This window comes from Gymnodraco acuticeps, unplaced genomic scaffold, assembly GCF_902827175.1.
Source record: "Gymnodraco acuticeps unplaced genomic scaffold, fGymAcu1.1, whole genome shotgun sequence".
In the NCBI taxonomy this organism is placed as follows: Eukaryota; Metazoa; Chordata; class Actinopteri; order Perciformes; family Bathydraconidae; genus Gymnodraco; species Gymnodraco acuticeps.
In genome coordinates, this window is record NW_022990027.1 from 384,323 (window position 1) to 456,411 (window position 72,089).

General features: G+C 41.3%; 3 protein-coding genes across 8 annotated transcripts; 1 reads left to right on the top strand and 2 right to left on the bottom strand.

The window, feature by feature from the left end:
• The first annotated feature begins 10,404 nt into the window (after window positions 1-10,404).
• On the top strand, window positions 10,405-23,424 carry rnf44 (ring finger protein 44). 6 transcript variants are annotated; one of them, XR_004568793.1, is made up of 12 exons: window positions 12,266-12,650; window positions 14,236-14,428; window positions 15,032-15,254; window positions 15,831-15,998; window positions 16,435-16,608; window positions 16,707-16,868; window positions 18,380-18,495; window positions 18,718-18,817; window positions 19,115-19,236; window positions 19,321-19,420; window positions 19,513-19,665; window positions 23,012-23,424. XR_004568793.1 is itself a non-coding variant. In XM_034214944.1 (11 exons), exons 2-11 carry the CDS (start codon window positions 14,322-14,324, stop codon window positions 19,573-19,575), a joined length of 1,335 nt encoding a protein of 444 aa, XP_034070835.1. In that variant the 5' UTR covers window positions 10,405-10,746; window positions 14,236-14,321; the 3' UTR covers window positions 19,576-23,411. The 6 variants fall into 6 exon arrangements, 4 of the variants coding, with proteins under 4 accessions (XP_034070835.1, XP_034070834.1, XP_034070837.1 ...); XR_004568792.1 differs by having other exon boundaries at window positions 20,662-23,411; XM_034214944.1 differs by lacking the exon at window positions 12,266-12,650 and adding an exon at window positions 10,405-10,746 and having other exon boundaries at window positions 19,513-23,411.
• A 1,221-nt stretch (window positions 23,425-24,645) lies between these two features.
• On the bottom strand, window positions 24,646-31,479 carry faf2 (Fas associated factor family member 2). The gene is made up of 11 exons (XM_034214939.1): window positions 31,270-31,479; window positions 30,012-30,080; window positions 29,704-29,838; window positions 29,328-29,404; window positions 29,107-29,245; window positions 28,914-28,999; window positions 28,394-28,485; window positions 26,867-27,044; window positions 26,357-26,528; window positions 26,082-26,225; window positions 24,646-25,890 (listed from the first exon to the last, which is right to left on the bottom strand). The coding sequence occupies exons 1-11, from the start codon at window positions 31,330-31,332 to the stop codon at window positions 25,708-25,710; spliced, it is 1,338 nt and encodes a 445-aa protein (XP_034070830.1). The 5' UTR covers window positions 31,333-31,479; the 3' UTR covers window positions 24,646-25,707.
• Window positions 31,480-32,279: 800 nt separating this feature from the next.
• pin4 (protein (peptidylprolyl cis/trans isomerase) NIMA-interacting, 4 (parvulin)) lies at window positions 32,280-34,159 on the bottom strand. Its single transcript, XM_034214940.1, has 4 exons — window positions 34,023-34,159; window positions 33,743-33,810; window positions 33,271-33,390; window positions 32,280-32,665 (listed from the first exon to the last, which is right to left on the bottom strand). Exons 1-4 carry the CDS (start codon window positions 34,060-34,062, stop codon window positions 32,507-32,509), a joined length of 387 nt encoding a protein of 128 aa, XP_034070831.1. The 5' UTR covers window positions 34,063-34,159; the 3' UTR covers window positions 32,280-32,506.
• Window positions 34,160-72,089: the final 37,930 nt, after the last annotated feature.

A 72,089-nucleotide genomic window follows, 5' to 3' on the forward strand; every position in this document is an offset into this window, starting at 1 on the left:
CAACACAGAGGCAAGACGACGCCACCAGACCAATCAGAGAGTTGCATGGAAATAAACGTGTTTTATTGGCTGACAGGTACGTACCTCTCCTCTGTGACAATGTTTAAACTTTAAACTGTCAGCCCCGGACGCGGAGATTCTGAAGATGGACATTAGACATTTATTTAATAAAAAAGACGGCAACTCTCAAGTGGTGGCTCACACAAAAACCCCAGAGCCACCACCTGAGCCAGATGAACAAGGTATGTACCTGTCAGTAAACTTACAAGTTATGCGAACATGTAAGCAAAGCATACATTATAGCTACGTTGACGTTACTTTGAATCGCGCGGGTAAGCTAAACCGTTAGCAAGTAGCTATAGCTAGCCAGATATATTAAATAAACACTTTGTCATACAATCTAAATGTTGTGTTTTTTAGCGTTACTTGGTGATTTCAAAGAAAGCTCTCTGGGAAATGTTGACTTACTGTCTGTGTTCGACATGAAGCTAGAAGCTACCTTACAGTAAGTAGTACACAGTTGATCCTGATTCCTGAGTCCTGTCAGTTAAAGTAATTCATAGTTAGCTTAGCTAAGCATCAACCTAGCACTGAAATATATATATGGATGTTATGTGACAGTATTTCTGAGAAAAAGTCAGCTGAAATGGTGGCATAGTTGCCACTGCTTTACGTGTCGACAGCATGTTTGAACGTATTTGCAGCAGTAAATGTGGCTGTCTGGCCACTGACGTTGCCATAACAACACCTGCATTTAAATGAGCAACCTCTTTTTGTGACAGATTTTGCATGAAAATATAATTCTTCTGATTTATATTTTCTATTGACAGCTAGTTTCTATGTGAACATTATGAGATGGACAGCCAGCTAACAAGCTTTTTATACAAATATTTCAGATCAAAGCCAATCCAGTGGGGCTCCTGAAAGGGAGCAAGGGACACTATGCTCCCAAATATTAAGCCTTGACCCCCATCTTAAAATTGATATGATCAAAAAATGATCTGCCTTTTTTCCTCATTATCATGTCAAATTGTACAGCTTTCCTTAGTGTTGAATGCAGAAAGATGACTATATTAGAGTATTAAGTGAAAATGACTATATTAAAGTTTTAAGTAAATATATTAAGTGAATTACTCAAACTGCATTTGTATAGGAATGATTCTGTCCTATTGGCAGATAACTACTCTAACAGTGATATCTACAAGAGATGTACATTTAACTATTTTCAATTGGTTAGTATTACATTTTGTGACAGTGTGGTGACACTCATTTTAATGAAGACAAATGTGTGTATCTTGAAATTCATTTATTTGACAGAGCTGGAAACTGATACATACTTGTTTGTGTTTACCTACACAGTCATCACAGATGAGCCAAACAGAGTAGAGGATGAAGAAAGGAGAACAGGAGAAAGGGACACACAAGAAGGAGATACAACAGACAAGAACGACAATGGAGACAACAATGAACAGGAACACCAGAACAGACAAGAGTCAATGAGTAACATGACTGATTTAGGGACTGCAGATACAGGGCCAAGGCAAGTGAGACATCACTGCTTTCCATCCAGCATGTTTGGCCAGCAAAAGAGATCATTTCAACCGCAAACAGCAAATGATGAGGGATTATTATTTCCTCCTTCCATCCCTTTTTTCTGTTTAATCTGATTACTCACAACTTCTAATAATTTGACATAGTTTATGATTTAATTGGAAAATGAAGTGTTTTTAAATAATAAACCCGTTTCTGATTCTGATTCTTTGATTTCTTTTTGACATATGGATGTTGAGAGATGTATCCATATCTCTTAATGTTGCTCTCAAAGTGCACAAGATTGATGCTTTTAACTTCAATATTTAAAAAAAATCCTAGAGGAGGTGAGTTCCCCCCAAAATAGCACTTTATCTCTGCTTGTGTAACTCCGGTGTAGTGTCCCCTCGTCAACAGATCACTCAGAGCTGGTGATTACTTTCCTGCATTTCAATGGACAGCATATAAAAAGGACACGTGAGCTGCATTGCTTAAGAGATCCTCTCATGCTATCTCTTTTACAAAATAAGTGTCCAGTCAACAACAAAACATCAGTGATCGTATAGTGGTAGTATATTTTTCACAAGCAATGTGAAACATTAAACTTATACAAACTGGTGTAGAAAACTCACATACCTGCGTTGATCTCCTGGAGTGTCTCGACTCTTTCTTCTCCACATCTCTTGTCCACCATCAGAGATTGCAAACATTTCAGAAACAACTAGAGGTAGGGGACAAACAACTTGTTCGCTGGGCATGTCAACAACCTCCCTGCTTTGATCAAGACTTTAGGGAGCCTTTCAGCCCCTCTAGCAAAGGGACTGGAAAGCAAGCTTTGAAAATGCAGTACCATCTACATGCTGTCATGTTCCAGACACTGCTCTCAACCACTCAGGGCCTGCACAACTACCTGCAGAAAGAAACAATTGACTTGGTGCAGGCAGTAGATTACAAAACAGCAGTTGAGAACACACTGAAAAGTTACCGAAGTAACGAGAAAGCACATTAGGTCTATGACAAGACCAAGGCCCTGTGCAATGATCTTGATATTCCCGAAACTGTGACACAGAGGAAGAAGCGTAGAAACATGGAAGACTTTGTAGTCAAGGCATCATGTGGAGCAACATTAAACATAAATAAACTGGTGTACAAAACTCACATACCTGCATTTCAATGGACAGCATAAAAGGACTCGTGAGCTGGGTTCTGGTGCTCAGATTAGCTCTTGATGATCACGTTGATAAATCATATAAAACAAATAGTCAATCACACTAAAAACATGTTGCTGTGACTGTGAGCATTAAACAATTAACATTAAACTAAACAAACACAACAGTACGTTATTGTCCTTATAAAATCAAAACATACATTTTGTCCACCGAGATAATACAGGCACCTTACCCTCAAGAGATCCTCACGTGCTATGAGAATCTCCCACAATCCATTGCCGTAACAAAGCTAATGCAGGCACACGTTTGTGACACCAGATGGCGCAATTGTGTATGTGCGTGTGGGGAGTCTTGCAGTAGAAAATGTGACTGTAGCGCCGCCACTGTGGGCTAAGCCCCGAATGTTTCCAGGTCCAGGCGACGCCCCTGGGTGTCAGTATTAAAAAACAGTGGCAATATATATATATAATAACAATAGAAAATCGTTACCACTCTTATTATTGTGGTCTTTAATTTTGTTATAGTCCTGCCTGAGTTTCTTTATTTTTACCCGGCAATCCGTGTGCACTGTGCACGATTCCCAGCTCAAGTAGCTTTTGCGAACATCGCTCAAAACATTTGGAGTTGGGAACTGCTTTCTGTAGAAGCTGCTGCATCCCGTCCTCAGAGTAAATTGCCAGAGCGCCGACACTTCCTCATCATTCCACCGCTCCGGTGTTGTAGTACGTGTGGTCATAACTGCTTTTAAAGTACAAAAAAACTACTCGCTCAGGTGTGGATGTGGTTTTGTAGCGAGGAAAAAAAATGGGCTGCCTAGCAAAAAAAATTCAGAGTCTAACGGGGCGTGGTTTGCAATTCGCCCAGCCAATAGAAATAGAATAGAAATTGGCACTCTTTTATCACCAGGTTCGTACCACCTCTCTAGCAGTGACTGAAAATGGCCAAAAGAGTTCCCGGCACTGAGTAGTCCCGGCGGTGTGAACTCGACATTATTGGTACTAACGGAACTAAAGAACCAAAGTACCAGGGAAAGTCCTGCAGTGTGAATGCGGCTCTTGTCTCACCTCTCACTCTCACTCTCATGGGGGGTGCGCGGAGAACTGCGCACAGCAGCTGAGGCCCTCTGGGCGGGGCCCCCTGCGCAAGGCGGGGCCCCATGCAGCCTGCGTGATTGGCCTGTAGGGAGGGGCGGCCCTGTGCACACCCCTTTCTCTCTGTGCATACCTGTTGCCTGAACTGCCCGTGTAGCTATGTGTGCAATTTCTGATGTGGTTCTGTTGGTTACTGTGCATTGCTTGCCTGGATTTAGCTGCAGGTGTTCAGTCTGAAGTAGTTGTCTTATTGCAGTTGTTTAATTAGCACAGGGTGCTGCTATCCGAAAATCAGCACCGCAGATAGCATGCCATATAGGGCCCGATCACCTGAATAGATGAGATTGTTTATATTTGTGTGTTACTTTTGGACTACGGACTGAACTAATTACAGAGACGAGGACTGTTGCTGCACTTGCCGTGTGTGTTAGTGTAACAGATGTAAATATGCAGTGGGGTTTATTTTATTTTATTTTGTATAATCACACACATTCTGTGTTTTATATTATTTTATTCTGTGTTCTTCATTTTATTGAATGTTAAATACCTGGCAAGGTCGGAGAGCTGTGCTCAGGAGTTTATTGTTGTGAGGACTTTCATTTCCTTTCTTTGTGATTGTACTTTTTGTATATATTGTGTCCCTCACGTTTCCTCTTCCCTTTTTGTAAACGTTCCAAGCAATGAGAGGAGTCACTGAGGGAAATGTATGTAAAACTGATCATTTTATCTGTTATCAGATTCAGACATTAAACAGAGATCGTCTCAACTTTACGCTGACTCGGCGGGTCTCGTCCATTATCAACACAACGCATACTGATACTTTGATGTGAACGTAAAACTTTAAAGGCCTCCTGATTTAGTTTGTGAATGAATGCTTCTTATTTATTAATTACCGAATCTGCACTGCGCATTGAGTGGTATTGCATTGGTGGGGGGAGGTTGGCATAAATTAATAAGAAAATGCTTAAATTAATAAGACGAGAGAGTTTCAGCTGGAGAGTGCGTGCGGACCTGTCGCTTAGATAACAGGCGTGTACAAGTCCTGCATCTGTATGATACAAATGTGTGTAAATGTTACCGGGCGCTGTAATCACTCATCTGGTTATGTTATTGACCACCCCCCCCCCGACCCAAAAACATTGGCTTCCCCTACATTTTTCCCCACCCCACGCTACTGCTGCTGACAGCAAGAGGAAATGCCAAGGGTTCATTAAAAGTTAGTAGCATTCATCGTGAGGGTGACATGAATGCAGGCACTAATGATGCTAGCAGGGCTAAAAACTGGATTATGACGCTAATTAGTCAAATTTACAATTTGACTAATTATTATTGGAAAATGTTCTCCGATGTACTTCCGCATGCTGTTTTTAAATGGATTTTAAAGTAGATTTTGTCTACCGTATATTTCGGTGCTTTTTGTTGTCATTTATGTTTTGTTGTTTTTTTCCAAATAACCCTTTTTAATTATCTTTCTTATTTTGCTAAGGAGAACCCTTTGTTTAAACCAGTTAAAAAGTTTCAAAATGATTGTCAATTGGATTTTTTAGAACCAAGGGGTTTAAAGGCCCTGACACACCAAACTGACACCAAAGAACACGTCCCGACCATGGATGTATAATAAGAACTGGATACAGCGTGGGAGGCGGGGGCCTCGTTAATTCCTATGAGAGTTGCTCATTGGTGCATGAAGACAAAATGGCCCAACTTTTCAGAGAGCTAAACGTCACGAAAGTATTCAAATAATCATATAATCCGTTCTTATTGTGCATCCATGGGTAAAGGTAAAACTCATGTAGTACTGAACACGTCACATGAACGTGCCGGGCGGTGCGGTCCCGTGGGTTAGATGCGCGTTCATAATGCTGAGGAATATAACTCTCAGAATAACGTTATTAGCACATTTTACAACTTGAGGAAGGATTGTTTTTAATAAGGGCTATACAAATGTTCATACTGGGTAGCTTATTTAGTTTAAAAAAAATTATCCAACAATTTACAGACGTCTCTTTCCCAATGTTAGTCAATGGGAAAAAGTCTTTCCGGGCCCAACGACTGATACGGAAGTGTAGTACCGCTGTTTGGCCACAACGAATATTTTCCTCAGAGTCCGGCGCACTTCCTGGGGGCTTGGTCCCGACGGACCCGACTGTTGTGTCGCCTCACGTCTCCTGAGTCTTGGCCAAAAAGTCACACTGTAACACATCGCAGAAAGGCGGCCAAGTAGCACGTACGCACTGCGTATGTGTGAGTGGCAATCTCATTTCATTTCATTTCAAACCTTTATTTAATCAGATTGGTCCCTTGAGATCATAGATCTCTTTTTCAAGGGAGACCTGCATCATATAGGTTCCACATGAAACATAAAACAATAAAGGACATCATACATTATATTTACAGGATACATTTACAAAGTTATAGACATTTACAAGTGCCCATAGTATCAACGAGCATTGCATTTAGCCTATAGCTTTAAAAACATGCAGAGGAATGAGATTGCTCAGTTTCAATTCTTGCTAAAGATTGTTCCAAGCAAGTGGAGCTGCGCACATAAAAGCTGTCTTACCTAAGACAGTCCTTGCTCTTGGCACATCATGTGATCTCAGACAATAGCTGCTTGCAACTCTCTGCGTTATCAGAGAGCAGATATAATATGGGAGTTTACCCAACAAAGCTTTATAAATAAACGTGTACCAATGACTGAGCCTCTTTACAGTAAGTGATGGCAAACATGCCTTGGCATACAGGGTACAGTGATGTGTAAGTGCTTTACAATTTGTGACAAATCTCAGTGCTGTGATAGGCGGCATCTAACTTGTTCAGACAATAGGCAGGTGCATTCATATACAACAAATCACCATAGTCCAGCACAGGTAAAAAGGTCACAGTGACTAGCCTTTTCCTGGCTTCAAAAGAGAAACAGGACTTGTTTCTTAAAAAGAAACCTAGTCTAACCCTCAGTTTTTTAAGCAGGTTATTGACATTTAAAAGTAAGACAATCATCAAGCCAGATACCTAGGTATGTATAACAGGCAACCACTTCAAGTACTTGTCCTTGCATAGTAACAATATCTAAAACAGGCTCTGGTGTCTTTTTAGCTTTTGAAAATAGCATTACCTTGGTTTTCTCAACATTTAAAATAAATAATGTTAAAAACAGCCTGTAATTTAACACCAGCCTCCTTAATGGAGGGACCTGCACAGTACATCACGGTATCGTCCGCATAAAAATGTAAAGTAGCTTCATTCACATTTTCCCCTAAACTGTTGATATATATGGAGAATAAAAGTGGACCTAAAACAGAACCTTGAGGAACACCATTAGCAATGTTCAACCACTCAGAAGACAGCCCATCAAAGTGAACCCATTGGGACCTTTCAGAGAGGTAGTTCACAAACCAACCCACTGCATGGCTGGATATGCCAATACTGAGTAGCCTCTGCTTTAAGATGCTCGACGGTATCAAACGCTTTGGAAAGGTCAATAAATAGAGCTGCACAACTCTGCTTATTATCTAAAATACTCGTAATGTCATTCACCACTTTCATTGTCGCAGTGATGGTGCTATGTTGCTTTCTGAAGCCTGACTGATGTTTATTATTTTTACATAAAAACTCCTTTACTTGTTCACTCACTAGGCGTTCGAGAACCTTCGCCAGAATTGACAATTTAGAGATTGGCCTATAGCAATACCTTACCAGCAGGCGGCGGTAGTGTGTATTCGTCATTCATAGAGGCAACCGGAAGACTGACCGCGTGATATATATACAAACAACAAATAGCGTGTGCGTTCCATTTTCACTCTCGTCCATCACACACTGTTTCACGTAGCGATTTATAATTGTATAATTCTTTCGTCCAGGTGAGATGAAAATGAAAAATAATAGCCGTCTGTGTGTGCCTAATCGTTTGTTTGCGTACCTCACTTCCGTTTAGCTTCTCATGCACTGATTCGCTAAGTGTGAGTGTGTGAGCGATTTTTTTTGCCGACAGCCTCGGCTGCGGATTCAACATGGTCAATCGGCAGCGGAAGGTGTCGACACAGCCGAAAAGACACGACGGTGCGGGACACACCAATCTGAGTAGGGCGACAGGATGCTCATCGACGGCCAGACATCTATCGACGGCCTTAATGTGTATGCTGAAAATTATTAATTAAACTAAACAGAATATTTTACCCTTTATAAAGAGGTTTACAACCAAATTGGTGTGCTTATTAACAACAGGAATATTTGTATTCACTTATAAGGTCAATTAGTCTGGATATTGAAATCATGTCAGAAAGCCCAGCATGATCCAAACCAATTAGACTTTGCTTTATGATTTACAGTATTGAATACAACACTGCCACACCTCACCCTGCAATAAAGATATAGAAACAGGCGGGAACAACAAGCATCCCAGTAAACAGAAACTTAGATTAAATCAAATTTTAAAAAAACTGAAGATCCAAGGGTGTTGTTTTTACACGACGATAAAATAAGTCCTGATATTTTATCACGCACACTGTCTCATGAATTACGTAACAATATGTCAGGAGAACAAATGAAATGTGAGGAGGCGTGTGGCGCAGTGGAGTGGGCGTAGGTGTTGGGATCAGGGGGTCACAGGTTCAAACCCCACTGCAGTCAGCATGTCGTTGTGTCCCTGGGCAAAACACTTCACCCCAAATTGCTCCTGTGTAGATTGTCCACAGTATTGAGTATGTAAGTCGCTTTGGATAAAAAGCATCTAAGAAATAACATGTAATGAATAATAATGCCATTACACAAGCATGTTGGAAGGTCTTTCACAAGTTATTTTGGCTGATATAATTAACAAAACATAGCAGTCATCCAATTTTCTCTTTTGAATTTACTTCTTAAAGGTTAGGATGGGGTTTTCTTTTTTTTCTGTTTACTTTTTCAATTTTTTATCTGACTCTTAGAAAAAAGAGTCTTTACAGACATCATAATTTATTCGTTAGAATGTCGTCAACATTTGTCTTTCTGGCTTCTGGGGGAGACGATTGTCCGGCAATGTACATCTTTTTTTGTACATGAATACCAAAATGTGATGAATATCTACATTCAAAATTATAAATAAATCAAAGTCATTAACATTAAAATGGCTTTATCTCTGATATGTAAACTTCATTTTAAACAGGTTTTCTAAAATGAGGTCAAAAGAACATAAATACAAAAATGCTCACTGTGAAACACTCCTCTAAACTAAGTGAACAATGCACACTGACACTGTGTTTTTTGCCGGTGTGAAAAAAAGGAAGCCCTGATTACAATCTTTCAAGTACTTTTATTTAATGTACCTACTGCTCAGTGGTGTAAAGTAACTAAGTAGCCTACATTTACTCAAGTACTGTACTTAAATACAATTGTAAGGTGCTTGTACTTTACTTGAGTATTTCAATGTTTTGCTACTACAATTCAGACGTCAATATATTGTACTTTAACTCCACTAAATGTATTTAACACCTTTAGTTACTTGAAGATTTGGAATAATGATGGAAATATAATCAACACTTAAATAAGACTTTAGTTACACCTGGAGTAAATTCACGATCTACCCCGCAGTATACAAATAATAATAATTATAACTAGCTGCACCTTTACCAGCTTTGACAACACTTTCATGCATCAATAATTATAATCAAAACATGATATATGCATTATTCTGAAATGGACCAATCTGCACGAGTAGCCTACTTTTACTTTTGGTACATTAAAGGTCCCATGTCATGCTTTTCTGGTTATTACCCGTCCCCTTGTGTGTTATGTAGCTTTTTATGCATGTAAACGGTCTGCAAAGTCACAAACCCTCAAAGTACACCCTGTAGCAAGTAAAGCTCCAACAAGCCGTTTAGGACAGAGTGAATACACATACTAAACAGAGATGCTGTATGAGAAACCAATGTTAGTTTGGAAAATTGCACAATAGAAATCTATTCTAGTATACCTCAACAATGGAATTATGATCAGTAGAAATGGCCATGACATGGACCTTTAAGTATGTTTTGATACTAATACTTTTGTACTTTTACTTGAGGGACATTTTGGTGGAAGGACTTTTACTTGTAACAGAGTATTCCTTCACTTTGGTACTTCTAGTTTCACACAAGTACAATGTCTGAGTACTTCTCCGACCTCTGCTGCTCCTTTATTTCTCCACTAAAACCCTGGGGGACATAATAAGTTATTTTGACCCCATTATATTTATCTGACCTCTACTCTTAGTTGCGTTGCAGATTAGGAAACATATGATAAACAGTTGATGCATGATGAGGTAAACTTTCCAATACAGTAGGAAAACTGTTAATATTTTACAAGATGAGGTATAAAAAGAAAAAGGCAATGTCCAGAGATAGTCAGTAAAATATAACAATAAGCCAATAATAAAGGTTGGATATATATTTGACTATTATAGAAGTACGTTTTTTATAAAGGGAAGGGGCCATTCTGCATAATGAGTGGGTTACTTTAACCTTAGTACTTATGGGTACTTTTCTCTCCTTTACACTCCCGAAATACAAATAAATCCTTTTAACAGGCGACCCTGAACTTTCGAGTCAGACTGACACATATTTCTGTCCATTACGGTAAAAAAAAAAAATGGCAGCATGGCGTGTGCTCTCTGCTCTGCAAATACGCAAAAATGGGGGTGTAACAGGGAACTGCAGAAACTCAAAGCCACCGTTGGGCCGGATTACCGTTTCCAAAACCCCAAAATGGCGATTACGGAATTAATCACGGGGGTTGCAAACCCATAAACCCGCACAACATACAGACAGACCGCGGGGATAATACGACAGTCTAGTGTTTAGCACCTTTTTGACAGCAGTGGTGAAATCCACGGAATGTTCCACACGGGAACAGCTGACCGTAGGATGCTGCACTTAGCCTAACGAGATGTGAACATTACGAGGGAAATGTCAATGATCAGATGTTTGCATATTAACAATCAGGTAACTACAAGTCTCCTCTTGTTATCGCTTTGTCTGGGTTGAATTTTGGAGATTTACGGTGCGTGTTTACGGGAGATGGTTAGACGGGTTATTATGGCTGTCATCCTGCTCAACCTCCAGCCCCTCCTTGTTTTGCTGCTACCGAGTACTATGTTGTAATGTTTACATTTAGCCTATGTTGCACACCACTGCTGCTCTCTGTACACAGCTCTTCTTTTGGTGCACTCTGCTGTATGCATTCAAAAGACTAATGCGCTAGAGCACTCAAAACAGACGAGGACATTTGTATTAACTCTTACTGGACAAAGTAGGCCTGATAGGTTAGCTTATAAGGCCTTATACAGCTTAATAAGTATCATGTGCAGCATCACATTTAGTCTTTGCAGCTCCATTCGCTGCCCTAAAAAATCCTAGCTAAAAAATGTCGTTCAATAGCTGACGGAGGGTTCTCACTTAAACATTCAAGTGCAACGTTATATAACCGGCTGGTTTACAGTAGGACACTGGCCTCCAGTGAGAATCACAACAGACTGTAGGCAGTTTTGTTGTTTTTTTACAAAAGAAACTCTAATAGTGTATAGTTAGCTAAAGCATTATAATGCCATGTTAGCTTAAACTGACTCTTTTTTAAGTGAGACAGGTTGGCACAAGAGATATGCTTTAGTCTGAAACTTTTACTGTCAGTGATGCTCAACTGGTTAAATATTTCCATGCTTCTCATTTAAAAAATAACTTTAACCATTGAATCCTTCCCGGATATTGTGTAATCATAGTGATTGTCAGTGGAGGAATAAGTATTTAATTATGGTATAGACAATCACAAAACAAAATTAAGTTCTGTATTTAAAATAAATTAAGCAAATGTACATACAGTAAGATTCTTATGTACAAGATTGAATTGAAGTATCATAATTCCTACTCATTATTATGCATTATTACAGGATGATTATTAGCAACTAATGCATTCAAATGCTAGCAGTGCTTTGATGTATATGTGTTGGGGTGGAACTGCAATATTAATAATGTATTCTATAAAGATGCATGGAAATAAAGTACAAGCACCCAACATATAACACATTTTTAAAGCTAAGAATAACATATGGAAGGTCCCAATATGTGTTCGGCCTGGCATTGGGTTTACTGTTAGGATTAGGGATATTAAGATTAAACAGTTTTGCAAAAGTGTTTGTTAATCCTGCAACCTCTCAGGGAGCGTTTATTCTGCACACCTTAACTTTTTCAATGTATTATTATTATTTTTTTTAATAAATTGTGTAATTCATGTTATTCTTTCAATTTTTCTCAAAATGTTTATTAACAGTACATTCTAAGTGTATATTTATGTATAGAGGTCGAATGTCGTGTACAAAGCTTTTGCAATACTTGTGGTCCTGCCAATACAAAGTTACTAGAATTTAATTGTAAGTAACAACCATAGGTAACAACAGGAACTGCTTGTCTGCGCTGTCTGTATATGCTGCGCGCTGATTGGTCAGTTACACAAGGGGGCGTGGTTTCGTCATAACAATGCATTTCAAGGAACATACACGCGCCAAGGAATGTTTCCTGTCGTTGTGTTGCTAACGTTACCTTTTTCTCTAACGGTTAACGGTATTTTCTGCTCGAGTTAACGCTCCCGTTGACACACAGGGCATATTTCATTTTTTTGAAAAGTAACGGTTACCCTATGCAGCAGTTGGAGTGTTAGCTGACAGGCGTTAGCAAGCTACTCGCAGCTCCGTCCGACACAAAACAACAGTGGATTTATATTCAGGTTACGTTGGTTTCTACCGGTGATGGTTATCGGTTATCGTGCAAGGATAACTTAATGGGACACGACATATCGGAGGCTGAAGCACCTGCCATCCCCTCTTCTCTCCGAGCAAGCAAACTAAGCTAAGAAAGTAAGATGTGGTCTGTGTTGTTGGCCAACTGGCATAGCTAAACCTGTTAATACAATGCTGATTTATGTCCGGTGTCACATTGGAAGAATATGCTGTGTTAGTTGAGCAGATGTCATACAACTTGTATTAGCATGCTGGCTAGAAAGCTAGTGACCTGCAGCTGGTGTGTCCTGCCATGTCTGGACAAAGCGTTAGCCTAGCTTGGCTAAAGTTAGCTGCTCTCCTTCAACAGGGGACGTCGAATAAGCCCCGATAATGAAGAACCAGCGGCTGCCAGAGTGCTGATGTTTGTCATTGTTATGCAGTGTTGTGTGCGGGTTCATGCATAATATCCGTAAAAAACAGTGAAACTCGATTGCATGGCTGCTAGCGGTCCCGCTTGCCTTCCTCGTCTTTTGTTGTTGCTTTGTCTTTTGAGCACATGGCTTTCCATGTTTTTGTTCAGGCAGGCTACAGCGACCCCCATTTATTCTGTCGCTGAATATACCGCATTAATTACACTGAGCCTTCTGTACTAAATGCTTTTCTATTTGGTTTAAGTCAACACATGTAAAGTGTTTGTAATACCCTGAAATGTAATATATAATGTGTTTAACTGAACTGCCGTACGTATGTGAGGGATATTCTTTCATTATTAGAGATTACATGAATTTGGTCACTAGTTATTCAGTCAAATTAGACACCTGTGGCTGATATCATACTGCTCTTTGTCTTATTATTTCTAAAAACGCACATACACGAACCCTTTCAATTGTATTTGCAGTAATGTGCGAATTTTAACTCTTAAAAACAACCATCATTGGAGGCAAATGTGAGATTCCAAGAAAGTAAAGGCAGTGGAATTAAATATTATAAAAATAATCTATATTTGTACCAAATTACAAGATCCAAAGGCTTTATTGTCAAATGCACTAAAGCAGGGTTGTTGGGAAAAACACAAATCTAAGGTTCCAGGTTTCTCCCACAATGTTACAGCATACTTCAAATAGTGCACGTGACAATAATGTCAAATGTGGAAATAATTAAACAAGATATATGTATGATAGAATGAGATAAAACAAATGTACAATGTTGTACAGCAGATTTAAAAGTAGGCCATGTTAATACAATTGTGTAATAAACAATTCCTTTAACAAAACATAAATAAATACAAAATAATCTCATAATAGAAATATTTCACGAATTCCTAGTTTGGAGGATTTGCATCACAGTTGACTTGGAGTTAATATACTTATTCCTCATGTTCCTCATATAAATGACCTTATTTAACATTATTTGACAATCTACATTATTAGCATATAGTTGTAAACCTCAGTTTTACATCATATCTAATCCCATGGGGTCTGTGGTGTAACGCAGATCAGAAATTATTTGTGATTTCTCGTATATATAATGTTTGAAATGTGACTGAACACATTTCACTTGATGGCTGTTCATTCTTGTTGGAAAAAGTCAAACGAGCTACTACTAATGTTTTGACCCTTAATGACTTCCCCTAATGACCATACTTTGTTCTCAGTCGATAAAGAATGGACAAAGGCATAAAAAGCAGGGTTTGATTTTGTCAATTGATTTGTTTTTGCAGGGTTAGGACAATCGGAGGCAACATTCAAGTGCCTCCACTGTACAGTTTGCTTTCCCAGAGCGTGACTCGTCTGCACGACATCACCAATGCGACCATGGGAAATAGCAGTAAATAGGCTGCCACCAACAGCCCCCTTAAACCCCAGGAGGTTCCTTGGAGAGCCCTGCAGTGCCCCCGTGCATCTCCGGAGAAGGTACAAACATTTTCAAAAATTCATATTTTGATTGTGTTTTATATAACTTAAGAGTATTACACAATTAAAATAAGATCCTTTCAAGATGAACCAGATATCAGCGTTATGTGTATGCCTTACTCACAGGCATACGACCTAAATGCAGCCTTTTTTCAGAATGTAAATGAATAGTAAATAAACAGAGTATTGCTACATCATATATATCAAGCAAAACTACACACTGACTCTATTCTAAGCCGGATTAATGGAGCGCCGTAAGCCTGAACCAATGTCCAACAAAAGCTCAACATGCAACAACTTGTTTTACAAATACTTTTTAAAATAGTTCATCTCTACGGCACATTTTGATTAATACATTCTAGTCATTAAAATAGAATATCACTATACCACTTAACAAGTATTGTTACTCTGATGAGGTTGCACATTGAGTGTCGTTTATTATTATTTTAAACAGATAGCTTACAATGTCAATTGTCTATCTATGTAAATACAGTCGTGCTCCAAGACTTTTGCAACTGTGAGATACTGAACATGTCAGTTTGTTGGGATAGTGTATTGAACTATCGGTAACCATCATTAATCTGGTGCTGTGTTTCCTTTCAGCCCACCAGTGAGACGCCAGTGGGGGAGACGAGACAGGCCTATACTGCACACTTCTCTGGTCCATGATGAGAACTTCCATCATCTGCTTTTCTCCCAACATCACCAACAGGTTCCTTTAGATGAGTCCAGACAATACAGCCACACCAGCACACCTCCACGCATGCTTCACCCTGCTGCCCACCTGCCCCAGCAGAGCCCCATCATGGTGGACCTACACGACCAGGTAACCGGAGAAAACAACCTGATTGCTAAAGATCTTACAACGTTTCTGTCTGACCAAGCATATTCTTTACTTTGGTGTACATACAAATGTTCTATGGGGAACATCTCTGTATTTCAAAGTATAAACATCGAGATCTTTGTTTATATATGTTGTTGATTTGTTCAGTTACGTTGTCCACAATGTTTCCAAGTTCCCACAAACCTAGAGGAATCTGTCATTTGAATGAAGTTAATAGTGCATTTCATTTGGTCTCCTGTAATAGCAATATATCTATGTTAGCTTAACAGTTTTATGATTTTAAACTACTTATTTTACCCGGATATTAGGCATTGGATGATAAGATCATTATTCATCAGTGAAAGAATCCAAGCAAACATTTATGTCTCGTTGGAGAAACACTGATATGTTTTGAATGTAAAACGGCTTAATTAAGTGTGTTAATCACCGGGTCTGTTGTTTTTGAGAGGAGGAGACCTTCACTGTGTTATGCAATGACATTTTTGTTGCAGTCCGGCTTCTGGTTCAGGCAGATTGTGGAGTCACCCCTTCTCTCCCTCCATTTTTCTTTCTCAAAAGATGCACCAGGGATCCGTTCCAATTTCATACACTGTTACGACGGTGACGACCCATGGATTTCCCATCCACACCGGGCAGCCCCTTCCAGGGTGCAACACTCAGCAGCTCCCAGCATGCTCGGTAATGTTCAGCGGACAGCTCTCTCTGCTCTGCTGCCTTCCTCCTCCTGTGAGTTTGAAAAGGAAGAGCCCAAATGTCAGTGGCATTCATGTAGCACACCATACCAGCCATGCAATCTGTCACGTTCATGACTAACAAATAGGCTGCTGCTGTCACTGTGCAGGATTTGTGCTTTAGTCTTGATTTTCAGCCCTTTGTGTTAGAAACATCAAATCTGTGGTTAGTTTAGTTTATGTGTGGACAAACAGTCTTCACAATAATTATTAGTGTGGTGCCAGTGCTGTGGTTTTATGTGTCACATCGCTTCTGTTCACTACACGCTTACAATATGTGATCATTATAACTACCTGTAAATATATATAAAGCACACTTGCTTTGGTTATGCAGATGCTGCTTCAAAGTGTTCCTTGTTGACATAAAAAAAAGAAGAAATTGACTTACTTAAATGTATTTCCACTCTTGTGTTTGTTCTCTCTCTCCTCAGCTCATACAGGCATGTACCATGCAGCATATGCCCGTGTCTTATCAAACCTATCCACCCCTGATCTCCAGCGAACATTTTGTATTGCACCCAACCCCATCTGTACCCCCCCATCAGCCGCCGCACCTTACTCCTTTGAGCCAGTTTGTCCCTTTACAGCCTCAGCACCCACGCATGGTGAGTAGTCCTCAGCACTCACATGTTCATAATGAGAACACAGGATGTAGAATGTAAATACATCCACGTCGGGTCTGACCACCTCTCTCTCCTCTTAGCCTCTACAGAGGGTAGACAATGAAGTTGACCTAAGAGGGGACCAGCACCCATTAAGGACCTTCTCCTACCCTCCCTCACACCACCCACCAGCGTTGCCTCCCTCTCTGCCCCTACAGTATCTTCCTCAAGAGCCTCTGCATCAGGAGCTTCCCTTTGGAGTGGTGAGACATGTTCAGACCTTTATGTCCCCAGGGATATTGACGGTGCACTTAGAACTTATTTTTAACCTTACCTGCCTCACACCTGTTCAGATCGACACACTCACGGCTGGGGGGCGCTGCAGCACACGGGGACACTTCTATAATCCTCAATAGCACTGAACTTTGTTTCATTAATGCCTGAATGCAATGAGGCAAAAACTGTGGTGTACAAAGGCCTTGCTAAAAAAATGCACTAATCCAACTACCCTCACTTAAAGGTGGGGTTGGTAGTTTTGGAGAAACCAGCTCGAGTGCGCTAGAATTAGAAAATACACAGCCGGAAGAAATCTGCCACTTCCTTACAGAGCCCCTCCTCCAACACACACGAACACGCACATGACCAATGAGGGCACGAGATAAGTTTGTGCACAGATGGAAGACTGACAGGCAGGTAGGCCATCCAGTCCTTTTAGCCGGGCTGGCTCAGATGATTGGTCGTGCTTTTTACAGTACTACGGCTTCCACAGATGACATTTTTTAATGGATTTTTTTGTCAAAGCATTTAATGTATTCATTGCTATCAGGATGTTAAGAGCATTCCATGGAATATAACAAAAAGTGTATCTCGAGCCGGTTTCTCAAACTTACCTACCCCACCTTTAAAAAAACAATAATGATTTAAAAAAGATATATATATTATTCTAGAAATAAAAGGGAAATTGGAATTGTCTACAGTCCAGAAAGCAGTCGAGGAGCAAGTGACAGCACTGACCCTGACACTTCAGTGAAATGAAAACATGTTGCAAAGCTACATCAGTCTGGGGTTGACCGCCACAGGGCCAGAGGAACAGCAATGATATCAATAGGAATGATTTGGTACTGAAAGAAAAGTGAAGCAATAATAAATCATTCTAACCTTTTTTGCCAGTATAACTGTGAAACAGGCATTCATGGAAAAGGGTCTTGAACTTGAATCCTGCAGGGGGTTCAAATATGAGTAGAACTTAAAATAGAGCCTTATTAGAGGTCAAGCCGATAACATGAATAACTGTATTGCACTGCAGTTACTGCTTGTACTGCTCAGTTGTTATCAGTTCCATTTGGGCTTTTCCTGACGGGTCAACATTTATTTTTAAGAGGCTTATGAATACAATTAATTAATTTGGAAACAATAAAGAAAAACAAATCTGGTGATAATCACAAACAAAACACATTAGTTAAATCCAAAATATGGACTCCCTTATCTTGTTCTTAAGTTCACTTTAAGTGTAGCCAATCAAAGAAGTAATTATCATATCATGTCTGTTAAGTCTACAAAGTCTGACAGCTTAAGAAAAGTCATAGTTCCAAAAGAAATGGTCCCCTTACTGTAAAACGCTTTTTATATTCATCTTTTTTCAGCTTTTCCTTATTCCCCAAAACCTTTCTAGAGCTGTCCGATTCTCCTGAGACTGGCTTTCTTTTAGGATGACCAAGTCCTCTTTAATCACAGATCCTAAGACATGACTCTGTCTCTGTGTGTCTCTCCTCAGCCATACCCCCACCTGCTGCCCCGGCGAGTGAGTGGACAGAGATACCGGCTGCAACAACCCCTCCCCCCTCCTCCTCCCCCTCCATCTTACTACCCAGGCTTCCTCCCTTACTTCCTGTGAGTACCTGCAGCAAAATCACCCTGTTTATGATGTATGGCACTATACAACTTACTTCTTCTAAGTTCCTCCTCCAAATAAATGACTATTCCACTGGTTGTATCAACACTGCAGTGGAGTTAGGGTTAATATTATGGCGAAATCTGGCTTTTGATAAATGAATAGAGTAACGACGGAAGGTTGCTGAGATTGTGTTAATGTTTCCTTCTGTTTCTGCTCAGGTCAATGCTTCCTGTGCCTCCAACAGCAGTGGGCCCAGCCATCAGTCTAGACCTGGATGTGGACGATGTTGAGATGGAAAACTATGAGGCGAGTGTTATGGTTTGTGGAAAAGCAAATTGGATAGATACAACACGTTGAAATAGTCAAAGACTTGCATAGCAAAAGAGTATCAATAAGAAAACGTAAAAACATTAACACATGTATTGCTTTGTGACAATGTTCTCCCGCCAACTCAACTGTAGTGATGTCTTCTCCTCGAGGAAAATATGTTCTGGTTGAATTTGAGGACAAATCCTTCATTTCTTTGTATTTTGGACGACTTGGGGTTATTCTTTAATTGTAATCAGGCAGTCTCAAATGTAACTTCTGTCTCTTTCTGTCTTTCTCTCTCTGTAGGCATTACTGAATCTGGCGGAGCGGTTGGGTGAAGCGAAACCGCGCGGACTCACTAAAGCTGATATAGAGCAACTTCCGTCCTACAGATTCAACTCAGAGAATCATCTATCTGAGCAAACGCTGTAAGCCTTTTCCTCACCTTTCAAATCAATCAACTTATACTCACTATTTATATCCTGGTAACCCAATCCTTTATCTCTCCTCAGGTGTGTTGTGTGCTTTAGTGACTTTGAGTGTAGGCAGCTACTTCGGGTATTACCTTGTAACCACGAATTCCACGCAAAGTGTGTGGATAAATGGTTAAAGGTAAGTCCATTCCAAAGTGTTGTCATCATTTTGTATGACTGTTTTTGGCCCGCTGTGCTCGAACCTCTTTCTGCTCTCCACTTCCCTTCCAGACCAATCGCACTTGTCCTATCTGTCGAGCCGATGCCTCGGACGTCCACCGGGAGGCGGAGTGAGAACTGTCTCCGAGTGCTGAACTGGAAAGCTGCACACACCAGAGTCTGTCCCAGAACTGGGGACACCTGCCACCTACCCTGCGTCCTCCAGTAAATATAGCTTACCAACCCACGACTCATGTCCCTTCCTAAATAATAAGCAATCCAGGATTTTCTTCTGGAGCCTGTTGTACCTCTGCTGTGCTTCATCGTCCGAGTCTCATGAAACCCACTGCCTATCGCAGCCTATAGCCAGAGTTCTGGGATCGCCAGCCAGTTCTTTCTCTGCCCCCTCGTCGCAGATTCCAAAGATTCCCCCCTACAATGCATTATTTGCTGCTTTTGTTTACAGGGTTTCATTATTATTTAGTGGATTTGGTTGTGGTGTTCATGGAAAGTTGGAGTCCTAGCATTGGAAGAGGTGAGTCGGGAGCCCGGAGGATGATAGGCTGGACACCTTGTGCAATTAGCAGAAAAATAATAGAAAACACTTCAACATGGGTATCTGTGTCTGGAGGCGACGCCTGACCATCATAGATGCATGTTTGTGTAGGTGTTGGGCAACGTGACTTGTTAATAATGTATGTTCTGCAATAATGTATTGATCATTTCAACAGTTATACCCCTTATTTGTTTTAGATTTGCCAATTATTTTGTGAAAGTGTGACTTGCTGTGGTGAAATGCAGATTCTGTTAAGCCTGGCGTTATGGACCGCAAGTGATGGGACATGCAACTGTGGGGTCTCTTCTAGGCCAGATTTTCCACCCTGGAACACAGATCTGTACAAAGCAGTCAAGATTAATGGGCTGCGTCTTTTTGAGGTCATCCGGCATAACTGCACAAGTGCTACATCCACCCTCCATGTCAGCCTTGTTCCTCTGGCAAGTGTGAATGCGTGTGTACATATAGTGTGCGTGTGTATGTTTGTCCTGTTCACAGAGCCAATGCATTGTGTAACCACTGGATACAGGGCAGCATGCTAGGATTTGCATGAACTGTTGATTCAGACTAGCAATATTTTAATCAAGCATTGCCACCAAAATTGTCTAATTTTAAGAAAAAGACGAGACAAAGAAGCATACTAAAAGAACTGCTTGCTTATTCAGAAAGCGCCATGAGGGAAGACTAGCATGTGGTACCACCCTGACTGCGAGTAAGGATGGGAGTCCGAAGGCTTTGCTGATGCCATAAAGCTCTGGAGGCCTGTGCAGAAAGCAATATGTGCAGTGAGTGGCGAGTATCAAATGAACTTTCTTCCCCTTTAGGAAGACCGGGCTTTTTATTTCATTATTTGTGAGCCAAATCCAATACACAGCTATAGCCTACTGTTCAAGATTTCAGATCTGCCTTCTTATGACCTTGACAAGCACAAACCTATTACTAATCCTGAAAATACTTTGTCATTTCCACTTGTTTTAAAAGTATGCCGTTTAAAAAAAAAAAAGGTTTATTTATTGTTTTTTTTCTTCTGGAGAAAAAACATTGAAGGAAAGAGTTGGAGCACTAACATGTCTGTAATGTATGTGTTATAACTTGGTCAGGTCATTATCTAAGGCCATGGTGATGGTGTTGTAAAAGAGCAACTGTATGTATAGCTTCAGTGTGAATGCTTTTAGATAAACGTTTGAAGACAGAAGAATGTTGAAAACCCTTGTAGAAGTCACTGGTGACACTCCACGTTACACCAACTGTGCACCCCACAGGGTTGAAAATGACAAAGCGGGAGTGTTTAGTAGTGTAGAAACACTGTTACTCTTCTAGTTCCCTGCTAGTGTTCACACTTTAAAAAAAACAGGAAAGGTTTGGGGTGGGAGGGAAAAGAGCAGCGAATGGACTTTTGCTTTGGATTCACTCTTTGTCTCTTAACTGCCCCAGTAAGCACTAACAGGTGGTTGTAACCTTTTGCTTTTATGTGTAAAGGGATCTTGCCTTTTTCTTTACTTATGTTTCCAAATTGAATGTGAGTCTTTGACGTGTGTGCCACCTTCAAGAGAAAAAAAAGAAGCCATTTAATGAGTTAAACCCACAGCTTTGAGAATTAACCTATGTGTACATATCTATTTGCTGGCATATATTGTAAGTTAAAAAAAAAAAACTCTCAGGGCCTCTCGGTATATACAAAATAAAGGAGAACAGTCCATTTCAAATGAAAAGGATGCCATGAAAAGGGTATATCTGAATTTAGTGTGGTCCTTTTCCTCAGACTACAAATAATTTAATGTAATCAATTATAATATTCTGTTTTGTCGGAAAATAGTAGATATTACATCATTTAAAGACAGGCATGCGAGAAAAAATCAGTAAATATGTTATTAATATTAACTGAAAAGACGCAATGTACACTGCAACTCATTACAAGTGTATTATTCAAAACAGGTTGACTTTTGTTACTCAAACCATATGTTAAACATAGCGGTTGTGAACCCATTTCTTAACGTGCCGCTGTGCACACTATCCTACCTAATTCACTCCCAAATCTACTTCAGAGGTGTTTTGCATGACTTAAAAAAAGTATAACAAATGTGTTATAGCGGAGGATATTGCAAAATCTGGTGGGGACCTATTTAACGGTGCACAATATGCATGCTTGTCAACGGGATCCCAGCTGATTTTTAGCTCTAGTTGGCTTTGGGTTCTGGGGGTTTGGATCTTAACGCTCAGCTGATAACTGCCATGCATTGTACTGCACACATTTGTAATAGAACTGAATGACTACAAGATTTTATTGCGCTTCATTTTATAGAAGAAAAAAAATCTGGTCTTGAATCCAGAAATTCTTCCATACATTGTGTGTCTGTTATTGCCCTAATGACTGAAGATGATATGCTCTGAAACTACTGTAGTTTATCAAAAGCCATAGTGAAAAGGTGCTAGATGTTCTGCTTTTAGGTATGAAAACTCACCTGCGTGAATGCAATAGTGTGTCATGGATCCCATGTATTCTTAAAGCATGTTATACTAATACCCCTAAACAATGTTAGTGAAAATCAATATAGTTTAAGGGATTTAAAAAAAAAAAAAGAATAAATTGTTGTCATACTTATTTCAGTGTAGTACTGTTACTGCCTATCAGGCTCTTGCTCTGTGTATCAATATCCTCAAATGTATTGTTCACATATAGATACCTTAACTCATGGTAATGTTAGCACTCTTGTTTTTTAAGAAAATATTTAATTGACGATATCCAGCTACCCTTTTAAATGAAAAGAGAACCTCCCATTAGGGCCTAGGTAACGAGGTAACTTGATGACAACTGAGAATAGAGTCTTGTAGTCTTTCTGTTAAGAGTTATTGAATAATCTCACAGCTTGTGTGGTGCAAAGATGTGTTCCAATAAGCAGCTAAAGTTGATTTAGGATTTGTGATTGATTGCTCCGTAGATGCCATTTATTGTTTACCAATGACTTTTGCTGTGGTGGGATAGTGGTTTACTGTTCTTCTCTCCCTGGCCTCTAGGGGTCCTTTGCCTGGACACCAGACTACCCACCCGCCAACAGAGCCAGGGGCATGTGTTCTGTGTTAGGCAGATGTTTTGCTTTGGTACTTGCACATTTACAGTTACCTCATTTTTTCCATGTTTGTATTGGGGGGTGGGGGGGACAACTAATATATATTATATATAGGAAATGGTTCTTATTAATGTTATAATTTTTCATTCCATTGGAATCATATTGTTTGTAGCATTTAACATAACTAGTTAGTGTATTATATATATACATCTGTATACTGTTTGAAATTTTTAAGATTTGTACTTTTTTTAAATGAAAGTTGCTAGTTATGCTTTACCAAGTAGTGCAATCATATTTTTTTTTAATTGTTGTGGCTGATTTGAAAGGGTTGTTCACTAATAAATGTATGATGTATACTAATATCGTGTTTGTGTTATTAGAATCTGGGCACTGACAAAGTCGGGGTCAAAAGGCCCTATTGAAATTATAGGAATCATTCTCTATGAGAGTATCAGAAAAAAAAAAAATATAGAATAGCATTTCAACATGTAACATATAGCATGTCATAAAAAAATGGTATAGTATAGTGTGTCGAAAAAATATCAGAAAAATCTACATGTTTAAACCATATGATGTATTCATTTAAACCTGCCAATTAATGTATAATTATACCTTTATACTAATGTCAAAACAAATGTTTTTTAAAAAACACATAGTGGCCTATAGAATGTCAACAAATGTTTAAAAAACGACGGTGTATATATGGCGTAAAAAACAATACATAGTATATCCTAGTATGTCAAAAAAAACGACTATGGTTCTCAAAATAATATCAGAAAAAACAACATAGTATATTTCTCGAAAAAATATATCTTTTTTAAAACATAGTATCCTATAGTATGTCAGGAAAAACTATCAGGAAAAACGACATAGTATGTTGAAAAAAACAACATTATAGTATGTCGGAAAAAATGTTTTTTTTAGACGAAATGGTACAGTAGGTCACATTTATCAGTAAAAATGAGTTAGTAAACAAATATATAGTAAAGTATTCTGAAAATGCCCCTAAAAAAAAGACAGTGTATGTCAGATTCATGTCAGTGAAGCAGGTCATAAAAGCAAAACCATGTATATTATGAATCACAATAACAGGTCATACTTTTAAAGTCATAAAAGTCTAGTATAATATGTCATTAGAAATGCCATACTGGAGTAAGTCATTAAAGAAATCTCAGTTGAGTATGCTATAAAAATGGAGTTATATACTGTTGTATATAACTCCATTTTTACTGCGATACAGTAGTTCCTAAAAACAGCGCCCACCATTTTATTTTGTGCGGCCTCTGAATATGTCATGAAATGCATAATAGTACATTTTAATCTTCCACAGTTCATACTAATACTCTCAACTTCAAAAGCCTACATGTAATATACTGTACTCTGCTACTGCGTCTAACGGCTCCCTGCCTGTCAGGTTAGCACAACTTAAAAATAAAAATTCTAACAAGTTACTAAAATATCAAACACATCAAAACTACAGTTTCATTAAAGGGTGCTTCCAACTCATCAGAGCACAGTAAAGAGTTGCTTAGGTGACGCACCATTACCACAAGCGAGTGTTGTAGATTGTCAATAAACCAACATTTTTAAAAGGTTTTTAATTTATAGTTGGAAAAGTACATCTTTACATGAGCCCATTTCGATGGTACAGGCAAATCAGGCATCTATGAGTCACCACAGGCACACTATGGGCAGACTCGTACTATACTAGATAGAGCCACATGGAAAAGCTGTGGCCTTTGTTACATATTTTTAAACTTCATGAGCTTGACGCAGTCTGCTTTCACATAGTAACCAACTTGCATCTGTGCCATTGCATGACACAGATGATTTAAAAAAACAAAACAAAATTCAAGGTAAATGTTGGGTTTTTAAATATCTAACTTATGTACATATCATGGCTCATTTAAAACAGGGTTCCCATAATTCATATCCATATCCAACCACCTACTCCCTGATGTTGTACATTTGCTCTCCAGACCACAGACTGACAATGGTAGCAACACCGCCCCCAATTTAGAGCAGTAGAGTTTGAAACTCACTGTGGAGTAAACGTGCAAACTGAAGGGCAAAAGGGATGTTGAATTGGTACACATGGATCAAACATCAAGTCTTTGACATTAAAGCAGCCAAGGCAGTCACACCATCCTACCCTGCCTTCCCACGCTGCATCCTGTGTGTGTCAGTAAGTATTAATACAGCCTGCCCAGACGTTAAGTAATTTGGGATATAGTTCTGGTTGTGCACAAAGCCTTGCCACTGCTTCAGTATTTTCAGTAGAAGATTAATCCTTTGCTGCAACAGTTACCTACCGGTGAGGAAGGACAGGAGTTAACTGGTAGCTAATACAGACAATGGAAAACAAATGTCTTGGTTCCCCTGGATACAAAGATGAGCTCAAGGAAGGACTTCAAGAAATATTTATTTGATAAAATTCAAGACTTTCCAGGCTATTGGGAACCCCGTACACACAACCAGACAATGGACTGGATGCAGGGTGGTTAAATCTTTCCAGGTTATGATTTTATCTCAATGATCCTTGTCCATAACGGCCATTTAACAAAATAAGTAAAAAGAAAAAAAAGGAGGTGGGTGGGCATTGGAGGAAAATGTAATTCCATTGTACAGTAGGTATGTCATCTATTAATCGTCCGTAAGGTCCTGGACAAAAAGGACCTCGGAGCGGCTGAGTCCCGCCTCCTTCAGTGTGGGGGGGTTGGGCTGCTCTTCAGTCGGAAGGCAGGGCAAGACGCGGCGAGGGAAGTTGGTAATTATCTGAAACTTCTCCGGGCTTTCTTTCAAAGAGAAGAGGAAGTCGTATATTACCTGTGGGAAAAAAAGATATTCAATTTGAGCTCTTCAGCTGGAGAGTCCAGATACTTTGATCTAACTATCAAATGCTTAGACAAAATGTGTTTGAAGAAACTAGGAGTGTCCAAGCTCCTGAGCACCTCTGGATAACATAAGACAGTGAGGGTTAAGGGGGTACACAGGGTCTTGATAACAGTTGTGCTCACCGTCAGAGACTGCCCAAAGAGGAATCGTCGCTCTACTCGTGTATCGTTGGGCAGCTTAAACACTATTTTGACACTTTCTGGATCATCTGCCAGCGGCTCTGGGGGAAGACATTCTGACTTCCTCTCCTTCTCCTCTTCCAGCGTCTGTAATCATAACAAAAAATTGACAATGTGAACCCAAAATAAATAATGTAAGTGATGAATTCATCGGTCAAGGTCTACATATACAGAATACGGGCATGTACAGCATAAATGTAATGGAAAGTAAGACTCACCCGTTGTCTCCGCTCCTCTGCCAGAACACTCTGTTGGGCCTTCTCCTCCTCCTGCCTCACCTGCTCCTCCTCCTCTCTTTTCTTTCGGTCCTTCTCCTGGTCGGCAAGGAGAGAAGCCTGGTAGGCTTCATCCTGCTGCTGCCTCAGCACCTGGGTCTGGTTCCTCTCCTCCCTGAAACCAAACATGCTCTTTACTTGTAAAAAACATACACTGGCAGAGTACCATTAAACCAAGAATATGTAAGAAAGAATATTGTGTTGAATTGTAAAAACAGTATTTAAGTTTCATAGTATAAAAGATTGTTTTTGTGACATGGTGTCTATTGTGAAAATATTAATGTTGGACCAAAGGACAAAATGCTACTACCACTGTCTCAATAATACAATAACAATAAATGTTGGATGTTTTTTGCTTCAATCCTGATCTCAGGACCATCACATGTAACCTCTAGTCTTCCACATTGTAAATGGGGATGTTACATCTAGTGTGAAAGTATTCATGTCCAGTACCGTTCCATGCGCTCAGACATCAGATGTGTTTGGTTGGCCTCCATAATGAAGTTGAGCTGATTGATGAGGTCCTCTGGCTGAATTAGACCCTCGAGCCGGCCCACCACCGTCATTTTGCGGTCCTTCAGCATTATCATGGCCAGGAATGGGTAGGTGTTCTCTCGCAAAGCCTGGGACACTGAGACACACCAAAATATGACTCAGGGAAGTCTCACCCATTCCACAGGGAAATGTATTCACATAGCTTGCACAATTATTTTAATGTTATTTTGAGTTTGTATCAGGGTAATGACGGAAGTCTGAATGAAGAACTCAAAACCAATGTGAATTATTGGTGTGTCAGTGATGTATGTACTATTTGCTAGTGTCTGGTGCCCCAGCTTCTACTCCCAAGCTTCAGGAGGTCCATTTTCATAATTCTATACCGTCTTACGATTTAATGTGTGTTTTAACCATTTATAAACCAATGGAAAAATGGGACTACTAACACAATCAGTGTTTCCCCTATATACATACATATGTATGCACGCCGCTACTACGGGGCGCCAGCCAGGTACCAACATTTTTTATTTATATACATTAAAATAATAATACGTGGCGCCCGCGTCATCGCCAGAGGAGCACACAGCCTCTGTGAGCGAGCGAGACAGAGCACACCTTTATCTATCTAATATAGTTGTACAAAATAACGTAAGAAATCATTCCAATGTGTACTATAGGACAGTAAAAAAAAAACTAGGTAACATAACATAAGAATAAACCAGTTTAAATGATTTGTTATTGGTTGTGATCATATTCTAAAGATGTTTGGATTATTGAAAAGTATACAGCTTTATTTCATAACCAATAAAGGGAGCTTTACTACAGTCAACTACAGTGTTGAGAGCTGTATCCATAAATTCATGTTGTGCTCAAAGTGCACCAGATTGATGCATTTAACGTCAACATTTTAAAAACAATCTTCCCGGGAGTGCATGCCCCCGGACCCCCCTAGAGGATGAGGTGCACCCCCAAATAAAGCAGGTTAAAATAATTAAATTGCATACATTTTATTTGGATTGTTTGTTATGTGGATGTGTAATATTTGTGTTACTGTATGTTCAATAAAGGTGATTTAGCAAAATACACCTGTAGAGCCTCAAGAGCCTTTCTTGTGCTGGCAGACACATAGAAACATATTGGCGGGCGCACTTCGCACGCACAAAAAAAAATCCACGCACTCCGCGGTCACATTTTGCTAGGCCCGCGTGCCTTAGCACCGCTGCTATGACTCCATCCTAGGGGAAACACTGACAATATAAGACAATCGCCTGATGTCAAACATAGGATAGGGTCCTTTACCCACATTTAAAACCCAGAATTTGAGTTTCTCAAATCTCTTTCATTCGGGATGGACACATTAAACAGGGCTGCATGTGTGAGTGAAATGTCAAAGATATTTCTCAGGACCAGAACAACACATGTTACATTTTTAGGAACAGCTGACACAAGAATATGCTGGGTTGAATAACAATGCATTTGTCATACCTCTGTAGCCCTCAGGCCTGCTGGTTGAGCATGCCCAAAAGAGCATACGTGTGTTGAGGAAGGTTACGACCTCTTCTGTACATAGTGTAGAGCTAGGAAATGACAGACAGCACAAAACAAAACATTTATTTAAGCCAAAGGGAACTCATCTTTATATGCGTATGGATCTATAAAAATACAGCAGAGGTTATAAATAAAAATACTGATATCATACTAGAGGCTCAGTGCATTTATAACATGTTGTTAAGACAAACCAGACGGCGCATTAAGTACCAACAAACTTAAAAAGTATGAAACAGCAACAACATGACAAGAAATTACTTGCTGCGCGGATTCAAATGTCAAAGCCTTTTTAGTCTGTTATACAACTACATATAGGCCATGTCATCATTTTTGCCAATAGTCATATGACACGGAAAATATGGGCTGGTACTGATGTGTGGAGGATAAATCGGTGCATTGATCATTCTAGTTGCAAACGCTAAGGGGATGTAGGTAAGTATGGACATAAGGATCATACCGGCAAAACTGGTCAGTGTCTTGATGATCCTCCCCGTGAAGGTACACTAATAGGTAGCGGAGTTCCCGTTTGGCATCATTCAGTGCCTGTTTGTTTCAAGGTGAACAAGAGAAGCTCAATATATTGCAATTTCACCTTGATTTAGATCAGAAAACAGTGTGCTCGTGATCGGACATCTGCTCTCTGGACTCACCTGGCTGTATGTTCCCTGGTAAAATACAGGGTGTGATTGTCCGTACTTCTCCTCAAAGCTATGAATGAAGGACACAACATCGCCAACAGGATCTGTCACACGGCCGCGAGGATCTGGCCTGACAAACCGCAGGGCAAACCTTGAAGAAAAAGAACATTGAGGCTGTTATTAACCTTGATCTATCCACCAGCTGCAACTTGAAATCAATGTGCCTGAATTACCTGAATATGTCCAGAAGTGTGTAATATGTAAATCTGAAAGGTAGCATTATCAAGTAGTAGCTCCATCCTAGTAGTCCCTGAAAAGAACAAAGCAGTCTGTTACATTCCGAAAGTAGAAAATAGGTAAACAAAAAATCCAATATATGAGGGCTATGTATTGTGTCATTCCATTCAATTAAAAATGACTAAATACAAAAAAGACACCCCACTAAGATTAAACATGTTAAAAGACTGCCTTCAAAGTAACACACTGTGTTGAGCATTAACCCATTGTAAAGAATATTTTAAGAAAAATACAGCTCAATTTTGTGGTGAAAATATTTAACATATTTAATATTTAAGAGATCACAAACATAAAAAAACCCAGCAGACTTACCCTGGGCTGTGGCCTTGAGACGATGTAACTATATACTCTATGGTCTGCTGTATTGACCTGTAAGGGTCTGGATGGCGGAGGGTTAAACACACTGGGTACTCCTTCCTGCTCGTTAAGTCGGTCTTGTACTGCAGCCTGAAACACATACATTTAAGAACATCAAATACAAATAAAATCCTTCAATAACAATAAGGAAGGGATAACATATTAACCAAAGAGAGCAATCATTGTTAACAGAATATGTAAGAAATACAATGTAAACAGAAACATAATAATACAATTGTAAATACTCTGAAAGCATTTCTTACCTCTATGTTCCAATTATGCTGTTCTAATGTTCGACGACATTGGTCCATGGACTCCAGGCCAGTTAGGTCCTGTGAGACAAGAAATAAGTCATTCTAAAGGCCTCAGGTTGCTCAGGGAAACATGTCTGCTTTGTTATTTATTTAATCAGTTTGTTAATTACTCTCTTTCTTTTTCGTTTATTGGTTTGTTTTGGTTATGAATATGTGTTAGCATTGTGTATGCCTTCAAAGAGAAGAACAAACAGGGAAACAAATACAAAAGCAACTGCTCCTCACTTGATGTAAAATAGTAGTTAAGAATAAGTCGGCCCTGGTTGTTTATATTCTTTAACTGTGGTTCCCAATGATGTAGCTAAATGCATTTTCTATATGGCATGTTTCTTCAATAAAAAAAATAAAAAAACCACGTTTGCTGATAGTCAGGGATTTCTTTCAGTAGCTTACAGGCTACTGGTTTTCTGTATCAAGTTATTCATATACAAACGTTATATAGAATCGCACAACACTAGGCTGGAATGATATGATCCATGTAGCTGAATAACTACTCTTTAGTTGGGCAGCTATCTTAGCTCAAAATAAACGTCAACATGTAGGAAAGCGTTCAGCCAAAGCAGGATGACGATCATTTACAGGTTAGCTAGCTGCCCAAAATATGACCCGTTCTGACGGCGTTCTTTGTTAATGCAGGACTTTAAAAAAGCAAAACAACCTATGGATTAAAGAGGGGGGGGGGGCGTCTCCTCATGTGCATTGTCATAACACCAACAACTTCATGTGGAATTGCTAAAACAGATGTGTCGCTGGGAAACTTCAGTGACAGCTCGATCATGACTGCTGTGCTAATGCTAACTCAGCAGTGTTTAGTAGGGAGCGTCAGTGAACATTCACCGTTAGCCAAGTTAACGGTAGGGAAGACATGTAAATAAAAACAAACCACGAGTGATGTTGGTTAACAAAGTAGGATGTTGGGAAAGTATTTGACTAAAATGTGAAACACGTTAAGCTGTCTAAGTGAACCAATGGCCCATAAAGTCAGCGAACTTGTTAGCTAGCTTAGCTAATGTTAGCTAGCTTTGCTAACGTTAGCTCTGACTCAAGTTGACGAGTAACGTTAGGGGGCTGTGCTAAGTTGACTGGGCAAAAAGCGTTCAAACACGCACAGTTCTCCCTATTTACAGAGACTCAGTTTCACGATAGCATATTAACATATAAGGTTTTTTAAATGGAGACGTGATAGTGCGGAAATGTAGCTGTCTACCTGAAATTGAAGGAGTTTTTCAGTCTGCGCCTGAGATAATTCTGGCTCCTCTGGCGCCGCCATCTTACCTCGCCAATCATCTAGCAAGGCGTAACAACGTCAACGGTCTCTTCCTGATGCGGCTCTGCGCTGAGCCTCTGCGGGCTGCTGCCGCCTAGCTCTCTGGATGTAAACACCCGAGTGTGTTTTTTCTTGTCACATACAATATTTAAAATGTGTCTAATTGGTTTTTATTACTTGAAATGGTTAGTACTATACTCAGGTAGGCTCCTGTATTTAAGTATAATTTTGAGAGACTTGTATTTTATGAGTAGGCCTACTTCAATTTGTTGCTACTTTGTACTTCTCCCCCACTACAATTCAGAGGTAAATTGTATATTTTACTCCACTAGATTTACTTCACAGCATTCATGATGTGAAATATAATCAACACTTAAATAAGACTTTAGTTACACCTGGAGTAAATTCACAAGCTGCCCTGCAGTATACAAAGTCATTAAAACTAGCTGCACCTTTACCAGGTTACTTCATAATGACTTCTTATACTTTTGGTACCTTAAGTATGTTTTGATGATAATACTTTTGTACTTTTACTTAAGTAATATTTAAAATACAGGATTTTTACTTATACTCTGGCAATTCTACTTGTACTTAAATACAAGAGTACTTCTTACACCTCCGATTACTTGTATGGTTCCAAGAATAAAGAAAAAACAGTCGATCAAACGGCTAATGTCCAAGGGGAAAGAGCTTGTAGCGTAAGTACTTCAGTGCAACTATGATGAAGATGAAAATGGGTGATCATTAATTTAGTAATTGCTGCCCACTGCTGCTTTATAGAAGACTAGCTTAGTTTTGAGTCTTTGTGATTTGTGTTCCTGTAGTGACGCTAAAGCAACCGTTGACACTTCTTCTATCTATCTATCTCTTTCTCTCTCACTCACTCACTCACTCTCACACACACACACTCACACTCTCTCACACACACACACACACACACAAAGTGACAGTATGTCGTATTTGAGTGTATTTATTTGGCCATTTATCAAACTGAAAATGAAAATCCATCGAATTAAATGTCAAGTTTAAGATTGTAAGAATGTTCCTTCAGGTAAGTTTGACAATAAGGTAGTGTTGATAAGACAAAGCTTATACATGAGGATCATATCATTTTCTTATTCTTAAACATTCTGGATAATAAAACCCCAACACTGTAGAATAGTTGAGCAGTCCCACGTCACTTTTTCCCCTCTATCATAATAATGTGGTACCCAAACTTTGTCTTGACAGGAGGGTCTGTGTAGACTGGTTTATCCATGGAACTGACAGGTAGGGCAAATGCCGCCTCCTGGAAAGGTCCAACCATTGATCCTCGCGTCATCCACCCCAGATCACCCTGTCATGAATAATACAATCATTAATAAAACACAATGTTTGCAACAGACATTAGTGCCAAGACTGGGCATGTAAGTAAGACATGAGAAACAAAGGGGTTCGAGAGACAACAGTAGAAACTTTGAGTAATGCAGGAATTCCAAAACAACATATTTTTAAGGCTTTTAGTTACCAGCCATGCTTAGGTCACAGATAAGGATTTAAGGCAAAAGTGTGTTTGTACAGTTCTGAATTCAAGCAAATAAAAAATGCACATGGTTTCACTGAGTAACAGCGTATACACAATGTATATGTTCTGGTGTGAATTAATGTGAAATATGTAAAGAATTGATAAAAAAATAGCGCATTTGGTCTTATTTGTATAATGAGTATTGGGGACTAAATACTATTCGCCAGTCTGAAATTAATCACCTATGAAGACTAATTGTGTGTAGATCATATTTATAATCTTCGATATTTATCACCACCAATAAGGATGAATTTAGTCTTGAATTAAATACAGTCATAATAATGTGATGTACATTCATTAACAAACAAAGACCATTGAAGTTAGGTCTTATAGTCAATAATTGGATCATTTTAATTAAGTTGGGTGCGTGTTCTTACTCCTTGTCTCGCTTTGTCTTCACTGAATTGTGATGCCACTTCACTGAAACGGACTCCAGCCTTCAGTTTCTCCATTGCCTCCATGCATTTCCCATGTTTTTCACAGAGGATGTGGCGAACCTGGGTTTATACACAGGTCATAGAAGGCACAGTTAGACTTCTAGAAATAAACTCAGGTTTATTCACTGTTGTAAGAAAGCAGATAAAGCATCCCAGTGGAGATAAAACAAGATGCCTGAAAGATAGCTTGTGACAAACATGGTCATTATACATGAAAACATTTCAAAGTTGAAAACAGGTATACAATATGCTCTTCATTGATTCACCTCCTATTTTATTGATCATAAATGATGCCTAAGTGCATAATCTGTTACCGATTAATTCAACTATCATTTCCTTTCAGCCTTCTCGTCCAAACATGTAATTAACGTATGATGAGAAGGGCAGGGCAGACAGACAACCATCTGCATACCTTCACAGCAGTGCCTCCCTTTGGTGCTTTCTCCTTCTTATCAGCGTCTGCACTTCCTGAAGCTGCTCCTACACAGTAAAAAGAGTCAGAACACTACCACAGTTAAAACCAATTCAAAACCAAAACACACAATTGCAGCGATAAATATAAAGACTTTACATTTAGTGAAATACATAAATGTATGTTATATTAATAGTTGTTTGCTACAGGCTAGTTAATGTTGCTGACTTTAAGCCAACAGCAGTGGTAACACGTTATTTTCCAAACATAGCTGTCTAACCTTTTTCGCCCTTTTTGCCAACTTTTCCTTTCGGTGGCATTTTAGATTAAAGTTTGTAATAATAAAAACTAAAATAACTGCAATAGCGTGCGTGCTTGCTATGTTGTGATGGACATGCGCAGGTCTTCTTCTTTAGCTAGATATGAGTAGATTACCCTCATTAGACGTCCATACCGCCCCCTAGTGGACTGTACCGTGTCACATCATGCAGCCATAATACTGGACACAGCCTAGCTGTACAGCTGTACCTTAATCTAAATAATTCAAATAATTTATTTCTTTATCATGAAAAAATACAATTTGTTTTCCAATAATAAAGGAATTGTTGCTTTTTTGTTTTCAATTAAATTCAAAACCTTTATTTATCCAGGTGAAATCCCATTGAGATCATTGATCTCTTTTTCAACGGAAACCTGCAGCAGTAGGTTCCACATGAAGACATAAAAACATAAACAACAGAACAACAAAAAGACATCATACAGCAAAAATTACAGGGATTACAATTTACATATCTATCCACATGTACAGGTACCAACAGCATCTGATTGTGTAGCATCCAACCGAGCTTTAAAAACATGTAGTGGTACCAGATTGGTAATTTTCCATTATTTTTGCAGACTGTTCCAAGTTGGAGCTGCACATCTAAAAGCTTTCTTCCCTAAAACAGTCCTAGCACTTGGCACATTTAATAAAACCACAGCATGCGATCTCAGGCAATAACTACTTTCAATTCGCAGAGAGATCAGGGAGCAGATATAAGATGGTAGTTTATCCAACATGGCTTTGTAAATGAACATGTACCAGTGACTGAGCATCCGTACAGTAAGTGATGGCAAAACCGCCTTGGTATACAGTGTACAGTGATGCGTAAGTGCTTTAAAATGTGTCAAAAATCTCAGTGCACTGTGATACGCAGCATCTAACTTGCTTGTTAGACTTGTTGATTTATGTTAATTGCAGTCCTCAACAGTTTTATTTTGTTCATGTCATAACAATGTTGTTATTTATTTAATAGGCACATTTGATTGATTTTGTAGATGCAGCAACATTAATATACATTGCTTGCACTTTATATACTTTTGACAATTTGTATAACAAAAGTTGTATAGTTAAATTAAAATGCTACCCAGCAGAAGATAAAGTAATTTAAATTATTTCCACCTTTACCAGCTTTTATATACACATCAATAATTATGATTAAAAACATATAATATATGGTTGTATAATGGAACAATCTTTTACTTTTGGTATAATTGCACTGTTGTCAAATTTTTTAGATGAAGCTTTACTACATAAGGTCAACAAACTTTACATTTTACAAAACAACGTGCTTATGATAAAGATGGACTTTTATTAATCCCTCGTGAGGAAATTGTTTCTCTGAATTTGACCCATCCTAGTGTTAGGAGCAGTGTGCTGCCATTTTGAACGGCGCCCGGGGAGCAGTGTGGGGAACGGTGCGTTGCTCAGGGACACCTCGGTAGCACTTGGTCTTGCCGGGACTTGAACTGTGACCTTCCAGTTGCCAAGCCAAGTCCCTATTGACTTCGCCACCACCGCCTAAATAAACATAGCTTTGATTCCTCAAAATGTCTTACCTATAAAGTATTTTTTGTCTTTTCAACCAAAATGTAATAGATTGTAGAGCCGAAGAACGGGAGTCAGAGGCGGTGCATTCAGAATGCATTTCCACACTTTATTATTCATTAATCTCTAAGAGGTAAGTACATCAACTGCTCTGCATGACAAGCCAGCAGGAAAAAACCCAAACCCTGGTACCTTCACTAACCGGTCCGGGTTGCAACACACACTATATATGTAACTGTCACCACACAAGCCCCCCAGAATTCACTCATACACAAAGTCTGTGTGGCGGGGAGGAACGACAAGCCGACCACCCCGACTCCGAAGAACGGTAGCCGGGGAGGCGACCTCTGAAGGGGCGGCCGCTGGAAGAGATGGGACCGGAGCCGCAGGCCCCAATTCCGTGACAGGGGTCGAGGCCGGGGGGCGGCCCCGTCGCGGAGGTCGAGCCAGCACCACCGGCTGGTCCAAGTCCAGGTGAGCAGCCTTCACCCGGTCCACCGGCCGCGGCAGGCCTGTGGAGACGTCGCACAGGAGAGTAACGCCTGCGTCACCAAAAACCACGTCCTCCAAGCGCAGCCCCAAGCCGTCCTCCTTCAGGGCCTGTACGCCGGGGTCCATGACCTTGTCCGTCGCCATGCGGGTATAATCCAGGCCCAACTGGACGGCCCCGATGACGACCCTGGAGAGGCACTCTGCGACCAGGTTCGATTTGCCAGCCACGTGTTTAATGTCTGTGGTGAACTCTGAGATGTAAGACAGCTGCCGCTGCTGACGTGCAGACCAAGGCTCAGCCACTTTTGACATAGCGAACGTGAGCGGTTTGTGGTCGACAAACGCCGTAAACTCACGACCTTCCAGCAAAAAACGGAAGTGCCGCACGGCCAACCAGAGTCCAAGGAGCTCTCGGTCAAAAGCGCTGTACCTGCATTCACTGTGCGTCAGCTGATGGCTGAAAAAGGCGAGCGGCTGCCAAACGCCCTCCACCCACTGCTCGTGCACCGCACCAACGGCGTAGTCCGATGCGTCTGTGGTAATGGAGATGGAAGCCGTGGATGATGGGTGCGCCAACAGAGCCTGAGCCAACGCGGTCTTGACCTCCGAAAAAGCAGAAAAAAAGCACTCAGCTTCCGCCGTCCAGTCGATCGCCTGGATGGGGGTTGTGCCCTTCAAAGCCTCATACAGCGGCCGCATAATGTGGGCGGTGAAACGGTGGTAGAAAGTCACCATCCCCAGGAACTCACGGAACGACCGGGCTGTGAGTGGGCGAGGAAACGCCGCAACAGCCTCAACCTTCGCCGGCAGGGGAGCTGCACCGCCTTGGTGACGCGGTGTCCGAGGAAGTCAATGTCAAAAACCGGAGGATTGATTATCAACCCGTGTTGACTAAGCCTCGTGAAAAGGGCTCGGAGGTGTGACAGGTGCTCTTCTACCGAAGCACTGGCGACGAGTATGTCGTCCAGGTAAACGAACACGAACGGCAGGTCCCGCAGCACCGAATCCATCAGGCGCTGGAACGTTTGGGCGGCGTTCTTGAGCCCAAAAGGCATCCGCAGGAACTCGAAAAGTCCAAACGGCGTTATCACTGCTGTCTTAGGGACGTTCAGGGGATGCATGGGCACCTGGTGGTAACCACGCACCAGGTCCACTTTCGAAAACACCGACGTACCGGCCAAAGTCTTGAATGTGCGGCACCAGGTAGCGGTCAGGTGTCGTGGCGTCGTTGAGGCGGCGGTAATCCCCACACGGGCGCCAACCGCCGTTCGGCTTGGGAACGACGTGTAGAGAAGAGGCCCAAGGACTGTCAGAACGGCGGACGATACCCAGGCGTTCCATGGTTGAAAACTCCGCCCTCGCTACTGCAAGCTTAGAAGGGTTCAACCGCCGGGCCCTGGCGTAGACTGGGGGACCTTCGGTGGCGACGTGGTGCTCCATGATTGGTGGTGAGCGCGGAGAAGGTGGGTAGCGTCAGGTCTGGAAATTCAGCCAACAGCCTGAGAAAAATGTCCGTTCCCGACAGCGAGCCTGACAGCCCGTCGTACGCTGCCTTGCCAAGTGTACACACAAGGGAGGAAAACGTCAAGGCATCAACCAAGCGTTTATTTTTAACAACCCACCAGGAGTCCGTGAGCACATAAAAAGTCTGCCCCGAGGGGCATGTTAAAATGCCCAACTTTACAGCAGAAAAAAACATGTTTCTACCCCTGGCTCCATACATTTTTATTATCGATATAGTTAGATTCCACCTTCATGATTATGGATCTGTGAGTGAATTGTTTTCTAACGCGACCTTTTTATTTATATTAGGTCTTAAAGTTTGTGCATAAATTAGGGCATGGTCACATTGAGTGACGGCTCTGTCAAGTGCCTGCCGCTGTTAGCTTCTTGTCTCTCTGCTACCTGCTCCGTTAAGCTAGCTACAGGGACTCTGCCTGCTCAGCTCATCCAGGAAACACAACTTGTAGCCGGCCGTGGTTGTTTGTTCTTCATGCTTATTTATCGGACTATTGTGACTCGCTCTGCGGTTAAAACAGACGGTGCATGAATGCGGTAAGTGAAATTCGAGTGCTTTATTTATGTGTTAATGATTTTAATCAGCTACGTAATGAATGGTAAGGCTTGGGTTAGCATGTAAGCTAGTGGTAGCTACATCGGTGCTAACGATTGTAATCGTAGCCTCCAAGTTAAAATCATAGACTGTATATATAAAGGTTAAAACGAAATAGACAAGTGTTAAGTGGGATAATACTGTTGAACAAACGGCTTCTGTTTGAGGTTACATCCTTGTAACTTAGAGATATTTTATTATGTAGGTAGGAACTGTATGCATCTAAGGTTAATTTAAATTGGCTATGCTCAAGTATGTAGACAAGCTAATGTCGAAGTAGTGTATGTGAAATCAACCTCACAATAAGATGTGTGTATATTACAATTATTAATGTCATATTTCAAGATGATTACTTAGATATTACAATATGGTTGGTTGAGCTGGAGTTCATTATTGAGCTTACACGTTAACGTCACAGTCATCTGAAGAACGAACCCAAACCTAATTGCATTACCAAATGGGTATCAAATAAACAGTAAGCATTGGTAACACAACTTCCAAAGTTACAGTAAAATAAAAAGGACCCTGACTCGGACAATACACAATCCAACATGTTCAACAGAAGAGAATCAGTTATATTGTTTGTACACATGGTACTTTACATATATATATATATATATATATATATATATATATATATATCTGTTTGTTTAAGGTGTCCAGGTGATGCAGACAGGCTGGACCAGAGAGTGAGAGACAGAACTGGAATCCTCACAGCAGTGAACTTCAGCTCAGGTACAAAGACTATTTTTTCATACTGTACAAAGAATCAAGGAGAGACAGCAAGCGCATTTCGTGGCATCTGCAGGCAGTGGCAAGTACTTCCGGCATATGCCACAGAGGCCGCTACTCTGTGGTATCTGTGGCAAGTACTTCCGGTGTATGCCACAGATGCCACAACTTACCGAGGCATCTGCCGCTGCTCAACGGGATTTGCCACAAAATGCCAGAAGGTTTACTGTAGCTGCCACTCGCCTTCCGTGGCAAATGCTGCTATTTAAACCCGTATTTATCGTGTAAAATGTCGCTGTTTAGGCATGACTTTATCAAACTGATCTGTACACAGGACTGATGATCTGTACACAGGGTTGGGTTGTAACGGAATACATGTAACGGCGTTACGTAATCAGAATACAAAAATCAAGTAGCCTAACTGTATTCAGCTCGCGTTACATTTGAAAAACAACTCATCTGAATACAGTTACTCTCGTAAACCTGAAGTGAATACATTTTGGAATACTTATTGGAATTATTGGTGGAAAAGTTTCCTCACAAAATGTATCCTAATATTCATTACCGGCAGAACTGTGTGCACAGCGCAGCAGCATCTCTGTGAGGCCCCGCCTCCGCATGCAGATGAGAGAGAGATCTCTTTTTAAATATATTGAAAGTTAGAAACGGAGATGGTTCGATAAAACGTGCAAGATAACGTTTATGTAGCATTTCTTTATTGTCGAAATGATGACATTTCATAACGGGATAAAATCAAAGTGAATGGCCTGCTGCTGCTGAAGGCATGGGGCAAATATAACTGTCCTTTGCCTAATTTATAAAGTAAACCTTAGCATCTCACTAGCAGTGGCAACTACAATCAGTTACAGCTGCCCTAAGTCTGTAGCCAAGTCCGCTGGCCAAGTCTAATAACACCAGTATAAACGTTGCTGTGTCAATACAGATATGTATTTGTTAATTATTTGTCTTTACTAGTCATAATACACCTGGTTTATCGTAGCAAGCAGTGGAAACTCCCCTCAAGAAGCGACAATTGCCAAGGGCGTTGCAACCCTCACTCGCCAATATTTCATCATAAATATAGCACGTTTGTTTATTTTAGCAAACCATGCTCCAAGTAGAAATGATAATGTATAATCTTTTTGAAAAATAGAGATCGCACATCAGCTCTGTGTACAGATCAGTTCGATAAAGTCATGCCTAAACAGCGACATTTGACACGATAAATACGGGTTTAAATAGCAGCATTTGCCACGGAAGGCGAGTGGCAGCTACCGTAAACCTTCTCTTACTCTGGCATCTTGTGGCAACTCCCGTTGAGCAGCGGCAGATCATGCCTCGGCAAGTTGTGGCATCGGTGGCATCTGCCGGAAGTACTTGCCACATATGCCACGGAGTAGTGGCATCTGTGGCATATGCCGGAAGTACTTGCCACAGATACCACGGAGTAGTGGCCTCTGTGGCAGATGCCGGAAGTACTTGCCACTGCCTGCAGATGCCACGAAATGAGGAATCAAGAAAGATATTGGTTTAAATGAATGAAGTATTGACTTTAATACACTGATATACATTCCATTAAACAATACTAAATACTAGATCACCTACACATCAGTTAAGTTGAGGGTTTTTTCCATGCAAAAAGTTACATTTAGATGATAACAAGCAATATGACTGTCAGCTTTCTAATTTAATGTATTGAAGGCAAAGATATTTAACACATAGTGAGAACTGCTACTATTTATATCTCAATATTGTCTGTAAAAAACGTGGTAAAAGTGATTCTTTCAGTGAGACAACAGAGCAAGCTTCTACAGTTGCACTACGTTTTGATAACAGTTAAATATTATTTTGATAACATATATTTCAATGTTGATGAACTTCATACTGTTCATTCGTAATCTGATTGTCTTTCTAGCTCATTGTTGAAATAAAAAAAAACATTACAATTACAAAATAATTATATCTACAGCCCCTAAACACACTGCTTTCATAAATAACACACTTGTTCTGCAATAATGTTTTATGTTTCCTGTCATTTTTGTTAGGAAAGGAGATGCCTGAAAGACACAACATTTTCTCCTTCTCTGAGGGTCAAGAAGAACATCTAAGAGGAACATTAAAAGCTGATGTTATGAGATTTTAAGACCAGTACAGGACATTCACTAAGAAACTACTTTTATTGTAAAGCTATTGCAGCTATTTCCACATCTACACTCCATCAGCTGATTATTTCTATTTCACTCACTTTATGAGCTTCACAACATGTACCTTGTTTTGCAATGTCACAAATAAATGGGGCCAATCTTCAGTCAGATGTGAATGTGTAATCTAACATTTTCAGTAAGAATAATGGACAAAAGGAGTGCAAATACAAATACAATTTATTAAAATGTGAACCAAAAGTTAATCAAATGTTTTAAATAAAAAGCACATATGGACAGAAGATGTAAACCTATTAAATGTATTAAACACATTTAGTCAAATAAAGTGACCGACTAGGCCTGTGCAGTTGGTATCAGCTTTGCCCAGCATGGGCTCCTTCATCAGCCCTGGTCCTCCTCGCAGAGGAAAGACCCTCAGTCCTCTCCAAACCAACAGACAGGACGTCCATCACACGGAGGTTTCTCCCTGAAGTCTCTGCTGCTCTCTGGACACCATGCTGTCTCAATCCGTCCACACTGAATATGAGATTGGGAAAATGAAAATAATAAATGCTTTAGACAATAAGAAACATAAAGTTGACTGTTGAGTTGCTCAGTTTTTTTAGATTGTCAATACTATTACTGTATAACTAATATCTCAGGTTAAGAGGCACATTCAAATAAAGATTGGTCTTTAAATACATTTTGTCTTTTGAATTGTTTGTCTAAAGTCAAGGATCTATAACTGGTACTTAGTTTTAATGATACAGTCTGGTTATTATGCTGTTTGGAGGAGGCCTCACAGGTAAGAGCACTAACTAGCTACCATCACATGTACCTTAGCTTGACTTAAATGTATTAAACGTATAGTTAAGTGATATCAAAATATAAATAACTAATGTCATGCAAACATATTAATATTTGCTTGATTCCAGTGTTGAATTTAGCACAATTGCATACAAACGTTAAGGGGTTTTAAGATTCTGAAGTATTATGTTAAAACTCAATAACTTAGATTATTATTTATAGTTTTGCTGAATAGTTTCATGTCCGCTTACCTTAGAAACGTAAAATGCGACGGCAGCGTGCAGATGGGGAGCATGTTAGCTTAGCTTGGTAGCTTCAGCTAGCTCTGGAACTTCCAGCTCGGTGGCAGCAGGTCCCGCCTCTTTGCCCTTATTTGGAGCAGGCTGGAGAAGGCGGGAGTTGAACTCTGACGTCACTGTCGAGCCGTTAGTGGCCGACTCCGCCTACTAAGGGCTTCACGGCAACTCTGCAGAATCCTATGGGTGACGTCACGGACCCTACGTCCATACAGTCTATGCTGCTACCACGTGGAAATATTTCAAATCCCCATCACGGACTTGTCGGCAGGCAAAGTGTGCCGCCACGTGTGCGAACCACGCCGCAGCGGCATGCTCCCAAAACTCCGGCAGCTTTACAAAAACATCGCGATCAGCCATGTTCAATGAGTCTTCGGAAACGTTCACGAAAACGTCAGGGTCACCAGTGTAGAGCCGATGAACGGGAGTCAGAGGCGGTGCATTCAGAATGGATTTCCACACTTTATTATTCATTAATCTCTAAGAGGTACGTACATCAACTGCTCTGCATGACAAGCTAGCAGGAAAACCCCCGGTACCCTCACTAACCGGTGCGGGTTGCAACACACACTATATGACACAGTGAATTATGTCCCGTAACTGTCACCACAAGATTGAACATTTTCAAAATGTCTTCTGGTATTTCTACCTTTACTTTATGTACAAGATCTGAGTACTTATCACACCCCAAATCCGTGTATCTACCGTCCATTTGTTTTTCTTTATTAAAGGTGGGGTAGGTAATTTTGGAGAAACCAGCTCGAGTTTGCAAATACACAGCCGGAAAAAATCTGCCACTTCCTTACAGAGCCCCTCCTCCAACACACACGAACGCGCACATGACCAATGAGGGCACGAGATAAGTTTGTGCACAGATGGAAGGCTGACAGGCAGGTAGGCCATCCAGTTATTTTAGCCGGGCCGGCTAAAATGATTGGTCGTGCTTTTTACAGTACTACGGCTTCCACAGATGACGTTTTTTTATGGGTTTTTTGTCAAAGCAAGATATTCATTGCTATCGGGATGTAGAGCATTCCATGGAATATAACAAAAAGTGTATCTCGAGCCGGTTTTCTCAAACGTACCTACCACACCTTTAAACAAGTAAACGGAAGAGCGTCTGAGAGGCGTTTTTGCTTTTTACCTTACTGAGGCCCAATGGAGAGGCGAAGTCACGCCCATCTACTTCCGGACCATGGGACCCCGGAAGCGAAAAATTTACATTGAATTCAATGGAGAGAGAACACGTATCTTTTGATCCCGTTTGAATTGTGCCACGAACTACACATATGATGTTTGTCAATCTTAAACAATCATTTCCATGTCAAAAAAGTCACATTTTGTCGTAAAACTGCTGAAATATAATACTATGAAAAATACGCTACTACAAAGACTACAAATCCCAAATCCCATTCTGGGTCGCGTAAGTGATGTCACAGGCATGCTCGGTGATTTATAATAAGACTCGTAATTAAAGCGAAGAAGAAGAAGATCTCATAACTGATTTATTCCCTCCAATAAATGATAGATCGCTAAAAATAAATTCACTTTTACAAGATGCCTGTGTGCTTTGTACCAGGTTGTAGTCATAAAAGTGATCATACCACTTGCTCCTTCTATCGATTCCCGTCTGATGAAAGGACCAGGAGTCGCTGGATCAGACATATCAGGTAATATCATAGGTAATATACATGTTGTGCATGGAACATAGTCAAGTTAGCTACCTAGCTAGTAGCGACGAGTAGCGAGCACGTTAGTTAGCATTACATTACTTAGCCTTGTCATTTTTAGTAGCCTTACCATGAAGTTATTATTTTATTACATGAAGTAAACCAAAATGTTAAACAGTAACCAAACATGATGGTAAGTATTTCGTGAAACTTTTGAAGAGTAGCCTACTGCGCCCTCCACCGGGTGCTAAGGAAGCAGTTCAGAGAGAGTCGAAGGCAGGCAGGGAGCTTTGCATGTCATTCTTCTGGACGTGTTTCATTGTGATGACAATCTGTTTGTTGGAAAGACAGTCGTTGTGTGCTTATTGAGAGAAAATTGTTAGAAGAGATCATTATTCAAAGTGTTGTTACTTTAAAGTGTTGTTACTGACCTTTTTCTCTTTTATTTTCTTTACCTCACCTGTAACTGCTGAGACGTTGAGGAACATGCACACTGACCTGCTCTGGCAACCTGATTTCCACTGTACGTAATAGTATTTGGTTATGGTATATTATTTATATACATCAAAGGCACAATGCACCCCCCAGAGACACACATGTATTGAGTGTGATATGTTGCATAGGTCATGTGAAATCATCTTTACATACTAGAAAACTGTAGGAGCGGCAACTTGTTTTGAAATTGAATTTTTAATATCCGATAATAAAGTTGATCTGTTTTCTTTATTCTTCTCTCTTCCCAGCTCCATCACCATTCTCTGTTCCTGCAGGTCCTGCTTGCTAATCAATGCTCATATTTTTTTACACAATTACAAATAAAGTCATTGTATTGTATGACATGAAGTTGTGCTTCATTCGGAGTCAATAATAAATTCATTCTGCCTTCAACTGCGCAATGATTGTGGACTGCACCGACATCCATGTAGCTGCCCCCCAGTAAGATGAACCAAGCAAAGAGGGTCCCCATCATGCCCAAGGACATCCAGCTGGCCCGCCGCATCCGCGGAGAGAGGGCTTAGACTGACCTGAGACCAGCACACCCAAACACAACAGCTCTTTTAAGAGCCACCTACATTTTCAAAGAGTTGCAATCCTACGTTATTATAATGATTAAACTGTTTCATGTATCACTTAGTTTACTGAACCGTGATGAATGAAAGAAATTAGTGAGGTAGTGGTTTACTGAAGTTACAAAGACATTAATATATGAGTAACAGGTCAGTGTAAACACAAGCTTCTGTCAATTATGGATCATTCAAACTATTTATATAAAAATATGTAATAAAGTTCTAAAACAAGTATTCGGTATATTCCTTGATAGCTTTTGGAGAAGGTTGTTTTTAAGTTTACTAAAATCTATCGTTTCAACTGTTTCACTTTATAAAAAGGGAACAGGTGAGTAGAGCATCATTGAGTTTCTTATTCTGTCAGTAAATTATCCAAATGAATGTTTTTCATTATTTTAGTCAACCCTAAACAAATTGATTGTACCTTTTAATGATGACCTTACATGGTCGGCAAAGTTAAATTAACTTTATAAAATCAAATCTGTTCTGAGAAAAAACTAATAAATGTTTAAAGATAGGAACTTGCCATCCCACTGAAAAACAGTCCGTAGAGATTTAAAGGCGTAGTTGTAGTTCAGTCCAACGTTTCATTTGGATTCATTTGACAACAGTCAACTATTTTCATAAAGAATATATATATTTTTCAAAGTCAACTTTATTGTCAATCTTACTCAGTTTGAGAGATCAAAAAGACGTTTAAATAAAATTATACAATTTACAGATATGTATACAAATATATATATATCCTATATACACCATCATGTATAATGATGGTGTATGATGTAGAAGGAAGTGTGGTAGATAACAAGTAAATATAGAGTTACATACAGATCCATGTTACAGCAAAAGATGGAATAACTAAGAAGCACACAGTATAATAATAATTACATGCAACAATTAAATAACTGCTCAGCATCTCCACCACAATCCCAATCTGCTGTGTCCTGTTTTCCTCCCCTCTGCATAACACCCCATCACACATACAAAACACAACGCAGAGTCCGAGGGTGTTAAGAGTATGTTTATTGAAATGTCCTCCTCTCTACTGGCCAACACAGGGAGCATATGCTGGGTGTAGAATTGTTCCAGGAGGAGGAGATTTCCATGCCATGCAGGGTCTTTGGGGATGGGGATGATGATCGCCTCCTTCGTGGTCCACACAACAAAGTAGCAGAGACTCCGGTCTGTGATGTGCAGCTGCCCTTGGACCTGGTGCCAGTATGGGTGATTCTCCTTGAGAATATATGACCCACCCTCCTCACGGAGACAGAAGGATGGTAACTGGACTGCCTCCGCGATGGTCATGTTCCTCTGGCTGTGTGGACACTTCACCTCCAGCAGGGCAGATGGCTGCACAAGTCCATCGGGTGATGCTCCCAAAACACCCGACTCACTCACAAAGAGACCAGACTCGATTCGAACACTGTCACTTGATGCCTCCACAAAAGCCTTCACCCCTTCGGCCTCGTTTACAACCCCCCAGTTGACAGTTGGCGATGTCTCTGGCCAGTGGGTTGTATGTCTCCTCTCGCTGTTGGTAAAGTTGAGACACCGGCTGGACTACTTTGGAAGTGCCAGGCTTCCTCCACTGGCACTCAACATCTGTGGAGCTGATCTGCCACATGGCAAATATTGCCAATGCTGCAGCGTGGCTGCATTTGTACATCTCCTGTGCACAATCACAGACAGCGCTCTGCATCGCGCCATCGTCTCCCATGCAGATCTGTAAAAATAAAGTAAGTACCATTTGTTAGTATGCTATAATAGATTGAATGAGCAATAATACAAGGATGGTCCGGATCTGGGGGTGGGAGGGTTTATTTTTCCATAGTTTTGTCCTCTTGTCTGTTGTTATTGTTTGTTTTTTCTGTATTTTTTGTAATTTGTGTTGTATTGGTTGTGATTGTACATTGTATTTTTCTAAATGTGTATGAATACATTTTTAAAAACATTTGATAAACAATAAAAAAGGATTTGGTCAGGATCTAGACTCAGTGTGTAGTTTATTAATTAATCAATGCTCTCTACATTAGGAAAACACATACCGGTGTACCAGAGGGAGTCACACACAGCTGTGCCTAGATAACCAAAATCCTTGAATCGACACACAGCAAATCAACTCAAATGACACAACGACAAAAAGGAGATCACACATACAGTATAGTCGATATAAAACTGGCCGCTTCAATCTGAAGAGCAACTAAAACAAAACACGGGAGTGTACCTTGTTCTTGTGAACACTAATGTTATCCACAGCATACACAGAGACCACGAAGTTCTTAAGGATAAAACTAGTTGTTAAAACAAAACACGTTACTGTACCTTGTTAGCTAATGTTAGCTAGCTGACATTAACGTTACACATTGCACTCATATTACTCACCGAAACCTTGTAAAGCCGGTCCCGCATGCTGGCTCTTACAGAACCGACTAACTCCCCTTTCAGATAGGTACAGCTCTCAACGTGTCCAGACTTGTAGTGATTGTCACCTCGTAAAATACTTTTATTCTCATTCTGAAAGAATGTGGTGAAATGTGCTAACGTGACGGCCATCTTTATGTTGGTGACGCGTATTGTGCGAGACGAGAGACCTGTAGTTCACTGAGCGGTTTCACACGAAAAAATGTGTAACTTCACAGTTTTACGACACATTTTTATTTTTTTGACTTGCAAAATGTTCTTTTAAATTGACAAACATCATATGTGTCATTCGTGGCACAATTCAAACGGGATCAAAAGATAACCTTTCTCTCTCCATTGACTTCAATGTATAATTTTCCGCTTCCGGGGTCGCATGGAGGCTTTCGGAAGGGGAGGGACTTCGCCTCTCTATTGGGACGGTACTCAAGATGGCGCAGACAAATCAACTTCCGGTGAGACCGAGACCGAGGAGCGAGGAAATGAAAAATAAGAGAAGTGAGAAGGGGCCCGGGTAGTGACAAATACAAACATTAGCGCCAAGATGGCGGCCGCACCCAGAACAACAAGAGAAATACGGTGTCCCACAATGGACAAAAAACAACAATTTGCTGCGCAACAGCAACACCTAGTGGCCTGTCAAGGCTGTTACCTTACATCTACCCCTTCTTTAATTGATGGCGTCCCAGCCATCAGGCCAAACAAAATACAACAAAGGCCATGTAGCACAAACAATTTAAACAGTTAAAGAGAAACAAATAACCTTTATGTATGTATGATTGTCTTATAAAATGTGTGCGTGTTATACATTTTAACAGTCAGAATGTTGTGGCTTGATTGTGTCACCCCTATCCTGCTTCTCTACTTGCTTTGGCCCTTTACCACAACTTCTATCCCCTTTCTCTCCTCCTCTGGTCCTCTTCCGAACTCAGGACTGGTGACTCACATGACTGTCTCTTCGGGGCACACCGATTTCTTGGTGGATTTCTCCTAGGAGCCTTGTCAAGTGATTTGGTGTCACTCACAGTCGTACTTTCCTCATCTCCTTCATCCATTTGTCCTTCATCCACATCCACTTCCTCCATTTGTTTGGGCTCATCGTGTACCACTGGTGTCCCAGGTCCCACATTCTCCTCAACTTTCTCTGTATGATCGATCTCACAGTCCTCTGCTGCATCTGATTCAACCTCTTCTCCTATCACTTCACTGGCTCGTTCCACTGGAAGGAACATACACTGTGTGAGGAGGTTGCGGTGCACAACCCTCTCTCTCTCGCTGTCCTCTAATCGTATCACATATACAGGTGTGTTGAGTTGTTTCTTCACCACAATGTATGGACGTGCCTCCCATCTGTCTCCCAGTTTCTGCCGTCCCTCCACATGACATACTTTGACAAGGACTCTATCCCCCGGTATGAAGACTTGACCCTTTGCTTTTCTGTCATAGTACTTTTTCTGTTGAGGCTTAGCATGCCGAGAGGTTTGATTAGCCTGTGCATATTAGTGCTGGGGGGAAACGATTATTTTGAAAACGATTAATCGGGCGATTATTTGATCGATTAGTCGACTAATCGAACGATTATTTTTCTGTTGTTCAATTCGTAAAAAAAAAAAATGTCACGATACTGTGTCTCAGGGGATCTTAATATTTAAGAACCTATTAATGTGTTATACCAGATTAACGGAAATAATCTCAGCTAACTGACGATACAAACCATGTTTACCAACACAAAACAAAACACAAGTCTCATAAGAAGCAAACTAAAATGCTATCTAAATGACCCCTGAACGAAAAATGCTAACGGACATTGGCACAGAACTCAAGATAAAAGTACCCTTATTACTTATCGTAGCTGCACATACAAGATATCCGATTAAAGCTGAGACTCCACAGATTATGTAGGTACATAGTGTCATCACTGAGTGATCCGGACTCGCGACAGGGGAAGCAAATACAGTCATCACAACACTACCTTCACAGAGCTTCTAGGGAGATCGTCTCACCGCCGTAGCTGTCAATCTGATCAAAATACGTGTTCAATGGCATTAAAATGAGAAAAAACGCGGCTGAATCGGTTAATCCATAGGTTTTTAACGTCTATGTATACAAAAATTATTGAATTTATAATCCATAATTCCATTTTTATGTAAAAATCGGAGAGCAAATGCTAGCTGCTAATGGTTGCCACCACAGCTAGCTGCTGCTTCCGGTCAAGCAGCAGTCTCAGTGAGATATAAATATATAAATATCTTTGCGTTTTGGACTAACTTTAAAATATTCCCATGCTTTTGAAGACCTAGGGTGAGATGTTTTCGTTTGAGGGCTTCGTGCGCAATCCTGTGAGGAGGAGGTGATAGCCGTTTCAGTCTCCATTGTGTTAGAAGTGCGATTGCGAACTGCTTGTTGCTTTGGGTGACCCACGTGTGTGTGCCGACCATATATACAGTCTATGGTGGCGACGCGTCGACGCGGAAATATGTCGTCGACGATATTTTGAAGTCGACGCGTCAACGACGCGTCGCTACAGCACTAGTGCATATGCCTGTGACAGACTGTCGTACAGAATTTGGACATAATCACTGTATCCAAGTGGCTCACTTGCGGTGGAAAGCCCAAAAATCAGGTCCACTGGGAGCCTAGGATGTCTCCAAAACATCAGGTAGTGAATGGTGTGGTGCACGATAATTATCGGCCCGATAATTATCGGTCCGATATTAGGAATTATGACGTCATCCCGATAAACCCGATAAAAGTATTAATAGCCCCGATAATATACAATATATTTTTTGGGTAAAAAAAATACTGCGATGTGGGTGGATTGGGATGAGGGGCGCTTGTTTTTCACTCGGCTCCTCCCGTTTTGCCAGTACTGTGGTATTAGTGGTTTAGGAAGAGGGGAGTTTTTCACAAATCCAGCGCTCCCTAACTCATGCCTGGCTGTGACGTAAATGGTGTGCGGCCGTGAAGCCAGGACAGTAAACAAACATGTCGTCGGTAGTATGGGACTATTTCAAAGTTTCAGAGTTAGATAGTTCGCTTGCTATTTGTATTAACAAATGCAATGCAGAAGTTCCACGAGGAGGGAAAAAGGCAACAAGCTATAATACTTCCAACCTGATTAGTCACCTGAAACATCGCCATCGATACGATGGTTTGTTAAAAGCGCACGAAGACGCCTGCGCTGCTAAACTAGCGGCAAATCCAAAGCCAGCTGCAAAGGCACCGGGGCTTTTACCTATCGACGAGGCTTTTGAAAAAGGCAAGAACTTTATTTGGGAAAACAAATTTAGTCACTTTGAAGAGTCAAAACTGTTCTTGGCTTTGTTTTGTTCATAGTAGTAATGCTCATGTCATTTGCTCACTACTAGTCTTTTTTTTTACCACCAGGTGTGCAAAAACTACAGGTACATTTAATATATATATATATATTATATTATTATCAGTTATCGGTATCGGTCTTGAGAAGCAGGAAGTTATCGGTATCGGTTTCAAAAAAACAATATCGTGCAGCCCTATGTGTAACCCGTTTAATCGTGCTGTGTGCAGTTATAGGCATGTGTCATTGACAGGGGCGTCGCCTGGGGTAGGCATCCGGGGCTTTAGCCCCGGATATTTTTTCTTTAGCCCCGGACAAATTCTCCCTCAATAATATAATACATTAACCTACTTTACCTATAGGACGGACGGCAGGATTGTAATTTCCCATGTTCAATGAATGCAACACAGAGGCAAGATGATGCCACCAGACCAATCAGAGAGTTGCATGGAAATACACGTGTTTTATTGGCTGACAGGTACGTACCTCTCCTCTGTGACAATGTTTAAACTTTAAACTGTCAGCCCCGGACGCGGAGATTCTGAAGATGGACATTAGACCTTTCTTTAATAAAAAAGATGGCAATTCTCAAGTGGTGGCTCACACAACAACCCCAGAGCCACCACCTGAGCCAGATGAACAAGGTATGTACCTGTCAGTAAACTTACAAGTTATGCGAACATGTAAGCAAAGCATGCATTATAGCTACGTTGACGTTACTTTGAATCGCGCGGGTAAGCTAAACCGTTAGCAAGTAGCTATAGCTAGCCAGATATATTAAATAAACACTTTGTCATACAATCTAAATGTTGTGTGTTTTAGCGTTACTTGGTGATTTCAAAGAAAGTTCTCTGGGAAATGTTGACTTACTGTCTGTGTTCGACATGAAGCTAGAAGCTACCTTACAGTAGTACACAGTTGATCCTGATTCCTGTCAGTTAAAGTGTTTCATAGTTAGCTTAGCTAAGCATCAACCTAGCACTGAAATATATATATGGATGTTATGTGACAGTATTTCTGAGAAAAAGTCAGCTGAAATGGTGGCATAGTTGCCACGTGTCGACAGCATGTTTGAACGTATTTGCAGCAGTAAATGTGGCTGTCTGGCCACTGACGTTGCCATAACAACACCTGCATTTAAATGTGCAACCTCTTTTTGTGACAGATTTTACATGAAAATATAATTCTTCTGATTGATATTTCCTATTGACAGCTAGTTTCTATGTGAATATTATGAGATGGACAGCCAGCTAACAAGCTTTTTATACAAATATTTCAGATCAAAGCCAATCCAGTGGGGCTCCTGAAAGGGAGCAAGGGACACTATGCTCCCAAATATTAAGCCTTGACCCGCATCTTAAAGTTGATATGATCAAAAAATGATCTGCATTGTCGGAGGCCTTTTTTCCTCATTATCATGTCAAATTGTACAGCTTTCCTTAGTGTTGAATGCAGAAAGATGACTATATTAGAGTATTAAGTGAAAATGACTATATTAAAGTGTTAAGTAAATATATTAAGTGAATTACTCAAACTGCATTTGTATAGGAATGATTCTGTCCTATTGGCAGATAACTACTCTAACAGTGATATCTACAAGAGATGTAAATGTAACTATTTTCAATTGGTTAGTATTACATTTTGTGACAGTGTGGTGACACTCATTTTAATGAAGACAAATGTGTGTATCTTGAAATTCATTTATTTGACAGAGCTGGAAACTGATATATACTTGTTTGTGTTGACCTACACAGTCATCACAGATGAGCCAAACAGAGTAGAGGATGAAGAAAGGAGAACGGGAGAAAGGGACACACAAGAAGGAGATACAACAGACAAGAACGACAATGGAGACAACAATGAACAGGAACACCAGAACAGACAAGAGTCAATGGGTATCATGACTGATTTAGGGACTGCATATACAGGGCCAAGGCAAGTGAGACATCACTGCTTTCCATCCAGCATGTTTGGCCAGCAAAAGAGATCATTTCAACCGCAAACAGCAAGTGATGAGGGATTATTATTTCCTCCTTCCATCCCTTTTTTCTGTTTAATCTGATTACTAACAACTTCTAATAATTTGACATAGTTTATGATTTAATTGGAAAATGAAGTGTTTTTAAATAATAGATCTGATTCTGATTCTTTGATTTCTTTTTGACATATGGGTGTTGAGAGATGTATCCATATCTCTTAATGTTGCTCTCAAAGTGCACAAGATTGATGCTTTTAACTTCAGTATTTAAAAAAAGTCTTCCTGGGGGACCCCAGAGGAGGTGAGTTCCCCCCAAAATAGCACTTTATCTCTGCTTATGTAACTCCGGTGTAGTGTCCCCTCGTCAACAGATCACTCAGAGCTGGTGATTACTTTCCTGCATTTCAATGGACAGCATATAAAAAGGACACGTGAGCTGCATTGCTTAAGAGATCCTCTCATGCTATCTCTTTTACAAAATAAGTGTCCAGTCAACAACAAAACATCAGTGATCGTATAGTGGTAGTATATTTTTCACAAGCAATGTGAAACATTAAACTTATACAAACTGGTGTACAAAACTCACATACCTGCGTTGATCTCCTGGAGTGTCTCTACTCTTTCTTCTCCACATCTCTTGTCCACCATCAGAGATTGCAAACATTTCAGAAACAGCTAGAGGTAGGGGACAAACAACTTGTTCGCTGGGCATGTCAAAAACCTCCCTGCTTTGATCAAGACTTTAGGGAGCCTTTCAGCCCCTCTAGTAAAGGGACTGGAAAGCAAGCTTTGAAAATTCAGTACCATCTACATGCTGTCATGTTCCAGACACTGCTCTCAACCACTCAGGGCCTGCACAAATACCTGCAGAAAGAAACACTTGACTTGGTGCAGGCAGTAGATTGCAAAACAGCAGTTGAGAACACACTGAAAAGTTACCAAAGTAACGAGAAAGCACATGAGGTCTATGACAAGACCAAGGCCCTGTGCAATGATCTTGATATTCCCGAAACTGTGACACAGAGGAAGAAGCGTAGAAAAATGGAAGACTTTGTAGTCAAGGCATCATGTGGAGCAACATTAAACATAAATAAACTGGTGTACAAAACTCGCATACCTGCATTTCAATGGACAGCATAAAAGGACTCGTGAGCTGGGTTCTGGTGCTCAGATTAGCTATTGATGATCACGTTGATAAATCATATAAAACAAATAGCCAATCAATCACACTAAAAACATGTTGCTGTGACTGTGAGCATTAAACAATTAACATTAAACTAAACAAACACAACAGTACGTTATTGTCCTTATAAAATAAAAACATACATTTTGTCCACCGAGATAATACAGGCACCTTACCCTCAAGAGATCCTCACGTGCTATGAGAATCTCCCACAATCCATTGCCGTAACAAAGCTAAAGCAGGCACACGTTTGTGACACCAGATGGCGCAATTGTGTATGTGCGTGTGGGGAGTCTTGCAGTAGAACATTTGACTGTAGCGCCGCCACTGTGGGCTAAGCCCCGAATACTTCCAGGTCCAGGCGACGCCCCTGGTCATTGCGTCAAGATGCTCATGCCAGCGGGGTTTCAAGTGTGGCTCCAAGGTCCCCAGCATGTTCATGAGGGTCCGGTTGAACCTTTCGGTGGTCCCGTTGCCTTGTGGGTGGTAAGGGGTCGTATGAGTCTTTGTGATGCCAGTGCACTTACACAGCTCCTTCACAACTGTACTTTCAAAGTTGCGCCCTTGGTCCGCATGCAGCTTCGCAGGGAACCCAAACCGGCAGAAGAAGTTTTTCCACAGTGTTTTAGCCACTGTAGAGGCCTTTTGGTCTTTTGTCGGGTAGGCCTGGGCGTAGCAGGAAAAGTGGTCTGTAACCACAAGCACATTTTCTATGCCACCTTTGGACTTCTCCAGAGTCAGAAAGTCCACACACACCAGCTCCATTTGGGCACTGCTGTGGATACTGACCAGGGGAGCCCTGGAGCCTGCAGTTGGGGTCTTCCGGAGACAGCACCTTTCACACTGCTCACACCAAGCCTTGATTTCTTGAAACATTCTTGGCCAGTAGAATCTCTCCCTTATCATTTGCAACGTCCTCTCGAATCCTAAATAGAGATGTCCCGATCCCCGGATCGGATCGGCCCCCGATACTGGGTTTTAAGGTGGATCGGGATCGGCAGATCCAATTAAATGTCATGGCCGATCCATATTTAATATTTCCCATGATTCCATTGTTACGTTGTTTGTCGTTGTTGTTCTATTGCATCAGCCGCCATTATCGAGTTGGAAAAGTGGAACGGACACATATCGTTAGCTAGTTAAAATGTCTGCAGTTTGGCATCATTTTAAAATAACGAAGTGAGTCGCCGACTGCGACATGCAAAGTCTGTGGTGTGGAAGTCTCACGAGGTGGTGCTAACAGGGTCTCCTACAACACCACAAACCTAATAAAACATCTTAAAAAGCACCACCCCGACGAACACGCCGCCTACTGTAAAGCGACAGCATCTGTGACTGATGGACTCCATCAACAAACACTGCGGGACAGCTTGAAACGAAAGGATTTACTTCCTCGAGACTCCGAGAGATTTCGCAAGATTACTGAGCTGATTGTGGAGTGCATAGCAGAGGACGACCAGCCAATTTAACTTGTGGAAAACTCCGGTTTTTGTCGTCTAATAAATTATTTGGAGCCGCGCTATGGGATGCCATCCCACCATTACATTGCTGAAAAAGGCATCCCAGCCCTGCACACCAAGGTGCATGAACAAGTGCAGCGGCACCTAAAGGAGGTTACCTCAATCGCCCTCACTACAGACCTGTGGAGTTCAGGTGTAGCCCCGATGTCGCTCCTCAGTCTGACCGCCCACTGGATAGACTCCAGTTTTACTTTGCACAACGTGGTGCTACATGCAAGTGATCTGCGTGGCTCTCACACTTCAATGCGTATCCGGAATGCTATAGAAGAGATGCTCGCCAAGTGGGACATCGATAATGACAAGGTGCATGTTGTTATGAGGGACAACGCCGCCAACATGAAGAAGGTAAGCCTTCTTGTTATTGACCACTGGTGTTTAGCTACGCATTACCCACGTCAGTAAAGTTCATGCTAATTCCGTCAACAGCATCTTTTAATGAATGGTCATGGGGTAAACTTCCATTTGATGATTTTGACATGATATACTGGATGTATATTAAATGTTCCCTATTCCCAATTATAATTATGTGTGCCCTGGATTTATTTAAAATGATGTCTAGATAACGTGTCTTTTAGACGGCAACCACGTCAACAGGCTAGCAGAAAAGTTAGCCTAGCTTGTTGTCAGCTAACTCACGTCAGCTTAGCCACTAGCACTAGTTGTTATTGCGACAGCAAAGAATTAAAACGAAACATTAATATCCTGTTTTATGTCTTATCTAAGACTACAGGCTTTCAATACGTTTGTTAGACTTGGAAGTAGCCTACCGTATTAATGACAAAACAGCTAGTTTTGAGAGGCTACCTATCAGCAGGAAAAAATATTCAGTGCAACTTTTGAGATGTTAAAATCTCCGTTGCTACATTGGTTGACCCAAGATACAAAGTAAGGCAAGTCCTGTTTGATTAAAAACTTATTTTGCGATATATAATTGCTCAGGCCTAATCAATTCACCACTTGATTATAACATCAAAAATAAATGTTCCAAATGTTGTTCTATGACATTGACAACAATAACTTCGATATGCTAAGGGAACGACAAAATATGTTAGGAAACAAATAATCCTTTTTAACTAAATGAAATTCTATCCATTTTCAGATTCTTCACAAGTCCAGACCACCAGGAGCTTGCCAAGGAGGCTCTCATTAGAGAGGTGGAGATCATGGAGAGAAAGAGGAAGGCTGGCAGTGAGGTGTCTGCAGAAGAGCCTCCAAGAAAGTCACCACGTCGAAGCGGTGTAGGCTGTGCAGCTGCAAACAGCAGCTTTGTCAGTCTATATGACGAGATCTTGGAGGGGAATGTGGTGGAGTCGAGGCCTGTGAGTACGTCAGCAGTCGTCACTCAGGTGGAGGCCTACCTGGCTGAACAAACCATCCCAAGGTCAGAGAATCCTCTTCAGCCATGACGTTTCTTTGTGCACCTTGTACATCGGTGGACAGTGAGACTGTTTAGTGCAGTGTTGAATGTCCTTGATGAAAAAAGGAACCGGTTGACAGCCGATAAAAACCTGCACTACACTTTGAAGAAGTCAGTGCAGTAGATTAAGATGGAGGAAATAAGGAGCTCTATTACACTGTAACAATGTTTATGTTTAAGTTTAGTGATTACATGTCTCTGAGATCCCTTAATTACCCACACTGTGAAAAATAATAAGTTCAGTTTACTTGAAAAAAGGGTGAAAACTCGTTGTCTCAAATAAGTAACCAAAACTTTGTGTACGTTATGTTATGTTTACTTTATGTGTACAATTAATGCAAATATTTTAAAGTTATGGTTACTTACTTCCAAGAAGTAAAGTTTAGTGAAGCTTACTTGTATTTACTGCTGTTAAATGAGTAACCTTTTGAGTTGTAAAGGGTACTTTATGTTGGATAGTAAAGTTTACCTGCAGAATATTCATACTATAGTTTCTAACTACTGGCAACTTGAACAACCAAAGTCCTATTTAACAGAATAAAGGGAACTGAAAGATCAGATTTTTTTTATTATTATTGCAAATAAAAATGCTCTTATTTGTGATAGTGAGAGAATAAAATCTATTGAGCACAGCTTGGGTGCCTGTCTATTTCTTAATGTATACGAAATTAAATGCTGTTTGCCAACACAAAAAGTGATATCGGAAATCGGTATCGGAAAACCGGTATCAGATCGGAACCTATATGAAAATATCGGAATCGGATCGGAAGCTAAAAAATGAGATCGGGACATCCCTAATCCTAAATGCCCTGAATCATCATGGAGAGCAGTCTTTACTGCTGTATGCAGTTTCTCTGGCAATACTAGCTGCTCCACTACTCCCCTTTGGCCGTCCTGGATGTGGCGGTACATGATACCATCCCTCACCATTAACCTCCTCCACTCTTTTAAAAGAAGGCACACCTGCCCACCACCACTGACCCTCTCGCTGCGGCTTGGTTTCCGGTTCAAACTTTTGTAGTGCAAGACGGGGCCAATGACAGAGTCCTCCTTCTGCCCCACACGGATTTCCTGTTTTGTCATGGCAGGCAGGGATTCCGTCGCCACATCCCTGTAGGGCTCACTTGACATGCCCGGCCCAAGGTCTTGTGAGTCAGGGTTCTCTGCGGCAGTGTTCTCATCAGGGGGCCCTCCTGGTTCTAGTGTGGGCTGTGTCTCCCCATGCACTCTCACATTGATCCCCACCCGCTGAGGACAGGTTTGTAGGACCTGTGTGACCTCCTGGTTTGACATACGGGAGAGGGCATCTGCATTTGCGTTACATTGTCCCCTCCGATACTGGATGTCAAAGTGGAATGTAGACAGCCGAGACACCCATCGCTGACCGGTAGCATCCAGCTTTGCAGAGGACATCACATATTTGAGGGGGTTGTTATCCGTCTGGACAGAGAATGGACGCCCATAGAGATGGTCGTAAAACTTGTCTGTCATTGCCCACTTCAGAGCAAGGAACTCCAGTTTGTGTGCAGGATACCTCGACTCGGCCGGGCTCAAGCCTCTGCTCGCATAGGCTATGACTCTCTCAGCTCCATCCTGGACTTGAACCAAGACAGCACCAAGCCCCTGTCCCGACGCATCGGTCTGAAGCACAAAAGGTAGGCTGTAATCCGGGTAACCCAGTACTAGAGCAGTCGTCAACTTTTGCTTCAGGGACTGAAAGTCTTCTTCACACTCTGTAGTCCACAAAAAGGGCAGCTCAGGACCCAAACTTGTCTTCCTTCCTCTTATTTTCTTCCTGGGGTCACCAGTTGTCAGGCGGTATAAAGGAGCAGCAATGCTCGAGTAGCCACCAACGTACCGCCTGTAATATCCAGCAAACCCTAAGAACTGCAACACTTCCTTCCTGTTTGTGGGCCTCACCCAGTCCCTGACTTTGCTGATCTTCTCTGGGTCTATCCTGATCCCCTCCGCCGTTACCAAGTGACCCAAGTACTGCACTTCCTTTCTCACAAGCTGGCACTTGGAAGGCTTTAACTTCAAGCCATGTTCATGAAGCCGAACAAACACCAGCTGCAACCTCTCCAGATGGTCATCAAAGGTTTTGGAGAAGATGATGAGGTCGTCAAGGTAGATCAAGAGGTGGGTGAAGTTCAGATCCCCAAAACAGCAGGTCATGAGCCTCTGGAAGGTGCACGGAGCATTCTGCAGTACGAAGGGCATCCTGTTGGCCTCAAACAGCCCCATGGGTGTGCTGAATGCTGTCTTGTGCTTGTCTTGTTCCGCTACCTCCACCTGCCAGTAACCAGATGTGAGGTCAAGTGTGGAAAAGTACTTTGCTTGCCCCAGAGCCTCCAGGGCCTCTTCTATTCTGGGCAGGGGAAATACGTCTCTCGTGCTGTAGGAGTTAAGCTTTCTGTAGTCAATGCACCACCTTAATGACCCGTCTTTCTTAGTCACGATCACCACTGGGGACGCATATGGACTCTTACTAGGCCTGATGACTCCTGTCGCCTCCATCTCTATCAACAACTTCCGCACATCTTGCCACTGTGAAGGCGGAATCTTGCGATACGGGAGCCGGAAGGGCTTGGAATCAACCAGGGCAATGTCATGCTGCATTGTTTTTGTGTGGCCGTAGTCCATGGGATGCTTGGAGAAAACACCTATGTTCCTCTCGACAAGATCTCTAAGCACTGGTGTTCATTCTCAACTGCTGCTTCACTTAGGTCCACCCCACAACTCACCACTACCTGGTCCAGACTCAGGCAGACTTCCTGACTCCCATTATTGCGACATCCACTCAGCTTTTCGTCTGGAAATTCCACAACATTGTCCACCAGGAATGCATTGGCCAGGTGAGTGTGTGGCTTAATAGTAATAGCATGTTGGGACAGGTTCATCACTCTGACCGGGGCGCAGCCTTGCTTTACATCAGCCAGGACTTTGGCAACCAAGAGGTCCTGGGGAAGCTGCAAGGAGGAGTTGCTTTCAATGAGGGCAGTATAAGTCTTTCTCCGTGGGCCCGTTTTGATCTCACACCTCAAGTCCTTCTCTTTTCCTGCGGGAATTCAAATCTTGCGCCCGGTATACACAGCAGGGCCCACCTTGTCATCTGTTGCCTCACGGTCGGTGCTGCCAATCTCCAGTAGAGCGGTGTACCACTCCGGGTGGTCTTCCTTGACTCGGTGAAGAAACTGCTGGCCGTAGGTTGCTTGGAGGTGACTCCTCGAGGCCCGAATGACATTCGTTCCCACAAGCAATGGAACAGAGGAGCGATAATCAGAATCAGGGACAACAAAAGCAGGCACAGTTTTGAACTCTTTTCCCAGCATTTTCAAGTCAATTTGCAGGACACCATAGTACAGGGTTCTTACACCTTTTCCAAAGTCAAATTCAAGCACTTTTCAAGCATTTTCAAGGTGCATTTTCAATCTTTTCATGTATCTTACAGCTGTTGTAAATTACATATTTATATACACATACTCAAATGATTATTTCCCTATCTCACATTAAATCAGATGTTCTTTATGCTATAAACAAACAAATGTGTGTTTCATAATAGCATTCTACTTGAGGTTGAAAAACTAAGTTTAATATTTCAAAATGAGTGACCCATCTGTATGTCCCATATAACCTGTCTGAGCCAATATAAAACAATCAGCCAAATAACTTTTCAATACATTATTGATTACTATTTTTGAGGTACTTTTAGGTTGGCAGTAAACACAAGTCAGAGGTACATGGTGTACTTCTACTCCACTACAGTTTAGAGGTACATGGTGTACTTCTACTCCACTACAGTTCAGAGGTACATGGTGTACTTTTCCTCCACTACATATTTAATACCTTTAGTAACTTCACAGATGTGGATGAATGATGTGAAATATAACCAAGTGTTGAATCAGACTTTAGTTCCACCTGGAGTAAAGTCACAAGCTACCCTGCAGTACACAAAGTCATTCAAACTAGCTGCACCTTTACCAGCTTTGAGAACACTTTCATGATCAATCATTAGAAAACATATCATATATATTATTCTGAAATGGACCAATCTGCACAACGACTACTTTTACTGTCGCTACTTTCACTATATTTTGATGAGAATACTTTCCTACTTTTACTTGAGGAACATTTTGAATGCAGGACTTTTACTGTGACAGAGTATTCCTACACTCTGGTACTTCTACTTTTGCTAAGTACAAGATCTGAGTACTTATAATTTCACTACAAGATCTGAGTACTTGTACTTTTACTCAAGTACAAGATCTGAATACTTATTCCACCTCTGGTAGCGTATTAGTCTGAATTGTAGCCACAAAATCATGCAGAGCTGCATAAAAATAGCCTCACAATGGTAACAAGTGGAAAATAATATTTACAAATGTGTACAATGATTTGTAGGTAATGCTGACTACTCAAGACACCTGACTTATACATCTGCAAAGGAAGACTGTGTTCATTCTACAATTACATGGGATTAAAGCAAAATGTAGTTTTACTTGTATAATACTTCAATTTTATATAAAAGACAGTTTTTATTTCATCTGTTTTCAAATAAACAAAGTCTTGGCTTTCAGAATATTAAACTTGTTTCGGCAAATTCAGATGATAAATACAACTTTGAAGCTTGTAACGGCATACTTACAAGCAGAGAACGGACTAATGTAACGTCATAGCAAGCATAACAGCCGGTGTTTCTTGTGAGTGTTTCCCCGGTACACAAACACAAAAATACACACACACACTCGCGAGCTTCCCCCAGACCAATACAAACGAAAATGTGTCTTCGGGTCAATGTGACTGATTTCGATAGAGCAAGTCACATTTGGTTTAGGCACGAAACATACTACCAGTAGAAATACATTGCTTTCAAAATCGCTCTGTGTCGAATCAATAGATTATATTTCGTGACTATAACACGAAATGCCGTGAGTGCTTCATCCTCTGAACACCACACGATGGCGACTGTAACGCACATATTAACATAGGTACGCTCCTCTGAAATGATTGTCCCCTGCAATTATTATTATCCCTCAATCGAGTTCGCTATTCAGCTAGCTAACGTTAGCTTCAACAAACGTAACATGCAACGTTAGCCTAATCCAAAATGATCTACTACGGCGTACCTTTCATGTGGCTCGTCAGCGCAGACTCTCCCATCGTTATGTTTGCAAACTTTGCAGGAGGCTACTCGTGGGCTTGACCCTCGTCTTAGCCATGGCTTGTATTTGTCTTCTGCTAGCCAACGCTCGTTGAAACTGCAACCTCCTGGCACACATCTATCACTCATCAGAATGCCCAGGTCACACGTAACACAAACACTTGCAGGTCGCGCGCATAGCGGGAAGGCCGCAGCGGAGCTGTTTTATGCAGTGCTTGAATTGGAATGAAAAAGGTGCCAGTACTCTAAAATCAGCAACTTTTTCAAGTCAATTTTATATATACAGCCCACAAACAAGAATTTGGCTACTATAATGCTGGTGGGTTTGTCTCTTTACTACTGTATATTTTAGAAAGGTTCACTGTACTTAACATTTTTTATGATAGGCAGCGGATATGGCTAAAGCTCAGTAAGGTCAATATTAACTGAAAATATAGCAATTAAAGTCTAGATCTTCTGCTGAAGACACATGAAGCAGAGACCTTTCAGGTGAGAGCCCCTCTGGTGGTGTTCAACATTAATGACAAGGAAACAAAGCTCTGGTCAGAAGCATTTTTTATAAAAAGCTTTAACAAAATTAAGTATTTCTGTACATTTTGAATGCAATCTAACTTTCCAACTCAGAAAACGAAAAAGTGCCAAAAGTCTTCTCACATGGCTGAGCTGCTTTGCAATATACTTCACCACTGAAGAATACAAATATGTATAAAGTAAACTATGATGCAATCTAACTTTCCAACTCAGAAAAATGATAAAGAGCATGAACAAAGAACATGTAAAAACAAATGCAAAATGTGCACAATCTAAAATGAGAAACTGTAACTGCAAGTAACAAAGTCTGAGCCATGGTAAAGAGTTACATTGAACACCAAGCTGATCAGATAACTCCCTGGTTGGTCTGAAGTCCTTCTATCTCCAGGATCTGTACAAATCGGCACATTATGCCAAAAGTCTTCTCACTGGGTGAGCTGCTTTGCAATATACTTCACATTGTTAGAAAAGGCTCCAGAAGGCCTTGGGGACATCAGTATCAGGGGCTGGAGCTGGACAGGCTCTTTCATCAGCACTTCTCCTTCCCTTTGCCAGCCAGGACCTCACATACTGTTCCGGATTGAACTGTCCTAGTGATGGTCCATTACATTTAATGAAAACCAGGCTGGACAGTCGGCTGACAGAGAGAGCATTCCTTTTTGCAGTAAGGATATCGTTCATGCAGCTGAATGCCCGCTCACACTCACTAGTGGAGACAGCGATGGTTCGGACTGCTTTCAGTAGAGGCTCCATGGCAGCAGGTGTACGGGATGCCCTGGTTTCCTTGTATTCGCGAAAGCCCTGAACAGTCTCTCTTCTGTCCACTTTCAGCACTTCGCACAAACGTAGCACCTCTACGCCTCCCGGCCATGTAATGGGATTTCTCTTGTGCTGACATGAGAGGAGGTTGTGGAAGTCATTCTGTGTCTCAGATTCTCTACCATACTGCGGAAAAACTGACCTGCATGAATCTGTACAAGCCTGCCATTCTCACGCAGGGCAACACCCTTGAAGGACTTCTCAGCTAGAGCTGTATGAACTGTAGTCATGTGTGGGCCAGGCATGGTGACCATGGATTCAAAAACTCGTATTTCTCGAGTTAAGAGCCTATCTGCTGTAGGCAGTGTCATCTCTCTTTTTTGGAGTTGCCGAGAGAGGTCGCTGAGCTCTGTGAGCGCATCGTACATCAGTCCCAGATTGCTGACAAACGTTGCAGATGTGAGCACATCATCCAGGCCCTTGTACTTTGCTCTGTCTCTGGAATCCCTGCTCGTGTCGTTTGCAGCATTTGTGAAGTGATCATGAAGCACTCGGTAGTTTTCCCAGACTGCTCTGACGCTCCTTTCACTTGAAGCCACCCAGCGGATGGACAAAACACGCCCTATCACCAGGAGACGCTGTCCGACTGCTTGCGCACACTGCGCTAACTGCCTCTGATTTTTGGGGGAGGCATGGAACAAGGAATAGAGTTTGTCAAAAAAGATCTGGAAATGATTGAGCCCTGAGACCTCCTTGACCACATCCCCAACTGCCAGCTCTAGACGATGATTGGAGCAGTGCCACACAAACAGGCTTGGGAATTTACTACACAACTGGGTAGCAACGCCTGTTCTCTTCCCTAGCATGACTGAAGCCCCATCACATGCAAAAGAAACGAAACACTGACCTAAAAAGTCCTCGTTAAAATCTCTTCCAAGACACTCCATTAACGCCTTTGTGATGTCATCAGCCGTTGTTCCATCCAACTCGATCAGCTCCCAAAAAACGTTTCGGGCTCAGCATCAGCTAATGCTGAGCGTAGACACACAACAAGCACCGTTTTACCACTAATAGTGGTAGATTCATCGACCAAAACACAGAGTTTTCTTTGGTTTTCTGTAATGTCTTTTGCCATTTTTTTTCTTCAGCTCATGAGCTATGTGGTCGATGATTTCGCCACAGGTTTTATTGGAGTGCAAAACCCTGCCCACGTTCAGCCCATTCAGTTTCTGTACATTCAAATCAATTGGCATGTCTGTGAATGGCCGGCTATGTTTGCCAATTTTATATGCCGTTCTAAAAACTCTGATAGTGGTGTCTAATTCAGATTTATGCATAGACTGCACTTGATGTTGAATAGTTTCACGTGAAGCAGATGTAAGGATGTCAGCAGCTTTTACATGGGCTTGTGATTCTTTATGTTCTTTGATTTTTTTTTTCTCAGGCTAGCTTGTTGTTTGCCCTTGTCAACACCGAAATGAGACACTGCACACTCACCCCATTCAGTTGACAGTTTCAGTCCTTGTCCAGTGTGTATTCCCAAAGATTTGACATCTCTGCATATCCGACATCCTAGCTTCTTATCTTTAAGAAGGAGCCATGCATTGGTCTTGCAAAAATATTGCACCTGGTCCGTTGTCCAGCAGTCAGGTGCATCGCTTTGCCCGGTGTTGGTGGTGGCAGTTGAGCCAGCAGCAGCTAACGTTAGAGGCTCTGGAGGAGGCGGCGGAGCTAGTGCTAATGCTAATGCACTAGAACTTGGAGCAGGAGGATCAACCAAAGAAAGCTCCCCATCAGACACAATTTCCAACACAGGCACAGCATTCTCTGTATTTGAAGTTTCTTCCGGCGACAACCGCTGTCTTTTTGCACTTTTATTAATCCACGCTAACATTTTAGAAATGCTAATTTGTGACGTGACTTGCTTTCCTTCTCTCGGGGGCGTGCCTGCTCTGTTCTATCACTCTACATAGCCACCCACTGGGGGGGGTGGGAGTTGCACTGCATAAACACAACACACGTGCATCTAGGTATGTAAATTGTAAAGCATTAAAACATGGTTTTACTAACAGTTTTCAGTATGTTGTTACTTCGGCATTATTATTATTATTATTTTGAAACGTGTATTACTATTAAATCACGGTCAAATAGGTTAATTTTGACATAGTCGTTTCCACCACAGTATTTACATGGAGAAGATAAGCCCCGCCCCCTCTCCAGCACGTTCTGTTTGAATGACAGGAGTAAACAGCTGACAGCCGCTGTGAAACTCCAGCGGTTAGAGCGATGAGAATGTCCGTTCGGCACCTCATGACGCATCTACTGAGTACCGGGCGGCTGTATATATGTATATATATATATATGTATATATATATGTATATATATATATATATATATATATATATATATATATATATATATATATATATGGATGTATAATAAGAACGGCGGGAGAGTGTTGAGTACTGGCACGGTGCATGAGTACCGGAGTACCGCCAGCATGCCGGTACTGAGCAAGAAGTGCCGGTACTCCATGGGTCAGAACCAGAAGTGCCGGTACTGCGTACCGGTGAGTACCGGCCCAATTCCAGCACTGGTTTTATGTAGAAGCGAAGCAATTCTTTTCTTTTAATCTAAAAAGCGAACTATTCAGTCAGACAGCAATTTATTGTAAAAGTAAAGCATTTACATTTTCAAGCACTTTATCTCAATTTCAAGCACCATTCCCAAAATTCAAGCACTTTCCCAACCTTGAAAACACCACGTCAAATTTCAAGCATTTTCAAGGATTTCAAGCACCCGTACAAACCCTGATAGTAGGACACACTTTGACCTGCTGCACCATCTATGGGTACTTTAGAAGGCTGCAGCTTTTGGTTCTGCAGGGCAGGGTGATTGCACCAATATCTGTGAGTAATACTGGTTACCTGAGAGCCAGAGTCGATGAGAGCTTTGCACTTCATTCCATTGACTTCAACCTCACCCTCGTTCCGTGGGCCTACTAGGGGGGTGCCCTCTTTTCCACCAATTGATTTTTTTACTTGCTTTGGGGGATCTTGCTGCCCGCCCATGGTTGCCCCGGTTTCCATGGACTCTAAGCGTTTAAATACTGAGCTGAGTTAGGCCTGTTCTCCTCCGCAGGGGTCATAGGCTGTGGTTGGCGTGCCCAGGCCGGATTGGGATCTGGGAGCACTGCTCTGCAGACACGGGCTGTATGTCCTTCCTTCCCACACCGGTAGCATACAAAACTTGAACTCTGGATTGCAGTTCTAGGGGGTGGCTGAACCCTTGGAGGAACCGTGGGTGAAGCAGCAACTCTTGACTCCAGATGAGACAACTTTGCCATCTGCTCCTCTTGGTTAACAGCCAATCTCTTGACCATCTCTGTCAACTCTGACCACTCTGAGGTATTCTTTGACCTTTCTGCCCTTACATTAGTACCCTCTGTTGTAACATGCACCTGGGTGTATGTTTTCTTTGCCTTGTTTTGTGACTGGAACCTTTTAGACTCTTTTGCTAGGTTTCTGAGTTCAGTTTGAAGCTCTCGGAAACTGAAAAGCAGGGGCTTCATAGGTGAAATCCTCGTGTAGACTTCCTCATCAATAAGCCCTCTTAGGAGCTGTCGGGTAAGTTTGCAATCTCGGTCAGGGAAAGGCCTGCCCCCTCTTTGACTTTCTTCGACAGCCCGCAGTATTGCCTCCAACGCTATAGCATAAGAGCAGGGAGATTCTCCGGACCTCTGGCTACGCTCATAGAAGTCAGCCAGTGGATCTAGAGAGCCATGTGTGTCACCGTACTCTGCCCTCAGTTCTTCAAATGCCTTCTCAGGGGCTTGATCATGGGGGGGGTAGGTTCAGAACCAGCTTCCTAGCCTCACCACCCAGGTGTCGCACAGCAGTGGAGAAGCGGAGGTGCATGGGAAGCTCTACTGCCTCCAGAAGGTACTGCAGGTCACGAATCCAGTCCTCTATGAGCATTTTACTGTCAGCATTGCCAGTGAAGACTTGGACATTCTTCACCTGATGGGTCTGCATGAAGCCACCATAGGCAGGCAGTGGAATGCTTGGGTGGGTGAGGGCTCTGCCAGGAGTCCTTTGCAGTGGCTCAGATAGACCGGGTTGAGTGTGGTGAGTGGGATATGGAGGTAAGGGCGCGGACTGATGGAGAAAATGGCGATTACTGCTGACTTGATGGTCCGAAGCAGACATCCTTGGAGCAGGGGCTTGGGTGTGAGCTGCATTAGTTACATTCAGGGGGTTGGGCGCTGTCATGTTGGGGCCCCATGCACTGGTGACAGAATGTAGACTCTGGGCTCCTTCACTTTGAGTCAGGTCATGTGGATAATGGACAGCAGCTTGTGACATATGTTATTGGGGGGTTCGTTCATAATCTGACCATCGGAGGGTCTGCCCAGCAGCAGGGGGGTTATTTATAATGTTAATTGTTTGTGGTGTTTCAAACCTTGGTGCGGGTACTTGGGGTTCAGGAGCGGGATATGCATAGCTGGTGTAGACATGGGAGTTACGCTGAATGGCCTCGGTTGGATAAGGGGGGTTAATTGGAGGATTTATGTTGGGCTGCTGCATAGTTTGCATTTCAGGGTAGGCGTTGAGCGGGAAGCTCTGAGGTGGTACAGTAGCTGTGGGTTCATACACACTGACTTGGGGTGGGGGGGCAGGGACCATCGTTGACTGTATCACCGGCTGAGAAGCGGCTGCACCCAGTCTGCCATAATCAGACCTGTTAGTCTGGTGACTTGGACCCGGGCTAGGGCTGTTGTCGAAACAGAGCTGAGGTACCTGAATTGAAGCTCCAGGGCCTGGAAATGAAGATACATGAGCTGGAGTAACACGGTGATCAGTATAAGGTGATAGGATTGGGGGTTGTGGGGTATTATGCAAGCCTGAGTCTGTGGGGTTCCAGCTGATCCGGTGGTTTTCAGTATCAAACTGTAGTGAAGCATTTGCAAACCTGGTGGGCTGGTTGGTGAGTTTTGGCCTCACTGATAGCTGGTGGTTCGCTGTGCTTGTGTCAGCGGATGCCCCTTCACTCAAGAGGTGTGTGTGTGTTTTAATAGGGGCGTCATAGTTGAGGCTCATTGCAGGCCCAGGGAGAGGTTGCAGGCCTGATGCCTCAAGCTTTGATGGGGAATCTGTACGAGCACTCCACATCTGTTTGTGTGTTAACTTGTGTTTATGTGGAAATGTTATTTCTAGTGTATTGTAATGAGTCAAAACAATCAATACAAATTATAATGTCTAGCACAATATCAGCTCGTAATTAAATTACATCTAGAACACTGCTCAATAAGAATATATATGAGATAAACTGGCAACAATAGCTTAATATTCGTTGCAGAGTGGTCTCACACACAATATACTCTTTAACCATTCAAGTAGTGGTGAAGTTGCTGTAATAACAGGAACATTTCTCTAAAGAAAACAGCAAAGTTCACAGCCTTTAAAGGATATATTGGAGAAGGTGGATTTCCTGCCAATACAGCTTCACAGATGATAATAGCTCGGTCCAACAAGCTGTTCACTCACCAGCCTAGTACATACAGTTCAACACAGTGGCAAAGTGTGGGGGGGGGTACTGCCATCAGTCTCTCCTTCTCAGCAGTCTCGGAGCACCACAATCCGGGTCACGGCACCAAAGATGTAACCCAAATGTCCCGTAGCCTCTCTGAACACCATGGGACTCTGCGTTGTGTTTGTTATTGGTGATGGGATGTTATGCAGAGGGGTGGAAAACAGGACACAGTCGATCGGATTGCGGTGGAGATGCTGAGTAGCGATTTATTCTTCACAATGGCAGCTCTTCTGACACACCTTTTGCGGAGTGAATACAAACATTAGCTATCTTATTTGTTACAGTGTACTGTGCACCAGGTCCTTATTCAGAATTCTTATCTGAATTCTCTGAGTTTTTATCAACTTTGGTTCTTAAAACAGATAAAGTAATTATCGTAGGTGACTTTAATATTCATGTTGACGATGATAAAAATAGCCTTACTGTTGCATTTAACTCTATATTAGATTCTGTTGGTTTTTGTCAGAGTGTAAATAAACCAACCCACTGCTATAATCACACTCTCGACCTTGTTCTGACTTATGGTATTGAAATTGAGCAACTATTAGTCGAACCGCATAATCCTGCTTTATCCGACCATTTCTTAGTAACTTTTGAAGTACTGTTACGAGACTACAAAGCATTAGTCAAAAGCTCCTGCAGCAGAAACCTATCTGTTAGTGCTATAGCCAAATTTAAGGAAGAGATTAATTAATAATTAATTAATCATCTAAATAAAATTCAAGACTGCCTTAAGGACTTAAAAACATGGATGACCTTAAACTTTTTGATGTTAAACACGACCAAAACTGAAGTTATTGTACTTGGCCCGAAGAATCTACGAAACAAATTATCTAAGGATATACTAACTATGGATGGCATTAATTTGGCCTCCAGTGAGACTGTAAGGAATCTTGGTGTTATATTTGATCAGGATTTATCCTTTAACGCCCACATAAAATCAATTTCAAGGACCGCCTACTTCCATCTACGTAACATTGCAAAAATCAGGCATATCTTGCCTCAAAACGATGCAGAGAAACTAGTCCATGCATTTGTTACTTCAAGGCTGGATTATTGTAACTCTTTATTATCAGGGTGTACCAAGAAGTCAGTCAAGTCGCTTCAGCTGATTCAAAATGCTGCAGCTCGTGTACTAACCAGAGTTAGGAAAAGGGACCACATTACTCCTGATATCATTTAAAATTCTTCTTCTCGCCTACAAAGCCCTTAATGGGCAGGCGCCATCTTACCTTAAAGAACTCATTATACCCTACTGTCCTACTAGGGCATTGTGTTCCAAGAATGCAGGGTTGTTGGTTGTTCCTAGAGTCTCTAAAAGTACAATGGGAGCCAGAGCCTTTTCTTATCAAGCTCCACATTTGTGGAATCAGCTTCCAGTTTGTGTTCGGGCAGCAGACACCCTATCCGTTTTTAAGAGTGCGCTTAAGACCTTCCTTTTTGATAAAGCTTATAGTTAGGGCTGATTAGATTCAGCCCCTAGTTTTGCTGATATAGGCTTAGTTTGTCGGGGGACATCTTACTTCTTCCTTCTCTCTGTCTATACCTGTGTACTCTCATGTTCCGATTAACCCAGCTTCCCCAAATTTCTTTCTTTTTGGTGTCTATATACGCTGGGATCCGGAGTAGTGGTGAAGTTGCTGTAATAACAGGAACATTTCTCTAAAGAAAACAGCAAAGTTCACAGCCTTTAAAGGATATATTGGAGAAGGTGGATTTCCTGCCAATACAGCTTCACAGATGATAATAGCTCGGTCCAACAAGCTGTTCACTCACCAGCCTAGTACATACAGTTCAACACAGTGGCAAAGTGTGGGGGGGGGGTACTGCCATCAGTCTCTCCTTCTCAGCAGTCTCGGAGCACCACAATCCGGGTCACGGCACCAAAGATGTAACCCAAATGTCCCGTAGCCTCTCTGAACACCATGGGACTCTGCGTTGTGTTTGTTATTGGTGATGGGATGTTATGCAGAGGGGTGGAAAACAGGACACAGTCGATCGGATTGCGGTGGAGATGCTGAGTAGCGATTTATTCTTCACAATGGCAGCTCTTCTGACACACCTTTTGCGGAGTGAATACAAACATTAGCTATCTTATTTGTTACAGTGTACTGTGCACCAGGTCCTTATTCAGAATTCTTATCTGAATTCTCTGAGTTTTTATCAACTTTGGTTCTTAAAACAGATAAAGTAATTATCGTAGGTGACTTTAATATTCATGTTGACGATGATAAAAATAGCCTTACTGTTGCATTTAACTCTATATTAGATTCTGTTGGTTTTTGTCAGAGTGTAAATAAACCAACCCACTGCTATAATCACACTCTCGACCTTGTTCTGACTTATGGTATTGAAATTGAGCAACTATTAGTCGAACCGCATAATCCTGCTTTATCCGACCATTTCTTAGTAACTTTTGAAGTACTGTTACGAGACTACAAAGCATTAGTCAAAAGCTCCTGCAGCAGAAACCTATCTGTTAGTGCTATAGCCAAATTTAAGGAAGAGATTCCACCAATACTTAACTCGATAGCATGTCTGCATGTAAGGGAGGAAACTTATACAAAATGTACACCACCCCAAATTGATCATGTTGTTGATAGTGCTACAGATGCGCTGCGAATAAAATTAGACTCTGTTGCTCCTTTGAAAAAGAAGAAAATAAAACAACATAGATTAGCTCCATGGCATAATGCCGAAACCCGCAAAATAAAGCAAAAGTCGAGACAACTTGAAAGGATATGGCGTTCCACTAAACTTGAAGAATCTCGTTTAATTTGGCATATTACTCTCAATGAATATAAGAAAGCACTGCGTAAAGCGAGAGCAGCCTACTACTCTTCATTAATAGATGAGAATAAGAATAATGCAAGATTTCTTTTCAGCACTGTAGCCAGGCTGACAGAGAGCCACAGCTCGATTGAGCCTTCTATTCCCATAGCACTCAGTAGTAATGATTTTATGTGCTTTTTTAACGATAAAATTGTTACTCTTAGAAACAAAATTAATGACCTCTTGCCTTTGACCAGTATAGTGTTATCAACAGCTCCCGGAAACGTAAGTTCTAATATTACACTAGATAGTAAACTAGAATGCTATTCAGCCATAAACCTTGAACAATTAAATTCAATGATTCTCTCTTCTAAACCATCAACGTGTATGTTAGACCCAATTCCAACTAAGCTATTGAAGGAAGTTTTTCCATTAATTAGCACTTATTTATTAAATATTATGAATATGTCTTTATTATCAGGCTATGTTCCACAATCATTCAAAGTAGCAGTGAT

Bases quoted from the DNA above. Each gene is read 5' to 3' on its own strand.
- rnf44 (XM_034214944.1), top strand. From the start codon at position 14,322: ATGCGACCATGGGAAATAGCAGTAAATAGGCTGCCACCAACAGCCCCC. The intron at 15,999-16,434 runs GTGAGTTTGAAA...CTCTCTCCTCAG, and splicing joins TCTGCTGCCTTCCTCCTCCT to CTCATACAGGCATGTACCAT. The intron at 19,237-19,320 runs GTAAGCCTTTTC...ATCTCTCCTCAG, and splicing joins CATCTATCTGAGCAAACGCT to GTGTGTTGTGTGCTTTAGTG.
- faf2 (XM_034214939.1), bottom strand. From the start codon at position 31,332: ATGGCGGCGCCAGAGGAGCCAGAATTATCTCAGGCGCAGACTGAAAAA. The intron at 27,045-28,393 runs GTATGACAAATG...GGTGTGTCTCAG, and splicing joins CAGGCCTGAGGGCTACAGAG to TGTCCCAGGCTTTGCGAGAG. The intron at 25,891-26,081 runs GTGAGCACAACT...TTTTTCCCACAG, and splicing joins TCTTTGGGCAGTCTCTGACG to GTAATATACGACTTCCTCTT.
- pin4 (XM_034214940.1), bottom strand. From the start codon at position 34,062: ATGCCACCGAAAGGAAAAGTTGGCAAAAAGGGCGAAAAAG. The intron at 33,391-33,742 runs GTATGCAGATGG...GTATAAACCCAG, and splicing joins AGGGAGGCACTGCTGTGAAG to GTTCGCCACATCCTCTGTGA. The intron at 32,666-33,270 runs GTAAGAACACGC...TATTCATGACAG, and splicing joins AAGACAAAGCGAGACAAGGA to GGTGATCTGGGGTGGATGAC.